General features: G+C 33.8%; 6 protein-coding genes across 10 annotated transcripts; 4 read left to right on the top strand and 2 right to left on the bottom strand.

Annotated features, from left to right (window-relative positions):
* The first annotated feature begins 1085 nt into the window (after nucleotides 1–1085).
* On the top strand, nucleotides 1086–3507 carry LOC114916364 (uncharacterized). 3 transcript variants are annotated; one of them, XM_083063941.1, is made up of 5 exons: nucleotides 1090–1413; nucleotides 1519–1699; nucleotides 2423–2493; nucleotides 2580–2712; nucleotides 3043–3507. In XM_083063941.1, the coding sequence occupies exons 2-5, from the start codon at nucleotides 1595–1597 to the stop codon at nucleotides 3196–3198; spliced, it is 465 nt and encodes a 154-aa protein (XP_082920067.1). In that variant the 5' UTR covers nucleotides 1090–1413; nucleotides 1519–1594; the 3' UTR covers nucleotides 3199–3507. The 3 variants fall into 3 exon arrangements, with proteins under 3 accessions (XP_082920068.1, XP_082920067.1, XP_029128733.1); XM_083063942.1 differs by having other exon boundaries at nucleotides 1086–1699; nucleotides 2423–2473; XM_029272900.2 differs by having other exon boundaries at nucleotides 1090–1699.
* A 13226-nt stretch (nucleotides 3508–16733) lies between these two features.
* Nucleotides 16734–21873, top strand: LOC109789386 (aspartate--tRNA ligase 2, cytoplasmic). 2 transcript variants are annotated; one of them, XM_020348321.3, is made up of 10 exons: nucleotides 16747–17474; nucleotides 17847–17957; nucleotides 18087–18200; nucleotides 18405–18695; nucleotides 18787–18897; nucleotides 19061–19114; nucleotides 20209–20288; nucleotides 21026–21141; nucleotides 21317–21431; nucleotides 21552–21873. In XM_020348321.3, exons 1-10 carry the CDS (start codon nucleotides 16968–16970, stop codon nucleotides 21676–21678), a joined length of 1626 nt encoding a protein of 541 aa, XP_020203910.1. In that variant the 5' UTR covers nucleotides 16747–16967; the 3' UTR covers nucleotides 21679–21873. The 2 variants fall into 2 exon arrangements, with proteins under 2 accessions (XP_082919499.1, XP_020203910.1); XM_083063373.1 differs by lacking the exon at nucleotides 21026–21141 and having other exon boundaries at nucleotides 16734–17474.
* A 6119-nt stretch (nucleotides 21874–27992) lies between these two features.
* On the top strand, nucleotides 27993–33095 carry LOC109795550 (uncharacterized). 2 transcript variants are annotated; one of them, XR_014429528.1, is made up of 5 exons: nucleotides 27993–28245; nucleotides 28340–28395; nucleotides 28529–28583; nucleotides 29410–31111; nucleotides 32568–33095. XR_014429528.1 is itself a non-coding variant. In XM_020355089.3 (5 exons), exons 1-4 carry the CDS (start codon nucleotides 28035–28037, stop codon nucleotides 29646–29648), a joined length of 561 nt encoding a protein of 186 aa, XP_020210678.1. In that variant the 5' UTR covers nucleotides 27993–28034; the 3' UTR covers nucleotides 29649–29663; nucleotides 32568–33095. The 2 variants fall into 2 exon arrangements, 1 of the variants encoding a protein (XP_020210678.1); XM_020355089.3 differs by having other exon boundaries at nucleotides 29410–29663.
* A 799-nt stretch (nucleotides 33096–33894) lies between these two features.
* On the bottom strand, nucleotides 33895–35210 carry LOC109792999 (early nodulin-like protein 15). Its single transcript, XM_020352462.2, has 2 exons — nucleotides 34946–35210; nucleotides 33895–34408 (listed from the first exon to the last, which is right to left on the bottom strand). The coding sequence occupies exons 1-2, from the start codon at nucleotides 35118–35120 to the stop codon at nucleotides 34035–34037; spliced, it is 549 nt and encodes a 182-aa protein (XP_020208051.1). The 5' UTR covers nucleotides 35121–35210; the 3' UTR covers nucleotides 33895–34034.
* A 1504-nt stretch (nucleotides 35211–36714) lies between these two features.
* LOC109795463 (uncharacterized) lies at nucleotides 36715–37232 on the top strand. Its single transcript, XM_020354981.3, has one exon. It carries the CDS (start codon nucleotides 36775–36777, stop codon nucleotides 37051–37053), a length of 279 nt encoding a protein of 92 aa, XP_020210570.1. The 5' UTR covers nucleotides 36715–36774; the 3' UTR covers nucleotides 37054–37232.
* Nucleotides 37233–52731: 15499 nt separating this feature from the next.
* LOC109789022 (transmembrane 9 superfamily member 8) lies at nucleotides 52732–57715 on the bottom strand. Its single transcript, XM_020347888.3, has 7 exons — nucleotides 57448–57715; nucleotides 55370–55534; nucleotides 55170–55279; nucleotides 54977–55082; nucleotides 54782–54894; nucleotides 54531–54681; nucleotides 52732–54215 (listed from the first exon to the last, which is right to left on the bottom strand). Exons 1-7 carry the CDS (start codon nucleotides 57553–57555, stop codon nucleotides 53058–53060), a joined length of 1911 nt encoding a protein of 636 aa, XP_020203477.1. The 5' UTR covers nucleotides 57556–57715; the 3' UTR covers nucleotides 52732–53057.
* Between the last annotated feature and the right edge of the window lie 13795 nt (nucleotides 57716–71510).

The raw sequence follows: 71510 nt of genomic DNA, 5'->3' as shown, positions 1-71510 counted from the left end.
TTAGTGTAGAAACTCTAACGAGTCGTTATATAGATTATTGAACTAGTTTAATTTAAATTAATAATTACATGTTTCTGTTAACTATTTCAAACCACTCTATTCTTATCTATTCTTATTTCTTAAACTTAATTTTGTTAATTGTTTATATTTTTCAATTTATCATTTTTTATCTTTATTTTTAAAAATTATCACAATATAAATTATATTATAAAATATTTATTTACTACACGTTTTAATTATAAAATATTTTATATGTTTAAAATATATTTATATCTATAAAAGGGATATATTTGGGTAACCACTCTTTTGGGGATATATTTTGGTAATCACTCTTTTGGTTTCCACTTTTTAGTAGACCGTTATATTTTTTAGATGTAAAAAAAAATTATATCCTTTCTAAATAATATTCCGTAACTTCTAATATTTGTTTGTGTGTAACAATTAGAGGCACGAAGTGTCTCAACCCTTCTAATTTTATTATATATAAAAATATTTATCTTATATTTTACACAAACTAAAATATTAATATTATTTTCATTTAAAAAAAATATTTCGCTGAATTTGGATGAAAGGAAGTACCCAATGTTATTTAAGATATTTTCTTTGTATACTTAGAAAGTGTTTCCACATATAAACTACAAATAAATAGAAAGAAGTCTCATCCAACAATATGCAAAACAGTTTATCACCTTTATTTCCCGCACAATCATATTCAAATAATCAAATATTCCATATTCAAGCTACATACACAAAAGATATGACAAAACATGAAATCTTCTAAAAAAAATAAATAGAATTTAGGTATAATCATCTAGATATAGTGATGTTAATTTTCAATCAAAATTAAAATTTTATTTTGATAATATAATATAGATCTTATTATTATACTTTTTTTTTTCGTCCATGGAGTATCTACCGCCGATAGCAGTGACTAATCTCCTCGCTACGTTGGAGACACCTCAAAGAGTGAGATAGTTGGCCCCAAGATTTATTATTATTATACATTAATACATATTATCGATTGCAAAATTTTAATTCAATTAAAGAATACCACTAACTACACCTAAGAATTTGTACTTTAATTTTCTTTTGTACTTTCTAAAATTATAAAGTTTTTAAATTAATTATTATATTTATCGAGAAAAATACAAAATTCAAAACAAGAATTATAGCAAAAAAAAAATATGGTAGAAGATACGATTATAATATATTTTGTATTATCTTTAAGTCATATTTTTTTTCTCCAAAAAGATAATTCTTTTTTCTACTTCCTTTAATTATACATTTTTTGTTTCATTCTTTATCTCTTATCTCTTATTATATGAACGATTTCAAGGTCTATTTAAATTCTTCACTCTTTTGTTTTTGGTAGATTTCGAGTACACAAGAGGACCCTTTTCTTCTTCCACAAAGGTGACAATCATACTTCCATCCTTTTTCTATTTTTTTTCATCCTTTCTCTCAATTAAAACTCGACATCTTGAAATCCTCTTTTTACCAACACATACTTCTTTTAAGGTGCATTAGGATCATCGAGAGTTTTCATTGAAAGCTCATTCTCCTCCAATTGAAAATTCAGAATTGAGGTATAAATATGAAAAGAAGTTTTCATACTTGTGAATCTCATGGTTCTTTGGAGGATGCAAAACTTGCTCATAAATATTATTCGTCGTTGGATGATTATTCAAAGCTACAAAAGGTTAGTGTGATTTTCTTATTTTCATTGATGCTTGTAGGATGCACAAAATTGTGTCATTTTTTTCTTACTAAAAAATAAAATTTATATATGAATTTTTATTTTATTTTATTATATTTTTATTAATTATTATCATGCAATTTTTACGAAAGATTAAAATTCAAAATAAGAAATCGTCTTTTATATATATGTATATAGATAGATGATAATTGGTTTTCGTTTTAAATATTCGTTCTTCTTTTAACAAAAGAACTAAATATTCAAAAATATTTCTATTAGCGATAACTCTGATTGTTTTAAAACAGATATAATTCTATAATGGTTTCATAATAGAAAAGATATATTTATATAAGAAATAAACCTAATAAAGAGATATAATACAATATTTCTTCTCGTTATTAAGTTAATTATTTAATTTCATATATTTTCTATTTTCTATTTTTTCTTTTTTATTAGATAAGCATATATAAATTAATTACATAAAACGTATTTGTGTGTGATTTATTTTGGTTATTGAGAAAGAAATCATTAAAAAAAACATAAAAATAATTTGATTTGATTTATTTTAATTTAAATGTAATATCAAATCCTAAGTCCATCTTGGTCTAGTCGAGAAAATGTGAATTTTTTAAAAGCTTTATCTCCTTTGAATTTGAGTAAGTGTTAACTTTTTTTGGGGGTAGAGTTCATCAAGTGTTTACTAAAAATTATAACATTGCTACACAGGAAGTTACTTCTAAAAAAAGGAAATTGCAAGTGCGGAAGCGAAAGCGAAAGGTACTTCAAAACGATGTTGGGTATGAAACATTCGAAATTCGCATGTTCTTGTTATTATGTTCTCTTCTATTGAATATTTTAAATGACCAATACTTTTTTATTTCAGATTTTTGAGGCAACGACTTGCATATTTAAAAAAATTGCACATTGCTAAGGTTGAAACAAAACTTGGTCCAAGTCAAAATCAATATATTCATGAAGCATCCATCGAAAAAGAGCTGAATTGCATTGCGAATGTGGTATTGACTTTGCTTAAAATTTACTTTTGTTGTTTTCAATGTAATAAAAAAATATATAAGATGAGTATTAGTACCATATATTTTTTAATATGCTTGATTTAATACATATTTTTATTAATAGTTTAAAATTTTATTAAAAACTACAAAATTGTGAGTTGGTTTTGTTAAATATGGAGTAAAATTAAAAAAATTTATGATTTCTAGTTAATTTTAGTTAATAATAAAAGGTGTGATAAATTTTTCCATAAATTTGTTTTATCTTCAACCAAAAATAGAACTATGTTTGGTTTATTTAAATAAAAAAAATTGAAATCATATTCTTTGATGCAGACTAACACACATCAAGAAAACAATGGAGAGAAAGATCAGATGGGAAAGACACATAGTGTGGCTGATGATGAGTCTGTGAAGTTGTCAATCAAAGAAAAGAAAAGTGAAAAAAAGAAAGTTACATGGAAAGAGGAGGTTGTTGTGCATTGTATTTAATATTTAATATATTTTTTTTTATTTATCTTCGACAAGGAAGACACAACTCAAGTTGGCTTAGGAAAATTTTGATATTTGCTGCATCATCTTGTGCACCGATAGATAATAAATTTAATTATTTGTTTTAGATATTGAAAAAATGATTATGATGAGTATTATTATTATAAGTCAGTCCTATTAACTCCGCTAATCCATCGGATCAAATGATAGGTTAATCCGTCATAATCCGTCAACATGCATTTGAAGTTTCTATTAAGAAAATAGTAATTTATAAATTTGTAATTTGATTTTGATTTTATTGTATGTGGATTAATTTTTTATTTAATTTTATTATAAATTTGTAATTTTTTTTGGTTGAACATATATTATGCATAATACGTATGTATTTTCAATTTTATGTAGTTATATTTATTTATTTGTAGTATTTTTTTTATTTGAACATAAAATATATTTTTTTTGTAATTTTTTTAGTAGTATACGGGCGGGGCAGGCCAATATTCCTAGTCCCATTTTCAATGACGAGCTGGCCCAGCCCAGCCTATTTTTGGCGGGTCATTGACGGGCTGCGTCAAAATGGATCAAACTGACCCATTTTGTCACCTCTACTCAAAGCAATCGAAAATAACATTGACATGAATAAGTATGTAAACCAATTATGATGTGAAATGATCATTATTTAGAAATGTTTATCTTATGAGACTCGAAATTATTAAGGACCTTTGAATTATTTTGTTCATGAAAAGGCTAAAAAACAATAGATAATTTATGTGTAATTTTTGCGAACACTCATTTTCTCGACCTAGACAAAGGATTGTTATTTCTAAAACAAAACAAAAAAAAAACTATCTAATTTCTAGTTGAAAATTAATGAGTAATCTCAACTTAGACTTATAGATTAAATTTTCAATCAAGTATTTAAAAGAAAAAAAATTATTTATTAATCATGTTACAACTTATTAGCAAGAATTAAAAATTCTTGTTAGTCTCACCTTGGATTCAACTTATTTGATATATATATATATATATATATATATATATATATATATATATTATTTGACTTATTTATATTTTTCTAGATAATCATAGTATTAGTATGGAATATTTATTGTTAAAAATAATGATTAATATTTGTTGAAGACTATGAGTGTACATAAGATGAGTATTTCTTTCCTAACATAATTTATTTCATATCTAAATCTAAGATTTAAACTTTGAAATTAATTAATGAACACAAGCCGTTATCACTTATGTCAGTCAATATTGGTATTTGACTTATTTATATAATATATTATTATGATAACAAAAATAACTTATGTGCTAAAGTCATTGTTTAGAGAATAAATGTAAAAATATTTAGCAAAATAAAATATTTAAATGTTTATTTATAAAAAGTTAAAATATTTAAGAAAAAATATATTTTTTCCTTGTTTCTTGTCCTTTAAATAAGATGTAACGTGTTGCACAAGTTCATAAAAACATAACTTAAATATATACAAAATATATTAAAAAAAATTGTATTAGTTTGTAATTTATTACAAAACAGATTACTGTACATAATGTTTTTAACACATGTGAAACTTTTTTTTATAAAAATGATTATGCTACTTATAATTTTTTACATGAGGTTATCATTTAAAAAATATAACAAACATTATATTTTGTTGAAGAAATTTATTAAATACTTTTTCTATAACCTACATACCTCATAATTATTAATATTTTAAAGAGGAAAAATGAAAAATAATTAACTAGATCCATAATCAATGAAGGGCGAGTCTAGTTTTATACCGTAACATTTAATTATAAAAATATTGCGAGTCATGTTAGTATGATCAAGATGAAGTTAAAAAATGTGTGAGCAAACAATTTTTTGAATTTTATTGTCATAAAAAAATTAGATCGGTAGTTAAATTGATTTAAAATTAATTCAAAGTTTTTAATAATTAAATTTAAAATTTATATTAATAAATAATAATTATAACGACTAGTCTGCCCATCACACAGTCACAACACCACAGCACCACGCAGAAAAAGACAAGTATATATATAAGCAACTAAAATATATGCACTAGGTCAAATCTGGGGTTAAGAATTAGAATATACAAAATATCAGCCCAAATGCTACACTAAGTAGCTAAAAACAACAAAAGAATAAAATTTTATCTGTCAGCTGCAGACCCGCCTCAAGACCAGCCTATCCCTATTCTGCTCCCATACATAGTATGATCATCGCAGTCTAAACCACATGGAAACAATAAAGGGTAAGCTAGTGAAAAGAATCAACACATACACATATAATTACAAGAATTATAATTAGCTACAACTATCAGCATATCATCAGCATACAACTCATCACATATATAGTTCACATCATACATCATAAACAGCGGTAAACACACAATGCGTCGTCACGCATATCAACTCGGAGATCTCCTACAATAGCTCAGTCTTACGACCTACAACAGCTCAGCCTTACAGCCTACAATAGCTCAGCCTTACGCCCTACATCAACTCAACCTTACGGCCTACAACAGTTTATATCAGCATGCAGCACAACACAACAATTCAGCATATATCAGCATACAACACAACTCAATAATATTCAGCCCAGCTTAAACAACTTACAGAACAACAATATTATAAATCAGCTCAACATTCAACAATAACAGCTCACAACACAACAATATTATCATTCAGCTTGACACCATACATCAAAAGTATCTCAGCTCAGCATATATCAACATTAATCAGCATTTCTCAACATATATCAGCATATAAATGAACATCACATTCGTGCCTGGCGCACTCCTGGTCGCGCTCGGCGTGGCCCAACCAGAGAGTACTAGGGCTAAAACGTGCCCAGCGCAATTCCAATTGTGCCCCGCGTGCTAGGAGGCAGAGACTCCAAAGAGCCTCACACGCCCGGTGTGCCAATCCCGCACTCGGCGCAAGGAAGGCAGAGACCTCCCCAAGGTCTCACGCCCGATGCAATACCAATTGCGCCCGGCGCCACCTCTGGCAGAGACTCCCTAGGAGTCTCCACGCCCGGCGAGACGTGGTCACGCTCAGCGCAGCACCATAATCCAAAAATGCCAAGTTACTTCCTGATATCGCGCCCAGCGTGGTCCAACCACGCCCGGTGTGAGCCATCCAGGGGCATCCATCCTCCAGCTCGCCCGGCGCATACCACTTGCGCCCAGCGGACTCGACCAATGGAGCCCTCTGATGGTCACGCGCCCGGTGCCAAGGATTGCGCCTGGCGTGATACCAAACAACAACTTCCCAAGTTCAGAATTTTCCTTCAAAACCTGCAAAAATCAGCACCCCAAGCACATGCAATCGGCCCAAAACATCACATTTTCATCAAACAACCCAAAAATCTCAGCTTTTTCAACATGCAACATCAAACAAAGAAAATCTCCAATTTTCATCAAAACCCCGAGCAACCCCAAAAATGAGTTTTCATCAAACCAGCTCAAAATCTTTGAAATCTCAGCAATCTGTGAGTTCTAGCTCACTAAAAATAAAACAACTGGTAAGAAATCCTAGCTTCCCTTACCTCGGTGAAGAATCCGAGCTCCGGGAAGAAGACAATCTTAAACGGAGAAGAAATGGAGAAGAAGGAGAAGTTTGAGAAAGCTCCGCACGGCTCAACAAGAATCAAACACCTACTCAGCACCTATACCCCCAAAGAGTCCAGAAAAAAATTTGGGACCAAGGCAAGCAAAGGGAAGAAGAAAGTGAGTAGGGAATGAGAGAGTGAAGAGAAAAAGTGAAAGTGAAGGAAGAAGAGAGAGGGAAGGGGTTTCACAATAATAATTATTATCAATAAAAAAATAATATTAAATAAATATCATAATTTTATAATACTGAAAGTTAAAATAAAATTTTATTTTTAGATTCTTAACATTTAATGTATACATAAAATTCTAAAATAAATATAATATAATATTTAGATTTAAAATTTAATAAAATATAATAATATTCATTAATAATAATAAGTTTACACTAGAATAAAAAGTATCAAACTAATATAATATAAATTATAAAAAATAAAGATATTAAAAATTACAAACTAACATAAATGATTAAATTATATTTATAAGATAAGTATTAAATATAAGTTATTTTGATTTATATTTTTTTCATTAAATATATATTTTATTACAAATATTTTAAATTAAAATTTTAAAAAATAATTGGACTGACTCTTGGTTGAACCAATTTAACCAACCGGTTCAGTTTTCAAAATCATGATTGTCATTATAATTTTTATTGATAAAAAAATATAGTTAGTAGACAACATTTTTAAAAATTGTATATAAATACAATTATTTGCTTATATGATGAGATTTATGATAAAGTGAGGGTTACTCATAATGTAAGACTCGTGAACCCCCTTCACTCTCATTTTCTCTCAAACCTCTAAACCTTCATTGTTGTTTTCTTTTCCCAAGGCTGAGGTGGTGAGAATTAGGGTTGTGAAACAAGGTTCATTATCCATTCTTCTTCTTCAACCTCGGAGTCATGCAGACACTTCTTCTTCTCCATTCTCTTTAGCCCGGAGTTGGATTGCCATTCAATTTTCTTCTTCTTCTTCAACCTCAGAGAAGCTCGGAATTCGTCGTTCGCCCTGTTTCAAGGTAAGGGAAGTTGGGATTTGGGGTTTTGGTTGAAAACGTGGGGCTATTTAACGGATTGAAGGTTTAATGTTGATAAATTGATGAAACTTGTAGCTAAGGGTTTGATTTAAGGGATTTTATGTTGAAATTGAGGTTTTTGGTTGTTTTTGATGTAAGATTGAAATGTGATGATGTCCTTGAGTTGTTGTGAATGCATGTTGCTTTTCTTCTGAATTATGAGTTGTATGTTGTTGAGGTTGAAGGATTTTGGGGTTGCATGTGTTTGACCATGGCATGGATTGAGAGGAATTGGAGATGTAGTTGTTCATCCGCTGGTATGAATTTTTGGGTTTGGGACGCTAAGCATGGGTTTTCATGCTTAGCATGACAATTTTGAAATGCTACTGGAACCCTGAGGCAAAGTGTGGGATTCTACGATTAGCATGAGAGTGAGATGTGCCTCTGGAAGGCTAATGCTAAGCGTGGAATTCTAGGCTTAGTGTGAGAGCTGAGTTGTGCCTCTAGAAGGCTAAGGCTGAGCGTCAATTTCTATGCTGAGCGTGTGGACTTAGTTAAATAAATTTCTTTTATGAATGAGTTGGTTGTTTGCTTGATGAATAACTTATATGTCTAAAACTTGTTTGAGTTGTATTATTGTTAAATGATGATGAATAAGTTGTAAAGATGTTATATGCTAAGGAACCTTAGGTGTTGAATGTTGATGGGTTACATGTTGATATTTCATTGAGTTGTGAGATGTTGAGATGCATGTTGAGCATAGTTTTGTAAACTAATTGTGAAGTTAAGTAGTTGAGTAGAGATGATATGAGTTGAAAAGTTGTGTGTTGACTGGGTTGTGGTGTTGAAAATATAATGAGATGTTGTGTTGTTATTTTGAGTTGTTGAGTTGAACTGTGTTGTTGAGTTGAACTGTGTTGTTGAGTTGTGTGTTGATTGAGCTATGCTAATGAGTTGTTGATCACTAGGACTAGGGGATATGTTTTCGAAGTTGTTCATCCCATTATACGGATTGAGATGGTTGTGGTGCTCTAAGAGCCCAATTTGTTGAAAAACCCTCTTTAGAAAGTTGTCCTTTGGAGTGGATGTTGTGTTGGTATCCTCTAGGACTTAGTTGATCCTATGTGTGGGCAAGGTCGAGGCACACATGTACAGAGCGACCACGGTATAGGGGCCAAGTTGAGTTCTACCAATTACAAGCGACCAATTCGAGTAAAGTATGAAGTTGCAAACTTAGTTGCAAACTTAGTTCCTAACCGAGTATCGAAGGGTTGTAGTATTTGGAGGATAGTCAGTAGGCTAATCTCATAGGTGGCTTAGTTGAACTAGTTAATGCTGTGGTAGGCCTAAACCCAGCTGTCCTATCTTGACATAGTACTATACTTCCTTGTTTAAGTGACAAAGTCTAAGAAACCGTTATCGTGTTGTGGATTGTTATCCAAATTTGTTGTTTACCTAGCAAACCCAAAAAGGTTCTGTGTTGTCAGTTCGGTAGGACCTAGCCACTTAGATTGCTCACCCTGTGTTGTAGGAGATCTCTGAGTTGAAATGTGTGACGACGCATATGTGTTGATGTGTTGATACAATGTTGATAAGTGTTGTATTGTTGAAGTGATGTTAAGATGTGTAGTATGTGTTGTTTGTTGCTTGTGTTGGATGTGAAAATGAATTTATGTATTGATGTGTTGCATACTTAATTATATGAGTTGTTTATTTTACCTAGCTTACCCTTGCATATTTCCATATGGTTTGGACTGTGATGATCATACCTTATATGAGAGCAGGGCAGGGATAGGCTGGAGAGTAGCAGTGGAGCCCACAGGTGGTGCCTGGAGTTGGATTTTTTTTGTAGACTATCAGTTGTTGGTAGATAATTTTTTATATATATTTGTATATAGTTGTTGGACAAATAACATAGTTGTACATATTCATGAGATGTAGATGTGCTTATATTATATTACTGTTTCAGTATATGTATATACGTATTTAGTTGTGTGTTAAGTGATGTGACGGTCATGACGGGTCGTTACACATATGTTTGAGAATTTTTGGATGTTAAAATTTTGACATGAAATTTAAATAGGGATTAAATTGATTTTGATTTGATTTCATTAAGTTTTTCACTTAATGAAATCAAATCAAAGAGATAATTGAAAATAGATAAAATATACTTAATAAGAGATTTTAAGAGATAAAGAGTGAAACAGAAGAAAAAAAATTAGAAAGTCTGTGAGTAAAAAATATACAATAAATTATATTTATAAAAATACTGATATATAAAATTAAATTAAAAAAATGTTTTATAACGTTATAATAAATATATGTTATGTTAGTAGCATTATTTTTTTCTTTCAACAAATTTACCGTATAATATTAATAAAAATTATTCTAAAATTTATAATATTTTATTATATAAATTTAATTTTTAATTTAAAAAATTGAAACATTCCCATTCTTCCATACACTTTCACCACTTAAATAAATTTATCCACAATAGAACATCTTATACAATTAGGTCTTCTGAAGAAACAATGGCACATGTTCCTGTGTTAGGATACACACTTCAATTATCCTTGTTGTAGCGGGTCTGATCCTGGGTCTCGGTCTTCTCGTTCCTCTCCGAGCAGTCCGAAGTGAGGGGGGTGCCTGCAAAGACACTTCAATGCTCAAGTAAGTGCTCGACGTAATAAATGCGGTAGTTGAAAGTTAGTAACGTACCTCGCTGGGGTCCTATTTATAGTGATTCTTATTGGGCCGCGATTAAGGACTGGGCCCCGGGAAATTAGGGGGCTAATCCGGTGCATTACATAAATTATCCTCTCCATAATTATCCTAGCGTAAATCCGTGACTTGGCCGACCACACCGACACGTTCCGTTCAGATTGTGAGTGGTCGGTGGGCTCGAGTATTCGACCTGGTCGTCCACGGACTCGGGTATTCGGCCTAGTCGGCCACGAACTCGAGTATTCGGCCTAGTCGACCACGAACTCGGGTATTCGGCCTAGTCAGCCACCATACGGTATACAACCCCCGCAGTGTTGAGGATGGGAAAGACGAGGACGTTTTAATTGTATAGGGTTGTGGTTCTCGGTGTGGAATGGCAGATGTTGCTTCTGACCGCTAGTAGTAGTGTGCATGTTCCTAGTGTAGTCAGTTTTGCTAACATCGGTGGTCGTGGCCGGTTCAAATTTCCTTGTGCCAAACGTCCTCCCTAATTGCTAAGCATGTTATGATGAGGTCGGCTATCTCCGAGGAGAGGTTGCAGGGGCGACTTAAGGAGGCTGAGGCGACGTTGGACGCATTGACCGCCAATGCAAAGGTCACCGATTCGGCCAAAGAACTGAAGAGGGCAGCCGATGCCCATAGGAGAGAGGCCGACGACTTGAAGTTGACGGTCCAGAAAATGAAAGCCGAGGCCACTGCTGCAACTGCCAAGATTGCTCGGCTAAATGAGGCCGCTACCAAGTTCGAAGCCGAGGCCACTGAGAAAATTCTCGACTAGCACGATGCCGGCTTCCAACATGCTATGCGACAGGCCTTCTACTTTTGTGAGGTCCCGGCTGACTTCAATTTTGATGTTAGTCGGGATTTCTATGGTGGAAAGTTCATAAGTTACGCCGAGTTCCCAGCCGGACGAAGAGGACCCACCGGCAAGGGAGGAGGAGCCGATCATTGATGTGGTCGACGATGGGAATCCGGAGGACTCGGCCGCGGTGTAAGAGGTTGACTCTGGTGGTAGTAGGTTAGGGTTAGGATTTTTTGCTTGCTTGTAATCAGGCCATTAGTGCCTTTTGTGATCGGTCATTGGCGTCGTGGACAAAGATGATTTTTTGTGTAAGTAGCCGTACTGATCGGCCATACTTTAATGAAATATTTTACTTTCCAATTTTTGCCATATTCATTAATGCCTAGTAATATAAACACAATCGAATGGTATGCTCGGCCAAAGGGGGGTTAAATTCATGTTTGTCGCGAATTAATGCTTGGTGTGAGTTCGACTCAGGAGTGCTTCGCCTAGGTGTGCTCGGCCTCGGAGTCGGATCATGCGATTTGATACGCGATGTATTTGATCCGCGAGAGTGCTCGGCTTGAGCGTGGTTGGCCCCAGAATGTTGGGTCACGCGATTTGATGCGCGAAGTGTGTTGGAGCACGCGAGAGTGCTCGGCTTAAGAGTGTTCGGCCGAAGCGTGCTCGGCCTTGGAGTCGGATCATGCGATTTGATACGCGAAGTGTATTTGATCTGCGAGAGTGCTCGTCTTGAGAGTGTCCGGCCGAAGCGTGCTCGGCCTTGGAGTCGGATCATGCGATTTGATACGCGAAGTGTATTTGATCTGCGAGAGTGCTTGTCTTGAGAGTGTTCGGCCGAAGCGTGCTCGGCCTCGGAGTCGGATCATGCGATTTGATACGCGATGTATTTGATCTGCGAGAGTGCTCGGCTTGAGAGTGTTCGGCCGAAGCGTGCTCAGCCTCGAAGTCGGATCATGCGATTTGATACGCGAAGTGTGTTTGATCCGCGAGAGTGCTCGTCTTGAGAGTGTTCGGCCGAAGCGTGCTCAGCCTCGGAGTCGGATCATGCGATTTGATACGCGATGTATTTGATCCGCGAGAGTGTTCGGCTGAAGCATGCTCGGCCTCGGAGTCAGATCGTGCGATTTGATACCCGAAGTGTATTTGATCCGCGAGAGTGCTCCGCTTGAGAGTGTTCGACCGAAGCGTGCTCGGCCTCGGAGTCAGATCACGTGATTTGATACGCAGTGTATTTGATTCGCGAGAGTGCTCGGCTTGAGCGTGTTTGGCTGAAGCGTGCTCAGCCTCGGAGTCGAATCACGCGATTTGATACGCGATGTATTTAATTTGCGAGAGTGCTCGGCCGAAGCGTGCTCGGCCCTCGAAGTCGGATTATGCGATTTGATACGCGATGTATTTGATCCGCGAGAGTGCTCGGCTTGAGCGTGTTCGGCCTAAGCGTGGTCGGCCCCGGAATGTTGGGTCACGCGATTTGATGCGCGAAGTGTGTTGGAGCATGCGAGAGTGCTCGGCTTGAGAGTGTTCGGCCGAAGCGTGCTCGGCCTCGGAGTCGGATCATGCGATTTGATACGCGAAGTGTATTTGATCTGCGAGACCGAGGATTGCTTGGCGTCGGCGTATGTGTGTAATGCTCGGCCTAGGTACATCCTTAGCCGAGGAGGATACTCGGGAGGGAAACCTGTCAGGCTCGAGCGCACTTTTTGAGTGATCAGCCGAGTATTGCTAGGCATCGACATATGTGCGTAATGCTCGGCCTAGGTACATCCTTAGCCGAGGAGGTACTCGGGAGGGAAACCTGTCGGGCTCGAGCGCACTTTTTGAGTGATCGATCGAGGATTGCTTGACGTTAGCGTATGTGCGTAATGCTCGGCCTAGGTACATCCTTAACCGAGGAGGTTACTCGGGAGGGAAACTTGTCGGGCTCAAGTGCACTTTTTGAGTGATCAGCCGAGGATTGCTCGGCGTCGGCGTGTGCGTTATTCGAGATTGGACCTGCATGAGCGCGACCTAAACGTATATATATATATTAAAATAAGGAACGACATGACAAATATTTAAAAATGTCTTGTATACATTGTGTAACGTGGTCCTCTCGGGGGACGAGCATTTGAGGGCTCGGCATTCGCCTTTCTCGTTGGGTCTCGACCTAGTTCTTTTCGTCCATATCCCTCCTCGGCACTGGCCTGATTTCTAGTCTCCGCCAATTCTTCCATTTGCATGTACTTCTCGGCTCGGCGTTGGAGATTGTTCATATCACCGGGCGGTTTCTTACACAAGCTATTCACAAATGGCCCCAGCCTGAGGGCAGTGCTCGGCCGATCCATTGCCACGGCTGGGTTAAGGTCGCCGATCTCCATGGCGATCTTGTTGAATCGGTCCATGAAGTTTCTCAAAATTTCCTTCTTCTCCTGACAAACCCCCGCCAATGCTAGTGAGGTCGTCCTGTACGGTTTGCTCGTCGCGAACTGAAGAGCGAATTGGGACGACAGCTCGCTAAACGAGACAGTGGAAGCGCTCGGCAATCACGTTAACTAGCTTAGAGCCCTCCCTTTCAACGATGTGGGGAATATCCGGCACAAGGCCGAGTCATCTTGAGTAGAGAGGGTCGCTTGTGTCAGCAAAACGTTCAAGTGCTCCTCGGGGTCGGTGGACCCGTCATAGTTCTTGATCGGCATGCTCTTCCAATAGTCTAACAGGGTTGCCTCCATTATCCTTCGGGAGAAGGGGTGTCTCAACCAGTGGGTGGTGGTGTCGATCTTGCCACCAATCAAAGAAGTAACCGGTGTTCGGGTTACATGGTCGGTGGGGGCATGATAGGCCGACTCCTCTAGGAGTGTGGGAGTTGATGGCACGTAGGTTTGGTTCAGACTTCAGAGCTCGGCGTTTTGTCGGCGCAGTTCGGCCAACTCCCTAGCATCGGCTTCTCTCTGTCTTCGGAAGGCTGCCATTTCCTCGCGCAATGCGCGCAAGTCATCATGGATTGGGCTCCGTCGACATTCGGCCGGACCTCTTGTATCACAGGCTCCGGTTGTGTCTGAGGCATTCCATATGGGTATCGTTCTTGGCCGGTCATGACGAGATTGTTCTCGGGGTTGGGGATTGGTTGAGTCGATGTCGATGGTCCTTTGCGTGTTACTACCATATCTCGGTCTCAGTTGTAGAGTTAAAAGGGGCTGAAAACGTCTCTTCGGCCCCACGGTGGGCGCCAAATGTTCCTGTGTTAGGATACACACTTCAATTATCCTTGTTGTAGCGGGTCTGATCCTGGGTCTCGGTCTTCTTGTTCCTCTCCGAGCAGTCCGAAGTGAGGGGGGTGCCTGCAAAGACACTCCAACGCTCAAGTAAGTGCTCGACGTAATAAATGCGGTAGTTGAAAGTTAGTTACGTACCTCACTGGGGTCCTATTTATAGTGATTCTTATTGGGCCGCGATTAAGGACTGGGCCCCGGGAAATTAGGGGGCTAATCCGGTGCATTACATAAATTATCCTCTCCATAATTATCCTGGCGTAAATCCGTGACTTGGCCGAGCACACCGACACGTTCCGTTCAAATTGTGAGTGGTCGGTGAACTCGGGTATTCGACCTGGTCGTCCACGGACTCGGATATTCGGCCTAGTCGGCCACGAACTCGGGTATTCGACCTAGTCGACCACGAATTCGGATATTCGACCTAGTCAGCCACCATATGATATAACACATAAACTTCCACATTGTGAATGTCTTGAGTGTGTTAGGTTTGGTGTTGAAGCCACCAAACATACGACAAAAAGAAATGAAAATAATTGTCAAAATTACTATAAATCAATTTGTTATTTCATTATTAACGTAAATTTTGGAATTAATTTTGTTAAAATTAAACCAAACATACTATATATCATTAATTGATTTACGACATGGGTATGAAGAAAAAAACAGTCAAAATATTTTTTTTAATGTACATTTATAGATATTACTGAGATAAACTCTAATTCTTATTGGAGAGCAACTCTAACTACATATAATAAACTATAACTAAGTTTTGTACTCTCTTAAATTGTAAACTTTTTAAATTATTATATTTATTGAAAAAATACAAAATTCAAAATAATAATTATAACGAAAAAACATTGTAAAAGATGTAATACTGTATCTGAGTGAGTTAGGTAAATAGTGAAAATCTCTCGTCATTAAAATATGATAAAAGATGTAATAGTGTAATATTAATTTTAATTATTAGATATATCATTAAAATAAATGAATGAATATGATAAAAAAAGACTTAAATATTTTTAGTTTATGTAAATTAAGCATGTTTTAATTTTATTTTCTATAAAACCTTTTTATTTGTTTTTTATTCCTTTAAAATTTGAAACTTTTATTTTAATTCTACCACTATATGATTTTTTTAATTACTTATATGTTTATTAAAATGTTATGTGATCATCCTAGGTGATGTCAACAATTGTCTATGATATTTTATTTGTATGTGACACTTCTAAACTATTGTATAAATCCTTCAAATAATTGTTATATATATCTTAAAATGGTCATTAGAGATAAAAAATAATAATTTTGAATTTTAAAGAATAGAAATCAAAGGAAAATATTTCACAGGAATCTAAACTAAAATTTATTCATTTTACAAGAATCAAAAATAATATTTACAAATTTTAGAAAGATGTAAAATAAAGAAAAATTTTACAGAAACTAAAATCAAGATCCGTTCATTTTATAAAGACTAAAAATATATTTAATTTTATAAAAAATAATCCAATCTCAACCATTTGTTTATTTTAAGGCTTAAATATACATATTGATCTCTATAATTTTACAAATGTATTATTTTAGTCTCCCTTAAAAAATTTATTATAAATATGATCTCTAATTTTTAAAATTAAGTAATGTTGGACTATTGACATATAATCCGAAACAAAAAAAAACACCAATGTATACACCATCTGATAATTACTTAGCCACACAGTCAATAATATATATATATATATATATATATATATATATATTTATTTATCACAAATAAGATATAATTTTTTTATCTCAATTAAAATTTATAATGTATTAGTTCATCAATATTTTTAATTTTAAAAATATATTAATGATGCACAATGCTTAATTTTTAAAATTAATAAATCAAATTTATAATAAAAACTTATGAGAAACTACATTACACGTTTACGAAATTATGGAGAAAAAAATATTTGAGTATTATTTTAGTAACATATCTAAACGCTAAAATTAATTTTGCATTAGTAATTGATTTTTAGGTCTTTGACCTTATAATTCACTAAGAAATCTTTTTAAAAAAAGAATGAAGGGCTACAGTTCCCACTTGTGTTCCAAGTTGCAAGAACCCTAGTGCCAATACCATGGGATGTGCTTTACCATTTTCAAATGTCAACTAATTGCCCCAAGTCTAGTATAGTATCCAATTTGGATTAGAATTCAGAACCCTTCCATTTCGTACTATATATACATTTTCACCATTCCCTTTCATCGCACAAAATCAACCCTACGATATTGTTCTCGTTCTTCATTTCCTCAACTTTATAATCACTCAACTCTACCAAAGCAAGACAACCCAAAACCCACACTCCCAAAACGATGTCGTCTTCGGAGTCCCAAGACGCTGCCGCTTCGTCCGAGGCGCAGCTCAGCAAGAAGGCTGCCAAGAAGGAGGCCGCCAAGCAGGACAAGCTCCGCCGCCGCCAGGAGATTGCCTCCGCCGCCGCCGCCACCGCCGGTCTCTCCGTCGACGAGGCCGACCCCCTCGGCGGCAACTACGGCGACGTGCCGCTGGTGGAGCTGCAGTCGAAGGCGCCGGCGGACGTGGCCGAGTGGACGCGCGTGGAGGCGCTCGGCGGCGCGCTGGAGAACCGGACGGTGCTGATCCGAGGGAGGGCGCAGGCGATTCGGCCGGTGGGGAAGAAGATGGCGTTCTTGGTGATAAGAGAGAACGGCTTCACGGTGCAGTGCTTGGTGCAGGCGCAGCCTGATACGGTGAGCCCGCAGATGGTGAAGTTCGCCGCCGCGCTCAGCCGCGAGTCAATCGTCGACGTCGAAGGCGTCGTTTCGATCCCCGCCGCTCCTATCAAAGGCGCCACGCAGCAGGTTTGTTCAGTTTTTAGGGTTCGTGAAGTTTGTGATTAGGTTGTTGCATGGAATTGTGGACAAATGTGGCTGCAATTGTGGTCGCAATGCAGTCGTGGAGACCTCAAAACCTTGATGTTGCGGTCGAATTTGTGGTGGAGGATATGGTTCTTCTTTGATGCAATGCAGTCATGTAGATTTTGGTGATACGCATTTTGTTTCTATTTTAAATGAGTTGCCGATTGGAGATACTGTGAGAGTTGAAAATGGTGAATAGTGTTTTTTGAGTGAATGATATTGTATGGTTTGTTTTAAGGTTTGGTAGGTTAAAGATTAGGGGTTGAGTTTGAAGTTTGTGATTGTTTAATTGTGTGGTTTGGCTTGTTCTCGTAGGTGGAAATTCAAGTGAGGAAGTTGTACTGTATCAGTAGGGCTGTACCTACTCTGCCAATAAATCTTGAGGATGCTGCTCGGAGTGAGATTGAAATTGAGAAGGCTCTTCAGGTACTCTGATTAATGATGTTTGGGTGGTTATTTGATTTATGTATCCTGTTTGTTTGTCTCCGCTTTTGTTTGAGGAATTTGTTGTTATTATTTTGATTGCGCTTTATGTGCTTGTTAATGCGGGTGCAGGCTGGTGAGCAACTTGTTCGGGTTAATCAGGATACGCGTTTGAACTTTAGAGTGCTTGACGTTCGAACGCCAGCTAATCAAGGAATTTTCCGCATTCAGTCTCATGTTGCAAATGTAAAGCATGCCACTTCTGATGCTATTCTGTAGAATTATTTATTTGTTTTTAGAATCATGGTTGGCACCAGTTGCAGTTGGTTCAAATTTAAGTTTATTGAAATAAATGCATACTGATTACTGATACATTCTCATAAGAAATGCATTTGCAGTTTGATACTGAACCATTTGATTTGATTAACTTTTAATTGCACTGTTGGGCAGGCGTTCAGACAATTCTTATTATCTGAAAGTTTTGTTGAAATCCACACTCCTAAGTTGATTGCTGGATCGAGTGAGGGTGGAGCTGCTGTTTTTAGACTGGACTACAAAGGTCAACCTGCATGCCTGGCCCAGTCACCTCAGCTTCACAAGCAGATGTCAATATGTGGAGATTTTGGGCGTGTTTTTGAGATTGGTCCTGTGTTTAGAGCAGAAGATTCCTACACTCACAGGCATCTGTGTGAGTTTACAGGTCTTGATGTTGAAATGGAGATTAAGAAGCATTATTTTGAGGTATATTTGGCTTGTAAGCAAATGTTATATGTTTGCATTTGAAACTATTGAGGGACATTAGTGATTTACTGATGACTTGAGTTTTTGGCAGGTTATGGATATAGTTGATAGATTATTTGTCGCAATGTTTGACAGTTTGAACCAGCATTGTAAGAAGGATCTGGAAGCTGTGGGGTCTCAATACCCATTTGAACCTTTAAAGGTGGTTATTTTGTTTCTATGTAATTATCATATGTATAATTTGTTATGCTATCAGCTGCATAGCGTTTAGGTGATTTATTATGCAGTGTGTAATATGAGGTGCAAATGAATACATTTACATGTTCTTATTTCTGATCTGTGACAATAGCCCTGTGAATGTGCAGTATCTGAGGAATACATTGCGGCTTACATATGAAGAAGGGATTCAGATGCTCAAGGTATGTTAAAATTTCTTAACTAATTCACTTTAAAGTGGTGGATAAAAAAAGTGGAAGCTGAGGTATTAGGTTTTTTAACCTTAACTAATTAACTAATTACCTTTATAAGAAGTATGCTCAGAAATAAAATGTGGAAGTGATAACACAATTACATAAGAAAAACTGTTATCATTTGAGTTTTTTGTTTTTAACTAACATTGAAAAGCCACATGATATGCTTTGTCTCACGTATAATCTTATGTTTATCGCGTAAAATGTCATGGAGACAAATCCTAATAGTTAATCTGTAGAATTAGGCTAGAGAACACTGCAATTTGCGATTCAATAATAGAACTGGAAAGAATTTGTATGGTGGAGTGCCTCTCTATCATCTCTGATAGCTTGAGCTGCACTAGAAGTTGGCCCAAAAGAGTCTAACTTTACATATCACATGAAATACCTATATATTTTTCCATTAATAATCAATTTTCTTTCTTCATATTTGAACTGGTTTCACAGCAAATTCACTAAACAATAACATAGACATGAAACTGTTTATTAAGCTAATTAAGATATGAAATTTAATAATCTTTTGGACAAAGTGCACCATATTTTTTATAGCCACCACACCCATACTACAACACCAAAGTCAAACTCGCCCAATGCTTAGTCCCACAAAACCACTACCTTGTCTTTTTTTTTTTCCTGGACTTATACTGGCATATCTGGATCAATAGGTTAATAGTGTATTACGAGCCAACTGATACCCAATATGAAGAATCTGATTTCTTTTTGAGTCTCTGTCACAGTCTCCATGTTTGTCATAAAAAAATTATAAGCTTGTGGTCTAATAAAGGTGAGATTGGTGGTTTGCTTGTTCATTTTTGATTGATTGGTTTTATTAAAAGAGCTTTTTCAGACAATGATCTGGTTGGTGAGGTCTTCCTGTCTATTGTTGTTCCTGATACATGCTCCTGGGAGTTCATTGCCTTGTTGAATCATATTTGAATTTGACCAATATACTCAGAAAAGGACTTGACCTAACACTAAAACTATAGGATAGTAGGAATTTACAGTATGCATGTTTTGCATCTAGTAACGATTATGCTTTGCAGGATGTTGGAATTGAAATTGAACCTTTTGGTGACTTGAATACTGAAGCGGAAAGGAAATTGGGCCAGCTTGTTTTAGAGAAGTAATTCCTTTTCTCTGTTTTTTACCACCTGTCTTTTTGTTGTGATCTGTTATCTATGAAGCACGGATACTTCAATTTGCTTCACGTATCCGTATCTGATACGTATCCGATACGATACTCTTAGATACTTAACCGATACGTGTCAATGAAGTATCCTAACTTTTAAAAATATTATAGAAGTTTTATTCAATTTTGATACTTTCAGATACTTCACTGATACTTATTAGTGATACATATCAATAAAGTGTTCAAATTTTTAAAAAATTATGAAATATCCATTACAGCTAAATAAGATATATAAGCATGTTTAATATAGAAACATAGAACTATTGGTCCTTGATGAACTGTAAATGAAAATTGTCTTCTATATAGATAATTTCAAGAAAGGAATGATATTGGTAATATTATTTCTATTTGTAAATAATAAAAAGTAATTTATGATGAAATGATTTATAATTTATTTACTTTTAGTAGTGTACAATAAGTATGTTTTTAATTTGGATTTGCAAAATAGCAATTATATATTTAATATTTACGAATTTTGATCAAAATTACAAGTACACATTTATTATATTGTATGAACATTAATACATATAATGACACGTATCTTACAAGTATCGTATCTTATATATTTTTAAATAATCGTATCGCCGTATCGGATACGTGTCGTATCCGATACGCGTATCGTATGGGTGCATCATAGTCTGTTATTAAAGCTAGTTTGTTATTGTATTTAGGTATGGCACGGAGTTCTACATCCTTCATCGTTATCCTTTGGCTGTAAGGCCATTTTATACAATGCCTTGCTATGACAATCCAGCATACAGCAACTCGTTTGATGTCTTTATTAGAGGTAGACAATAAGTTATTCTGTCATACCAATCATTTGTATGACAGTCTAGTGTAATTGACTGAGAATGTCTGGTTTAACTGCATGCTTTCTTGAATTTATATCATATGTATTTATACAGAAGGTTGGGGGTTTCTGTTACTGTGATTTAAACTTCTGTTGGTTCCTTGTTCCTTAGGCGAGGAGATAATTTCAGGAGCTCAGCGTGTTCATGTGCCAGAATTTTTGGAACAACGTGCAGCAGCTTGCGGCATTGATGTCAAGACAATATCTACATACATTGATTCTTTCAGGTATTAGTTTTCTCCTCTTCCTCTTGCTTATGTTATGTGTTTGTGCCTCCTCCTACTTAGCTTTTTCAATGTAAAAAATTGTCTACGAAAAACTAATTGCTTGATTTTGACCATTTCCAGATATGGTGCACCGCCACATGGTGGCTTTGGAGTAGGCTTGGAGCGTGTTGTAATGCTCTTCTGCGGTCTGAATAACATTCGCAAGACATCACTTTTTCCTCGTGACCCACTTAGGATTGCTCCTTGATAAAAGAATATCCCAGCAGTTAGTTGCTCAAATATCGAGTCTTTTCAACTTTAATACATGGCAAAAGATGTTTTTCTGTTCAATCCAGAAAACGTTATTTAATTTCGCCTTGGAGCTGATATTTAAATTCACCATTATAAAATGTTTTGACTTGATGTAATTGCCATTTGGTATTGAATTGACCCACTTTTAGAAGGTCCGTCTTTCTCTTCTAATCAGAATCCAGGTGAATGCAATAATGCTAAAAATTAGACAAGGTATTGAAATGTTAGGAATGAGTCTTTCTCTTCTAATCAGAATCCAGGTGAATGCAATAATGCTAAAAATTAGACAAGGTATTGAAATGTTGGGAATGAGACGAGAAAAAGTGTCAGTGAGTTTTTTTAATGATGGATTACGATTGACTTGTAATATGAAAGGATTAGAAGTCCAAGAAGATGAACAGAATTTGAATTACCAGAATAAAATTCAGATGGGAGAGGAAAATGACTAACGGTGTGCTTGGAAGTTCATTTGGAACCTTTAAAACGTAAAATCTCACATTTTAAAGCAGCAAATGTAGAAAGGGAGGTGAATTGACGCTTCTCACATTTTAAAGCAGCAAATGTAGAAAGGGAGGTGAATTGACGCTTCGTTTCACTGGATGAAATTTTAAACATGCCATATTTCAATTGAAGTTAAGTATATAAAAAAAACAAGGTAGTTTTTTTTCTCTCTTTATTATAAAATATTTTTAATTAAATTACTTATATTAATATAAGTAGTTATATTAGTTAATTATATTAAATTTATAAAATAAAATAAATAATGTACCAATACTCATCGTCAAACAAAAAATGGGAGATATTATTCAATATTAAAACTGAAACACTAATATGAATAAAATCGATAAATAATAATTAGAGAATATAAAAGTTGGAAAGCATATTTATTTTTTAAATTCTTTTTTAATTATCCAATAATAAGAAACACATTCTTACAATCTTTTAACGAGAAAAAAAGATGAAAAATAAAATTAATATTTTATAAAAAGCATAAAACATATAAAAATGAATATTTTTGTCTAAATTATACTTTATAATAAAGATTGGAAAAAAATTAGAGAGAATATCATTTAAGTCACTAAATTATTTAATGAGATTATGAGATATAATAAAATTTCAAATGAATGAAAGATGAAAAAATACTTTTGTTCTTTTATTTAAGAACAAATGAGATATCTAGAATTGTGCTAACTACACATTATAGGAAAAATAGATTGAATATAAGTTAAAAGAAGTTATGAGAATTGCAAAGAATATATTTAGCTGAATGTGAGTAAGGTCTACATCAAAATATTTTTCCCTTCTACACTTTTAATCCAAATTTAAATCTTGATAACCTTCCTTCTCTTTCATTACCAACAAATAATGGAGAAACTGATTTTTCTATTGATCACCATTTACCGCCAACTTCCCTTTCTCTCTTACCTTCTACTGTGGCCACATCTTCCTCCCAAAGAATTAGAAATCCACTTAAGCGAGATTAACATTGTTACCTTCCTTCTCAACAAAATGTCATATCATTTTCAGGTTATCCCATTTCAAAATTTGTTTCATATGATCATTTATCTAATAATTATAAGTATTTTATGTAGTCACTTTTTGTTATACCTTAAAGGAAGTCATATGGTCAAATAGTTAAAGATGAATGATGGAGAACTGTTATGGACTAGGAAATTGCTGCTTTGGAACAAAACCAATCATGGGTTATCACTGATCTTCCTCCTAGAAAACGGCTGATAGGTTGCAAATGTGTATACACACTTAATAGAAAATCTGATGGCAACATTCAACGTTTTAAGGCTCATTTCAACAAGAAAGTGTTGCTTACTTTGAAACCTTCTGTCCTGTTGTCAAGTTAATCACTGTGCGCCTTGTTATTGCTTTAACTGCTGCCCATATTGTTTTTGCATCAATTAGACGTCATAACGGATTTCTTTATGTTCATCTTATTGAGGAGGTGTACATGGGTATTCTTCAATGATTTGGTCTTCAAGATCCTAATAAACTTTGTAGGTTAACTAAATTATTATCGCAAGTAAGTAGAAAGTGAAGTTTCAAACTTACTTCTTGTCGAGTTATCAACTATCAAAATCAGATTATTCACATTCATACTACATTCTCTATTCTCACAATGTCTTTATTTCTTATGTAGATAAATTAAGCCTATAAATTATTAAAAATTATACAATATTTCTTTATATAAATTTAAATCAATGTATAAAATGTTTTTATGATTATTTAAATTATTTTTTTTAACTTTTCTTATATATGATTAGATTTTTTGACAGCATATACTATCAGATTTTCAAACTTAGTCTTTTTTCTTCCTTTCCAAATTATCAATTCTTAAAATATTAGTTATTTTACCAAAATAAAAATTAGTGAAGTTTATATTTTTTACTTTTGATTTGTAATCATATACAATCATCTCATGTAACAGTCTCGACACATCAGAATGAGATAGATCTAAAAATTGTATGGTAATGATTTAAAAGAATTAATTTGTATTATCTATATTAACAAGATGCATTTACTTTTCACTAACTCATCACAAAAGAACTTCACAGTTAAGTGAGCTTGACTTAGAGCAATTTATAGGAATTAGTGATCTTTTAGAAAGTTTCCTAGAAAGTTTGTTGTATTGGTTTAAACCCTAAACCCTAAACCTTAGTCTTAGAGGTGGATGGACATACGAGAAAGGGTTGTCATGAGAGTTTTGACTGACGAAAGATTCTGACCAATAAAGAGTTATGTGAAGTTTTACAAGTTTCTTAAAAGATGTGCGAGTAAGGACAAAATATATTAAAAAGTCTTGTGTTGGTTTGTAAGATTACTTTATTATTATTATTATTATTATTATTAAAATTTAAAACTTAAAATAAAAATAAAAATCTAACATAAAAGAGACAACTCATGCATATTAACATACTTAAGAGTGGAAGTAGGTTGGATTTGGATCAATTTATTAGCCGACTCAATCAAAATTCAACTGGTTAAGTTAGGTCAGATTAGTGTATTTTTTTAAAATCCAATCTAACTCAACCCGATCACAAACGAGTTGGATTAGATTGGATCAATTGAGTTAACATAATTAAATTTATTTATTTATTTTATAAAAATTTATTTTATAAGAGATGTAAAACATTTAATATTTTTTTTACAAATGCAATGTTATTAACCGATAAAGTAAATAGTTATACAAACTAAATTTTAAAATAAATTTATTGATTTGCTATATTATTATTGGTTCAAACAACCAACATTAATATACAATAAAATTTAAAATAAATATGTTGTATTGTTACAATACTATCAACCCAAAAACATAATACTCGTTATTGAACAAGAGTAACAAAGAGTATTGTTTTGAAAAAATGATTACACTAACTTATAATAGTATATGATTGGATCATAAAAAATACAATACCTGTTATTTGATAGTTTAAACTTGTAGATTACTTGTATTCACTTATATTCTTACGTACACTCATGTACAATTGTGATGAAATGAAAGAAAACAATCTCATATTAAAAAAAGGATTTTTAAATATTTCATATATCTCATTTGAAGTATTTTAAATAATTAATCATAAAAATGAGAGAAAATAGCAAATAAAGATGTAACTATTAAAATTTTACTTTTTATTTCATATGAACAAAGAATATAAAACTTTAAAGTGTATTTAAAATATAAAAGATATTTCAAATTTGATATTTTATTATAGATTTATTTATTTAATTATATCATTAATAAAGTTATATATATATATATATATATATATATATATATATATAAATAAGTTGATTTATCGTTTCTAACAAATTTTTTTATAAACATAAGTTTAAATTTTTTTAAATAAATGCATTTTTTTAAATTTAAATTCAACATTTATATTAAATAGATTAGACTAATTAGGTCATTGATCTTTTGTTTAAGGTTTGATTTATTTTTATCTTTAACCAACAATATTTATAGTATTACATTTAAATTTTACTGTCATTTTATTATTAATTATTATTTATTAAAAATTATAAAAATTTCAAATTTTTTTTTCATTTAATAAATTTGTCTCTTTAAAATATATTAATTTTTATCTTTAATAAATGTTTATGAATAATAAAGAAAATTTTATAGTGAATTTTATTAACAATTTTTTTTTTCCAGATCCTCCAGCAATATCAGCATCTAATAAGAAATGAGGATTCTAAGGTTACTTTAGAAATACTTTTATAAAATTTTTAATGGTGTGTTTGGATGAGGAATTTATATAGGATAATTCATTTATTTAAAAAATTTCAAATTTCTTGAGGTGAAATGCTTTGTTTGGACGAGGAATTTACAAAGAATTTGAAATCCAAGCATTTGTAAAATTTCTTAAAATAGTAAAATTTCAAATTCTCCTAAAAATGAGAGAATTTGAAATTTCTCATATTTGTTTTTCTTATTTCACCTATATATTTTATCTTACCTCTTCATTCTTTTAATTATTGGATATTCAAAAATATTTTTAAAATTATTAAATATTATCTTATATTAATTTTTAAAATTATTAAATATTAATTTTTAAAATTATTAAATATTTAAAAATTGATTAATATTTATTTTTATAAAATTTAATTTAAAAATTTCAATATATAAATATATTTTTAAAATCAATTTTACTATGATGGAATCAAATTATTATATTCAACCTAACAATTTAAAATTTAAGAAATTTGAATTGATTCATCCAAACAAAATATTTTAAGAATGATAGAAATTAAAATCAAAGTAATTCAAATACCAAAAATTTAAAATTTCTTAAATTTGTAAAATTTCTCATCCAAACACACTATAAGAAAAATAGAAAAGAAAATAATACTTCTACATTTATGAATGAGAATGTAGGATCAGCGTGTTTAGAGCCTTCTCACTTGTATTGTACTCTATCACTTATGAGATAAGACACATAACATAATACAATGATATTGTTTATATGTGGAATTGTTGTACAACTTCAAAGCAAAAATTCGTAAATTAAAATCTATAATAATTTCAAGAATATACAATATAATATCTTTATAAGAGAGTTTTTATATTTTATTTTATGGTAAAAAACTTAACATATATTTAAAAATATGTTAATATAATTAATTTAGAATCGGCGTGAATTTATATAATTGATTTTAAATAAATATAAATTCAAAATAAAGTGATTTTCATTTAGACAATAAAGAAAATAAACTTGATTTTATATTAAATATTGTTTAAAAATTTATTATTAAAATTAATTTTGAATGTATAATTATAAATTTAAATAAATAAAATTTTATAATTAATTTTATTTGATAAAGAAACTAATACTAATTGTTTCAAAATAAATGTGAATTTTTATTTATTAAATCAATTTTACTAATAATTAACATATAATTATATATAAACATGATTTTAAATACAATGAAATTAATTCTCTAACATATTTAATGTGAAACTAAATATATTCTTATACTATAGTTATAAACGAACTTCATTATAATTCAAAGCCTAAACTCGGTGTTTGGCCAAACCTGTATTAATGTCACAAATCTAACCTGCACCTTTCAGGACCAGTCTAGAAACCCGGAATTTAATCACATTTACATTATAGAGATATTTATAGTTCAATTTGGTTAATTTTTAGTTGTTGTGCAATGGTGAGATTAATGATAATGTTAGAATTTATAACTTTACATATATTATCTAAAATTAGTCTGGATGATTTATTTTATATTTTAATATTTTATATATTTTCAGAAAAAAAAAACTAATATTTTATATAATTAATCATGACGAACCAGAAGGTTTAAATTTTAAATATAAGTTAAATGTAAACATTTTTAATTTGACTTAATTATAATTTAATTTTTGTTAAATAACAATATTATTGATAAAATATAGTTAATTATTTTTTTATGAACTTTTAATTATATATACATATCTTTTTTATGTAACACTTAACGTTTGAGTTCAGTTTTACTCTTCACAACTTTATAATTTAATGCGTGTTTAAATTCTCATTTACAAACTTTAAACGTGGATTAGTGAAATAATTATTTATTATTTTTGATGTGTTTTGACCTAAAAAATTGTTAATATGTGAATTATCAACAAAAATTCAAACACGTACTTAATTTAAACGTAATTCACAAAAGAAAAATATCAATTTTAATTTTAAAATTAATATTTTAATTTAAAGAGTGAAATTGAATCCGAAAATTTTAATTTGAGTCCTATAAATAAAAATTGGCATGATGAATTGTATTTGTGATCGGTGACGTTGTTAGAGAGAGAAAATGGGGAAAGGAAGCGAAATGGAAGGCATTGAAGTACCTGAAGCCGTCACAGATACTCTCAGGAGTACTTTGGAGAGCCTTCAACAACTTGAAACTCAGTTACCCCAATTTCTCTCTCTCTCTGACCCTGAACTCCTCGCTGAGTTGCCACTCGTTCAACGCGCTCACTCACTCTTCTACCTCGCCAAACTCACTTCAACCCTCTTCTCATGTCTGCACCTTTCTTCCCTCAAAAAAAGTCGCACCTTTTTTAATAATACAGTTCTTCCGCTTCAATTCAGTTTTTTCTTTTCTCTTGTGTTCAGTGAAGTTGAGGTGCAGAGGGGTCAACCCAAATGGCCATCCCGTCAAATCAGAGCTTGTAAGTCCTTAATGGGTCTTCTGGGCGTGCTTTAGATTGTGTTGCATTGGGCTTTTCTTTTTCAAGTTTTCATCTTTGGTGATGGGTGTTGTGTAGCTTGGTTGAACTTGTTGCTTGTGTGTTGTTCCCCCAGGACAAGATAAACGTGTTACAGAAGAAACTGGAACGATTTCCCCGATTGAGTGAAGGTAATTCACGTGGTTCTAGCCATTTTGTTGAGTTGTATAGTTGAGAATGCGTGGTCCATGCTGCATTGTTGTGAGGACATGTCTTTCTTTTGGGTATTTTAAGGTTTTGTTTGCAAGGTTATTTTCTTTGTTCTACTTTTCTGATTTTGGAAATCGATTGGATGACTTAGATTTTGAATTCCCTAATTGTTGAACACTCTATAGAATTGTGTGTGTGTGTGTTTTTTTTTTTGTATTTTTTTTTAATTTTACAAAACTCAGGTTCATTATTTTTATAGCAAAGGTATTTTTGGTGTTGTTTTTCAATCAAAGTTGGAGATTCACCTTGGTAATATGCATAAGTATTATATATTATTGAGGTTTGTATTAAATGAAAGTGCATATTATCAAGAAGAAACTCTAACTTTGATTGAAGAAAGTTTTGTCCTTTTTTTTTTATTTGTGGGAATCGGTAACAACAGAGTTTATAACAACTCATGCACCTTACTCAACCAACTGAGCTAGATCCCTGATAGAATTGCTAATAACTTACATTTTAACACACTCTACATTCTTTAATATTGGCTGGAATTTATTTTGTGTTGTAAAATCATGTAGGTCTCACTGTGGCCAACAGGTATTGCGGTCTGCAATTTAAAACACTGTCTCACTCCTTGTTTAATGAGTTTCACTTGTGATTTTGTAGTTTTAAATGAATTTTAACCAATGGTAATGAGTTTCACTTACAAGGGGTATGCTGTTAGCACTCCTCCACTTTATCTTGCCTTATGTGTGTCTTTATTTTGAATCTCGTGTGTGTCTGTGAAGAACTGGTTGTTTCTTGCAGCACAGAAGCAAGACGACTTGGGCAACATAAGTGGAGGGGAGGGACCAGATATGAACTATCAGGAACGGGCTGGTCAAAAGAGGAAGTATTCATCTTCTGAAGAACAGTTTGTTCAAATTGATGCCATGGAGTCTCTCAACAAAGAAAAGGAGGAACTTGGTGATAATAATGGAAATGTTAAGAGAGCAATAGTGATTGACATTTCAGATGATGATGAAGACGAGCTACTTGCCCCTTAGTTTTCCCGAATTCTGGTAGAGTTTTCTGTGATGTCCTTGTTTACTTTATGAAATTGTTGTCTCCCAAATTTTGTGTATTCTTAGTCAAGTTACTGTATTGTGATTTATAATTTAGGGTGTTAAGAATTACTTTCTGTCGGTAGAACGATGAATTTTGATCCAACACATGTTAGGGGATCTTTGCTAGTTCAAATATGCATCACTGAATCCACTATATTTGAACAAAAGCTGGAAATATTTATTTATTGCAGTTAATTATTGGAGTGACCGAATGGAAACATTTTACTATTTTCATTGCTATTTAATAGTTGTAGTTGTAGGTTTATCTTTCAAAATTCAAATGTCTTTATGTGGATCAAATCGTGGACTTAAACCTGTAAATGAATGAAATATCTAAGCTATTAACCACTCATCTCATGGACAAAGGATTTTTAATGAAGTCTGAAAAGAACAAAACAAAGACGGCTACATAGAACTTATGGATTTTTTATTTTATTTTTACTATCTTCCTTATTATTGAAGGCAGTACAATTGTTACTTGTTTTGTATTGGTAAAATTTAATAATTTAGTTTGATTTTACAAAAGTAATTCCTCTCCGATAAAGTCATGGTTTGTTGGCCTTCCAATATCACATGCCCTTTACTGTAGTCACTTAACATAGAATCTGTCATGAGCTAAATGTTTTATTGATATTGTCAATAATGCATTAGTAGTAAAATTTAAGGACCTGCCTCAGGCAGACATAAGTCCCAAATTAGGGAGTGAGCCATTTTAACCAAATATAATCTTATGAGCAATTACTAATTGTACATAAACAACCTCTGTCCTGTAAAACTGCTAACAACCTCCGTGGTGGATTCATTGGCACAATTCAAAACTGTTAACCAAGGTGTTATCTTGAGGCTGATAAAGGAGTCTATGAGGGTTTTATGGCATCATTTTGATAATCTTTTACTTGTAAAGTAGAGCAATGGAGTCAAAACCATAGATTGTGTGAAATTTGAATGTGAAGCTGAAAAAATGTTCAGTATTTGATTTGTAACTACAACCAGTCATTAAGTTCTAGCTAAATTTGATAAAATAGTTTCCTCAGTGCTTGCAACTAGGGTTTCTATCTCTATATATTTGGAGATGAGTAATGCTAGTAACATACTCTCTGCCACATTTTTAAACATACTCTTTTTGATTGGTTAAATTTTATTGCAAAACACAAAATCTGATGGGTCTCACACCTTATTTAATGACTCTCTCGCCCTCTCTCCCTCTCTCCTGATTTTGTAGTTTTTAATAAATTCTAACCAATGAAAATGTGTGTCAAGAAGACTGTGTTAGAGAATATGTTAATTTGGAGATTCTTCTATGATCCACAACTAAGCACAATTCATGTGACTGAAGGGAAGATGGTTCCTGGTATTTATACATGAAGAGCCCCCATTTCTTAGCTGGTTTTGAAGCAAATTGGGTATATTTTTCATATTCAAGTATAGTTATTTGTCTATGCTTCTGAAGAAAAGCAAAATATGAATAGAATTTATTCATTCAATTAATATTTTGGTTTTTTTATTCATGAGTAATCCAAGCCTTTATTTGATCTTGTATTGATGTACCATTAAACTGCAATAAACAAAATATTTTGAGTTTATTACTGAAAAAAAAGACAATTTTAGGAATTCATCATGCTTCTTTCTCTGATGATAAATTGCAGTTCATTAGTGGGGGAAATTTGACTAATTCACATTCTACGTTATTTTATTTGATGCTTATTGGAGATATAGCTAAGTTTCATTTCAATGTAATTAGCATTTCATATGTTCTGTTAGGAGTTGGTTGTTCTGATTAGAAGTTAGCTGCTTTTGTAATAATTAGTGTAAGAATTAGTTTGTTACAAATCTCTTTTATGATGTATCTTCACTGAGTCATCCAGTCAGCTACATATAGCTGTCTCTCTTTGTATCCAGATTATTGTTGAATGAATATTTTTCATTAGAGAATGCTCTTTCCAGAAATCTCTCTCATTTATTTCACCTTTTCTAATAATGTTAATTTGTTTTTCTTGTGTTCTTGTGATTCTGCACAATTTGAAGAATCTGAGTTAAAACTCAAAAGTGTGTGATTCTGGGATGTGAAATGACAGTTTGTGGTTTTATGCAATTAAAAATCAGTCTGGTACTATCACCATGATTTTTTTAACCAGAGGAAACTAAAATTCTTCTTGCCTTTCATTCATTGCTTTTAAACCAAACGAGAATTTCATTAAAATTTCTCTCCCTCCCTCCATTTCCCACTAACAAAACATACAGCAGGAGTTGCTGACTGGATACACAGGATTAGGCTAGATTTTGAATTTGAAACAGAATGAAAAGCTGAAGAGCTTTCAGTCTTTGTCTGATCCTAATAGAATACTGAATCCTTGGTCTGGCATGAAGCCTACTCCAAAGGTTGTTTTAGTTCTCAAGGGGGGAAATATGTCAATTTGTAATGAAGAGAACGATCCAACCACCACAATAGTAAATTTCTTCCAATTTTATATTGAAACTTTGGATTGAGGATCACTCTTCGAAAGTGTAGTTATTCTGGTCGTATAACTCAAATACTATTAGTAATCCAATACATATAGGGCCTTTTAGGGTCTTATTGAATAAATACTTGATACATGAGCACTTATGTGTAAGTTGTTTTTATAATTAAAGGGAGAATAGGGTTATATTGTTTTTATACAAGTTGTAAGCTGTTGTCACAAACTATCTTGGAGAGCTTATTGTTATTACAGCCCTAGCGTGCAACAGATTAAATTGTTTTTATGTAAATGTTTGGTTTACCAGAATTTGCAGAATTCAAGAAAATTAAGGTCTTGTTTTATTATGGTTTAATCTTTTTATTCTGCCTGTGATTTTTGCTTTGGAATTTTATTTTTGCAGTATATGTGACTAACATGGAGCTGTGTTCATGGGAGGGTTACATTGCTTAGTCCTTGCTGCTGCTATTCAATGTTTTTGGATAAGTTTCTCATCAATTCTTGGTGACTTGCACTCCCAATACTGTTCTCCTATTTCCAATGGCAAGTGGGTTGCATACCAACATGTTTTTACCTGTCAACTATCCGAGGTGCACTGCATGTGTGCATGTATAGTTGCAATCTCTATTTTAATTCTCTACTTGACTTATCATCCCATTTGTGCTTAACAGTTAACTAGTTAACATTGTTTGCGGCAGCGAAATTTTTTTGGCTTGGGCAACTATGCTAAGTAATGTTTTGAAGTTAGATTTATGCTTTCAATTATGTACATGGCTTCATATCCATTCACCAGCTTGTTGCTCAAGTCGATCACATTTTGTAATTTTAACTAGAATGCTGGCAACTGATCTGGTGCTTAGGTTGGTCAAATATGCATAAGACTCTCAAAACTTTGATTTGGTTATAAAAGCACAAGTCCAAGTTCATATTATGTTTGTTTAGTAGTTTGCTATGTCATTTTAGCATATATTCTGCAACAAGTGATTGTGTTTTTTTTTTTAATTATATTTTTTTATGAGGTTTGTCATTTGCTTATTGACATCATTAGCACAAATTTTTAAATTGTCCTAAATAATTGACAAAGTTTTGCTATCTTCAAGTCGCCGGTATCTTGTCACAATAATTGACAAAGTTTTGTTATCTTCAAGTCGCCGGTATCTTGTCACAATAACCTCGACAAAAGTGACTTTATTGCATTATTTTCTGGCAACTTTTTCATTTTTATTTTTATTTTAATTTTTTTTTGTAATCAGAAGTTTCAAATGTTGGTTAAAAATCTCATGGCTTTTAGAAGTTTCAAAATGAAGTGTTCTAAATCTTGAAATGCCCCCTCATTAATATTTTTACGCTATTTAAAACAAGCTTTAGTTTTTTAAAGCTACTAAAGTGTTCTAAATTTTACAAGGACCATAAAAATGAAACCAAGCTTTAGTTTTGGAACTTTTCTACACAGGTCTCCCTTCATCGCTTGAAAAATACATTTCCCACAAAATTAGATAGCAATCATCTTAATAATCTGCCAATTTTTTAATATAATGTATACTCCACTTTTTGCTTTGGTTATCAATGTGTATATGTCGAGTATATATGTTTAGACATCAATTTTCATCGACTCTAATTTTAATTGAAGAATACCATTAACTATTAAATGTACTCCAGCTAGACAAGTGGAGTATATTTTCACAATTTGTGTTGGCACAATACTGTATAATTCAAGAAGACACTGGAAATTGGAAACGGGCAGCCATAACATAAAATCTATATTTAAAAAATGAATCATATTCCCTACAAAAAATAACACCGACAATCACCTCACTGTGACAGTCTCATACACCATGCTAAACAACAACATCCAACAAAATCAACCAATTCACATTGAAAACCCCCACACAGCTACTACTCCCAGAGCCATCACAATGCCTCCGTGCAAAGCAGTGGCACTGCTAGTAGGAGCAATAGCAGGACCTTCAAACTCAGCAGCAGAAGGTGCAGGTGCAGGTGCTGGTGAAGTAACACCAGTGTACCTTCCTCCCCCCCTTGGACTCAAAACCACCACAACTAGCTTCTGACCCTTCTCACAGTGACCCTTTGCCCCACTTATGAAGTAGAATGCCCCAGGACGGTCAAGCTCCACCTTAGTGGTTCCATCACTGTACTCTTTTATTGGCTTAGAGACGCTGCAGTTGACATAATCCTCTCTGCTCACTTCCAAAACTGAATCTTTCCCACCATCATATTTCCAAACTGGGCACAAAAATTCATGAACATGTCAAGTTATAGTCATTAAGAATTTCTCATAGAAAAAATACCGGCAACACTCTTTTTCTAACACTCTTTTACACTAATAAATTACAAATTTTGTGAACCTCACAATTCATTGAAGCACTCTTTCATGATTTAGTGAGCAGGACTCAAAAAAACTTGTGATATTTCTATCAATAATAAAAAAACAGAAATGCAAACTAGTGATTAATGAAGCAAAAGTACTAAAGTTACTTAAAAAATATATTTACACATTCTTATAATTGTATTATAGTTTTCAATTAAAACCTTCTGAGCTGTATAATTTTGTTGTAGTTTTAGATAAAAACTTTCTGAGCAGGAGAGTGTGTGACCATCATTTCTCATTCCTCACTTTATATAAAACACATTTTATGCAAATATTAATTTTAATTGAGAATATACACTAGCAATATTTACAATATATGTTGCATCAATCGAGGTAAAAAGTTGCATATAAACTTTTTTTTTTAAAAAAAAGAATTTGGGAAATGAAGTTACCAAGATAATCGCCAACTTGGAAACGAGATCTTTCTGCCCATTGGTTTAGTGAGTCTGATTGAGAGGATGGAATCTTCCATGCATCTGTCTTGCCTCCAACCAATATTTCCTTAGCTACTGAGAACCCAAAGAGGAGGAAGACAACCAAAATAGAAACTTTTGATGAGGCACCCATTATTTCCTTTGAATCTCAACGTTATAGAGAGAGAAAAGGGAAGAGAATAAGAAAGGTGAGAGTGAAGTAAGTCTGTTGGAGTTGAAGTGTTAGAGTGCTGTATTTAAGGTTGTGTTGAGGAGAAACTAGCCGTTTGGTGTCATTGGGAACAGCAACATCATGTATGGACCACTCATTTTTGTTTTGTTGTGTGAATAGTAACGGTCAAAAACCATGTCAGAGGAATAGTATACGGTATTTGAGTGCAAAAATTGTAGAAAGAAAAGGAATACGAATTGGTTTTATACGTATGTATCACTCTTTGTACGAAGCATGATGATGCATTCTGCTTCGATGTTTCTAGAAACTCTTTGATTTGGTCGAATCCTATGACTTTACTTACATTACGAGAGACTTGCAATAAATTTAATAACTTACGGTCGTTTTTTTAAAAATAAGTTTTTTAATAAAATAAACAATTTTATTATTTTTAATGCACTCATTTAAATTGTTTTTTTAAGTACTTATAGTTTTGGCTTTTTAAAAGTAATTCAAAGTTTTTTTTTAAAAAAAATTAGTTTTTAACAATATTCTTTTTAAATTCAAACAAATCGATCCTATAATATGTGTTCTAATTAAAAATATTTATTTTCTATTTTTAATTTTTTTTATATATTTATTTTGTTAAGACAACTCAATTAACTCTCACCTATTTATGATTGACTTAGGTTTTTTTTTTTTTTTTTCTCACCAAAAGTGGATTGTATTAATTCACTTTGATACTCCAAACAGATTCTTGATTGCTTTGTCGTCCAATAATGACGACAAAATTATTTAAATTTAAACGAGATTTCTTTATCTAAAATCAAAGCGACATCGGATCTAATAGAATTTTTTTTCAACAATAATAGCATGAAAATTTTAATTCACTATACAATTTTTATTTATTTATAATTTCTTTGAATTAACGGATCGAAATTGCATAAAATAAAGATTTGACTTTCTTTAAATAGTCTTAAATATTTCAGTACTATGAATGAAAAAACAATCACGTACTAATAATTTTCTTCCTAAGAATGCTGATTATTCTTACATTTACATAAATTTTGATTGTAACTTTTCCTACATCTAAACAAAACATCTATTTTTTTTTCTTTTTAAAGGCAAAACAAATTTTATAACCACAAAACTTGATAATTAAGACCACGAGATGTGATCAGAACAAGTCGAAGACTTGCAAAAATGATTTGCTGCCATATAATAAACAGCACTCAAAACCATCTCGAAATACAAGAAAATTAAGTACATGTGTTACCTCTACAAAAACCTACTTTTGGCTAGAATTTTTTTTTTAAAAAATACTTATAAAGTATATACAAACAACCTCTTATATACAACAGTATATATATAATAAACAATTTCCCAATTGAAAAGTGCATGGTAACATGCATGCATGCATGAGGTGTGCACCAACTAGGTATAGCTTGCGTTTTCAATTCGTGGAAGCACACGTGGCCCCTTCAATGACGCGTAGGCATACGTGTTGAGAAGATAGCCATGTTGGGGTGATACGTGGCCAACAACATCTTCATGGTTTATTCGATGCATGCAGGAGTAATCGTTTATGTGATAATAATAGTAATATTTCACATATAGAGAAAGAAAAGAGAAAGTCATGGGTGAAGGAAAAGAAGAGTGGAAGAAAATGGATCCAGAAAAAGCACAAGCCGAAGCCTCAAAGAGACCCCCAGGCCATGGAGCCACCGAAGTACTTCATCAGAGAAAATCACTTCCTTACAACTTCACTACCATGACCATAGCAGGTTTGCTTATTACTGCTGCAGTGGGATACACAGTCTTATACTCCAAGAAGAAGCCTGAGGCTAGTGCTAAGGATGTTGCCAAGGTTTCTGTTGGAGTTGCAAACCCTGAAGACACTCACCCTAAGAAATAGTGACATTATTATATAATATACTATATATATACCACTTTTCTTTAACTTTCAATTTTAGTTCAAAGGTGTCAATGACTACTCTTTGTTGTTTCTTCATTTCATGTCGTTGTGTGTGTGTCTGTGTTTAACTGGTCATGCAATTTCGTGATGCAATATGAATAATGCATTGTTCTTCTTCATGCCCTTTTTTTTAATATATTTTTAACCGAACTCTTAATCTCTAATCACTGAAATTTGCCTAATCTTCCTGTTCCGAAATCATTTTCAAACTGTCAAAATTGGTCCTCCAAATATGAGGATATAAATAGTATTTCGTCAATAAATGTAGGGGTGAGTAAGTATACGGAGTAATCTTAAAGGTTGGCTTGTTTAAGGTCCTGTCTGTGGCCTTTGAAGTCACATTTTTATTAATTTAAAAAAGCTGACCGTTGATTGGTTCTTATATAATTCAACTGGTTCCATCTCAGTGTAGCTGAACTGAATATAATAAATGTGATGTTCTTATAAAGAAAAATAAATAGAGAGAGCAAAGAAGATAATATGAGATAGAGATAGAGAAAATAATCTGATTAGTGTATAATCTTTGGGAAAGTAGGAAAGTATATTGTCTTCTTACTCTCTTTAATTATCTTTTTTATAACACGTTATCAACATGATAGTCTTTTATTTATTGGTCTTGCAATTACAAGAGAAAATTGTGAAGATTTTTTTTTTCTTTTTTAAGAAGGTCATATTTTTCAAGACAAATATTTTTTATAATAAAATTTTTATCAAATATTTATATTATTTATATTATTATAAATCAAAGTAATCCTGAAGACATTATAGTAATTTTGAAGATAGAATGAAATAGAAATTTTTCGTACATTTTTAAAATGTATAGAAGACATTATCAAAGAAGAATGTTCAACTTTTATTATTTTATTAATTTTTTATCAAAAGTGAAAAATATTTATGTTTTATTGACATGATATATTTTATATATTATATACATTTACTCTGTCTAATAATAATAATATTATGACATGTATTTTCTATTCATGTTATTAATTTAAATATTTTATAATAATTTTTTTATGTCATATCAATATATATATATATATATTTATCATATATTTTATTTATTTTGTATGTGATAATATATATTAAATTAGAGATAATTTGATTCTATTATTAAAGTACTATTAATAACTAATAATTATGGTTATTTATGATTTTTTTTCTTTCCTAATTTTGTCTCTTTTTTATGATAGTACTGAACATGTTAAATATTGCGAAACTTGAATTTGTTGTTCTTAACATTATAGGAAAGAATTATTTATCTTGAATATTAGATACTGAAATACATTTAGATGTAATGAGTCTTGGAGACTCTATTATGTCGTAACTCGAAAATTTCTGATCTTGCGGTTAATGGTTTAGATATCCTTTTAAAAGTCTCATTAATTAAGGAATGCTCGGATACCAGACTAATCCTTAATTAATGGTTTTGAAAATAGGTTCATGGAGTCGCCACAAATATTTTACTCAAAACATTGGAAAAAGAAAAGGTTTCTAAAAGTCCAATAATGACCTTGATAGCCAGAATTGGGTTCGGGGGTCGGTTACGTGTAGGGAAGGTATTAAGTACCCTTACAACGCCCTTAATCGGTACCCTATGACGAAATTAACATTATAAATAATAATAATATAAATATTAAATCCCATTTTATTGATGACTATTTACATGCTTGAAATTTAAATTAAACAATTGACTCTAAAATATCTACATGATTATTTATATTATAACAATGTAAAATAAAAGAAGAGAAAGATAAAACAAGAGATTGATGAGTAATACCTCGTAACAAGCTTTATTGGATCTTCAACTATGAAGGTTTTAGGTGCTTTGTGGCAATCTTTCACACTACAATATGCCTCACAAAACTCAAGAAGTACAATAGGAGAGAGAGAGAAAAAAGGGAGAAATTTCGAGCTCTATGGAGCTTTGGACGAAATTTTTGGAGGTACTCAGAAATGTGGCCGAGATTCCTATTTATAGGCTTCAGACAGGGTCCAGAATGGCCCGTTCCAAAATCAGAACGGCCCGTTCCGGAGGCGCGTTTAACACATAAAGGTCATTCTGGAACGGCCCGTTTCAAATGAAAAATTCAAGCCTTTTTTTGTTATTTGGAACGGCCCGTTCCAATCTGGGAATGGCCCGTTCCAAACGTGTGTTTTAGCCTTCTTTAAAGAGCTTGGAATGGCCCGTTCCAATTTTGGAACGGCCGTTCCGATTTTGGAACGGCCCGTTCCAGTTTAGGGATTTAGGCACTTTTTGTAAATTGGAACGGCCTGTTTCAGTTTTGGAACAGCCCGTTCCGGGCTACTAAAACTAGCGTTTTTTTTGGGTTTTTAGCCTCCTGATGTCATGTCTTGATATTTCCATGATTGGGAGCTCCTTTCCTTGATAATAGACGTCCATTTCTTCGTTTGTATGCTCCCCGGACGAAATTGGGTGTCTACAGCTGCCCCTCTTTACTTGTCCTTTGGAATAACTATGTGTTGCTTTTCCAAAGGCAAGTAAAGACGTAGACATTTCGTCTGGGTCTTCTCTTTGTCTCTTTGTGTGATGCTTCTACGTTGCTTTCCTTGGATAGGTGTATTTGCTCGTATCGTTGCCCTTCAGAGCAGTTGAGTGTTGGTTGCATACTCTATTGGGTAACAAGGCTAACGAACTGTACACCTGATCTTCAGTCTTCGAGTAGATGTTCCATTGTTCTTCTTGTGATGGTGTGTCCCTTTATTTGTAACTTGTTTAAGAGGGAGTATTTCCATAGCCTCTCCAGACCATAGTATTTTCATAGCCTCTTCAGGCCGTAGTATTTTCGTAGCCTCTGTCGGCTGTAGTATTTTCGTAGCCTCTGCAGGCTGTAATATTTTCGTAGCCTCTGCAGGCCGTAGTATTTTCGTAGCCTCTACAGGCCGTAGTATTTTTGTAGCCTCTACAGGCCGTAGTATTTTCTTAGCCTCTTCAGGCCGTAGTATTTTCGTAGCCTCTTCAGGCCGTAGTATTTTCGAAACCTCTCCAGGCTGTAGTATTTTCATAGCCTCTCCAGGCCGTAGTATTTTCATAGCCTCTCCAGGCCGTAGTATTTTTATAGCCTCTCCAGGCCGTAGTATTTTCATAGCCTCTCCAGGCCGTCTGCTGGTGTTGATGATGTGGTTGCCCCTTGACGAGGATTGTTGATAAGTGGTGCCCTTGTGTTGGGGCAAAGGAGTAGATGGTTGACAGAGATTCTGGTGTTGTCCCTGCTTGTAATAGGTTTTTTTTTTTTTTCTCTAAATTTTGTTTTCTTAGCTTCGGCTTTTTCATATTTGAAGCTTGCCTTTTTCTACTATTTTTATAAATGCTTCGGCTTTTTCATCATGTATGAAGCTTGCCTTTTTCTGTTTTATCTTTTGTTATCATCATTGGTGGAGGGATCCCATCCCATGATGATGTTATTTGCTTAATATTTATTGACAAGTATTATTTTGGAAGTCACTCCTGGCTTTGGTAAGGAGACCATTCCTAGTCTTGGCATTCTCTTGAATCATCCTTCTTTCAATTGAGGAGTAGGGCGTGATAGCCTTTTCATGCTTGTGGACTTGATTATTCTTCCTCGTCCGGTTCTATCCCGTCTTTCTGTTGACATGTGTTTTATTTCTTGGTGGCTATATGAAACCACTTGTATGGAATGCCTTGTTGGGGCTATGCTTTTTGACATGACCTTGGCTTTAAGGCACTGTCTAGTTGTTGATCTTTTTTATGAGTGCTTCGGCCTCTTGATTCCTCCGACAGGGGATAGATAGACACACACAAAGAATGCAAGAATGCAAAAGAAAATGCGAAGCAGGAATGAATTGGATTTTTATTTTTATTTTTTATTTTTATAAAACTTATACCCTTTTGTGCACGCTTGTGCCATATGCATGTTATGCAATGATGCTTCTATGCTAATGCTCAAAATGCAAATTTATTTTTACTTTCAAGAAATTAATCTATGCGCATTGATCAATGACATGGATTGTTATCCTTTAGCCTTGTCGAATTCAGTGTTGCTTCTTTAACCTAAGGTTTGCGTAGTTCAGCCCTCTCGCTTGTACCGGATATGATATGTTAGCCCTTAGATTAGGTGTACCTAGACTCTGTTCTAGGACACCTCCATCTTTTCCTTGTGAGTGTTCATTGTGCATACTCCGTGTATCTCTCAAATTTATCTTAATGCCATATAGGTCAAAAGAAAAGAAAGGAAGAGGATATATATATATATTTTTTGTAAAAGTTTTGGTAGAAAGGATTTTTTTCAAAAATGGTTTATAGAAGAATGGCTGGTCAAAGTAGGCTAGTGGTTTAGGCTGATGCACAAGTACATTCAAAGTGAGGAAATCATTTTCCGCGTTAGCTTATTATTTCCTTTAGAGTTAAGCCATGACTTGGGATTTCATATTGATTAAATGATCTTCTCGAGTCGCCTTTTAGTTTTCAGGTCGGGATGCTGCTTTGTCCTAACTTTTGCCTAGGTTACTTGAGATGTGTTCCCTAGCGGACATTTTCTTTTGATCCTTACTTTTGCCTAGGCTACCCTTGTTAATTGTGGGTTGCCTAGCAGATCTTGCCCTAACTTTTGCGCAGCCCCCTTAGTGGGTTTCCTGTCGGGCCTTTGTCTTTGCAGCATTTGTGATCATCTTTCATTACTCCATTAGAGGGGGATGCCCCTTGCACTGATTTCATTTGGGCTTTTATCCACAAGTTATGCCAAGTTTGATTGATCTTTATATTTTTTTTGTATAAAGCCATTGTTTCTAATGACGTCCTTATTTTAAATGTACTTGTTCATTTAGGATTTGTTGACGAGGCTTAGAGTAGAGAAAAGGGAGAAGAGAAATGAAGTAGAAAAGTGTATGGCATTAAAATAGAATTGTCAATTTACACGTGCCCATTTAATGTAGCTTGAGGGCCCGGGCATGCCCCAAGTTCGTGATTCGTACACAAAGAAAAAGAAGAAGGTTGCCCCTTAGAGAGGCTTAGGTCATCTAACTGTAGAGCTAGTCCTCCACTTGCTTGGATGTGGCGCTTCAGAAGATTTCGTGTAGAGGGAGGGCCTTTGGCTTCTTCTCTCATGAAGGTTTTCTCAACCCGTATCTTTCCTGAGATGTAGGAATGGGGAGAAGCGATGATAGAGCTTTCTATGAAATCTGAAGAGGAACATTCAAGCTGTCTCTCGATTTTCAGCTCGAACAGACATTTTTTTTTCCTAGAACGCCCTTTGCGGGTTTTCATTCTAGCAGCTTCTTGACAAGCAATGCTTCTCTCTTGTTGAAATCACCTTTTGAGAAAGCTCTAATCGTTTTGCCTTAGTGTTTGAGAGATTCGTCATCCTTAGGTTCTCTTTATTAGCTTGCAACTCGTTAAGAGTGTGGATCCATCCATTCCCTTTGGATTTCACGGTTGCGCGACACGGCTTTATCCTCTTAGGGTAAGAGTTGGCGTCTTAATGATTGTGGAGTTCTTTACCCTTAACTCTTTATGCATGGCTTGTTTTCATTACTTCCGATTTACGCACATAGGTTAATTTCCCCTTTTATTCTTATTTATTCTTTTACAAGGAGGGATATGTTCTAAATGAATGTAATGCAGAATGTAGAGAAAGTTGAGAATAATAAATATCAGTCTCATTGATTTGTTTATTTGTGAATGCTCGAATAGATTTCAACAGTATTAAGTGAGAATCTATATTAGATTCTAAGAAGACTTACTTCAACAAACATACTGAAGCAAGGGCCCAACCATAGTATATTTTTAAAAAATTGATTTGGGCTTTTTCTTTATAACGCAGATACTGTCGTATATTAGAGCATTCACTTTTCTTTTCTTAACTTTCTACCCATACGGTAACCTAATCCTCCTTAGCTAATAAAATAAAATGAATGAAATTAATGAGCTAATCTAGAATGCATGTCATTTTTTTTTCCTAATCTTTATCATGTTTCTATTATCTAAAGGGAATGATGCATGGTAAAGACGAGATTTCTTTTATTAATTTTTTTTTTTACAAAAAGGAAACTACCTATATGATGTTAATGGAATGCTCACCTAAGAATGTACAAAGGGGTATAAAATTTTATTATTATTATTTTTATTATTATTATCTTTATTGTTTGCTTATTATAAAATTCCAATCCACCTTATTAGAATAAAATAATACAAACAAATGCACACACATATGCTCAATCCACGTACACCCACGAACGATCATGATCAAATCCTTGGTCTGTGGTCCTTGTCAAGAAAAGTGTGTTGTATGGGACGGTTCTAATCTCACTGGTGTTTAAGGCTCCCAAGGTGCCCCCATTATAGAGACCCAGTATTTCTGTCGTCGTTACTGGCAAACTCTAAGGTCTGTCGCAGTATTTCGGGCTAGAGTAACTGGTTATCACCTTGAGTGTGATTTCCGACAAGGCTCGCAGGCTCTAAGGCCAAACTTGGGCCGATCGTACGTCAACCACTCCCTATGTTTAATACCCTCATGCCCCCGGGTGTAGGGGAAACTATTGTGTGCAAAGGTTTGTGTACAATTTTATTTCAAACAAGTGCGCAATTTAAATAAGCAAACAAACAGATATTAAAGCCAAACAAATAAATAAAATAAAGGAGAAAAATATTTAAATTATTATTTTTATTTTATTAACTTCGTCAATTAAATGGGCCTGACCCTCTTTAAACATCCCAGTGGAGTCGCCATCTGTCGCAACCCGAAAATTTATGATCTTTCAGCTAATGGTTTAGACATCCTTTTAAAAGTCTCATCAATTAAGGAATGCTCGGACACCAGACTAATCCTTAATTAATGGTTTTGAAAATAGGTTCATGGAGTCGCCACCAATATTTTACTCAAAACATTGGAAAAAGAAAAGGTTTTTAAAAGTCCAATAATGGCCTTGATAGCCAGAATTGGGTTCGGGGGTCGGTTACGTGTAGGGAAGGTATTAAGCACCCCTACAACGCCCTTAATCGGTACCCTATGACGAAATTAACATTATAAATAATAATAATATAAATATTAAATCCCCTTTTATTGATGACTATTTACATGTTTGAAATTTAAATTAAACAATTGACTCTAAAATATCTACATGATTATTTTTATTATAACAATGTAAAATAAAAGAAGAGAAAGATAAAACAAGAGATTGATGAGTAATACCTCGTAACAAGCTTTATTTGATCTTCAACTATGGAGGTTTTAGGTGCTTTGTGGCAACCTTTCACACTACAATATGCCTCACAAAACTCAAGAAGTACAATAGGAGAGAGAGAGAGAAAAAAAGGGAGAAATTTCGAGCTCTATGGAGCTTTGGACGAAATTTTTGGAGGTCCTCAGAAATGTGGTCGAGATTCCTATTTATAGGCTTCAGACAGGGTCCAGAACGGCCCGTTCCGAAATTGGAACGGCCCGTTCTGGATCTGGCCGTTATGTGTTAATTTAGTGTATTGGAACGTGCCGTTCTGAAATCGGAACGGCCCGTTCCGGAGGCTCGTTTAACACATAAAGGTCATTCTGGAACGGCCCGTTTCAAATGAAAAATTCAAGCCTTTTTTTGTTATTTGGAACGGCCCGTTCCAATCTGGGAATGGCTCGTTCCAAACGTGTGTTTTAGCCTTCTTTAAAGAGCCTAGAACGGCCCGTTCCAAATTTGGAACGGCCGTTCCGATTTTGGAACGGCCCGTTCCAGTTTAGGGATTTAGGCACTTTTTTGTAAATTGGAACGACCCGTTCCAGTTTTGGAACAGCCCGTTCCGGGCTACTAAAACTAGCTTTTTTTTGGGCTTTTAGCCTCCTGATGTCATGTCTTGATATTTCCATGATTGGGAGCTCATTTCCTTGATAATAGACGTCCATTTCTTCGTTTGTATGCCCCCCGAACGAAATTGGGTGTCTACATATTAAAGAAGAAAACAAAGCATTTAACCAAGATAAGGCTAAAGTTATGATTTTTCTTTTTCATCACTTTCATAAAGGGTTAAAAATTGAATATTTTACCATAAAAGACTCACTTCTTCTTTGGAATAATTAATGACCACCAAAAGACTGTGATTCTCCCAAATTGGATGCATTTACGGTTACAAGATTTTAAATCTGTAAGTGAATATAATTCTGTAATATTTAGCATTACTTCTAAATTGAAATTGTGTGGAGAAAAAATTACTGATGAAGATATGTTAGAAAAAACATTCTCCACTTTTCATGCATTTAATGTGCTTCTACAGTAGTAATATCAAGAAAAAGGGTGTAAGAAATATGTTGAATTAATTTCCTGCTTCCTTGTGGCTGAGTAAAATAATGAGCTTTTATTAAAAGATCATGAGGCTCGACCAACTGGTTCTGCTCCATTCCCAAAAGTGAATGTTGCAACACATGATAAAGAAACTAGTGGTCAAGGCTATGGTCATAGCCGTGAAAATAATCGTGGCCGTGGTCGTGGTCGTGGTAGTAAAGGCGGTCGTAGTCATGGTTATGAGGTAAAAAACAATTTTTCATACCAGAAGTGAAAAAATAATGGGAAAAATAAGAAGGAAATGGATGGACATGATAACAAACACGAGAAAAACAAATGTTATCGTTGTGGTGTCAAGGGTCACTGGTCACGTACTTGTTGTACACTAAAGCATTTTGTTGAACTTTACCAAGAATCAATTAATAAGAAAAAGAAGATAGAGACACATTATGCTCAAGAAGAAGGTGATTCAGATTATGGTCATATGGATGTTACTCACTTGGATGTTGCTAATTTCTTTGCTGATCTGAATGGAAAAATTGATCACCTTATTGGTGATGGGAGTGTTCAAAAATATTTTTTTTTCCATATTTTATTTATTGGATTTTGGGTATTTCTTATGTTTTGATGTTATTGAATTATAATTTTTTTTAACATATAAATTATCGTTAAATTTTTTTTTCCCAAAAATTATTGTCTTCTTGTCTTTTATCATATATATTGCTTATTTACAATTTTTTTTAATTTTATGAAGAATGGATATTGATCATAGCATCAATAATGAAGATATGTGTCTCGCTGATAGTGCAACGACTCACACGATTCTTAAGAATAATAAATTCTTTTCAAATTTAGTGATGCAAGAAATCAAAGTTAGTACCATATATGGTACTACAAATATAATTGAAGGCTCCAGAAGAGCTAATATATTGTTACCAAGAGGAACGAAGTTGCATACTAAAAATGCATTATATTCTTCTAAGTCTTATAGAAACTTATTAAGTTTCAAGGATATTCGTTTAAATGAGTTTCATATTGAAACAAACAATGAAGAGAATGTAGAATATCTTTGTATCACAAAAATCCACTTGAATAAAAAGGAAGTATTGGAAAAATTACCTGTTTTCTCTTATAGACTGTATTGCATGTATGTTAATACAGTTGAAACACATACTATTGTAAACCAGAAGTTTACAAATTAAAATAAATTTGAGGTTTGGCATGATCGATTAGGTCACCCTGAGATTATCATGATGTGAAAAATAATTGAAAATTCATGCAGACATTTATTGAATAGTCGGGAGATTCTTCAATCAAATATTTTCTCATGTATTGCTTGTTCCCAAGGAAAGTTAATAACTAGACCATCACCAGCAAAAATTGGAAATGAATCTATCTTATTTTTAGAACGAATACAAGGTGATATTTGTGGACCAATACACCCCCCATGTGGACCATTTAGATATTTTATGGTTTTAATTGATGCATCAACAAGATGGTCACATGTTTGTCTATTATCAACTCGCAACCAGGTATTTGCGAGATTATTAGCTCAACTAATTAGATTAAGAGCTCATTTTCCTGATTATCCAATTAAGAAAATTCATTTGGATAATGCTGGTGAATTCACATCTCATGCTTTTAATGAGTATTGTATATCCATTAGAATTGATATTGAACATCCATTAGCACATGTTCATACACAAAATAGACTTGCAGAATCATTTATCAAACGTTTAAAACTAATTGCAAGACAATTAATCATGAGATCAAAACTTTCAATGTCAACTTGGGGGCATGCAATCTTACATGCCGCAATATTAATTCGCATCAGGCCAACAAATTATCACAAATTCTCTCCTTTACAGTTGTTTTTTGGTGAGCAACCTAATATTTCTCATTTGAGAATCTTTGGGTGTACTTTATATGTTCCAATTGCCCCCCCTCAAAGAACCAAAATGAGTCATCAAAGAAGGTTCGGAATATATGTTGGGTATGAATTTCCATCTATAATAAAATATCTTGAACCATTAACATGAGATTTATTTACGGCTAGGTTTGTCGATTGCCATTTTAATGAGTTGATCTTCCCAACATTAGGGGGAGAACAAAAACAGCTAGAAAAAGATATTACTTGGAATGAATTATCATTATCTCATCTTGATCCTCGTACAAAACAATGTGAACTAGAAGTTCAAAAGATAATTCATTTGCAAAATCTAGCCAACCAATTACCAAATGTATTCACAGATACAAAAAGGGTGACTAAGTCATATGTACCAGCGGCTAATGCTCCAATAAGAGTCGAAGTCCCTGTTGGACAATTTAATACTACAAACGAGTCACAAATACGCCTGAAGCGTGGTAGATCAATTGGTTCCAAGGATAAGAATCCTCGAATAAAAAAGGGAGTTAAAGAGCAAAATGACCAAATTGAGGATGTACAAACTCAAAAAGATTCCTCTGACATAACCAATATTTCAGTTCTAGAAGAAATTCAGGTACCTGAAATTATTGAAAATGAATAGATCTCAATAAATTATGTCATGAATGGAATACGATGGAATCGAAACAATGTCAATATTGATGATGTATTTGCATATAATATAGCGCTAAATGAAATAAATGATATTGAGGATCAAGAACCAAAGTCCATCAACGATTGTCGACAAAGAAATGATTGGCCAAAATGGAAAGATGCAATTGAGGCAGAATTAGACTCACTTGCTAAACGAAAAGTTTTTGGACCAGTACTATGTACACCAAAAGGTGTAAAACCAATTGGATACAAATGGGTTTTTGTGCAAAAACGAAATGAAAATGGTGAAATTGTGAGATACAAAGCAAGACTAGTTGCTCAAGGTTTTTCACAAAGACCCGATATTGATTTTGAAGAGACATATTCACCTGTAGTAGATGCAAACACTTTTCGATATTTAATTAGTTTGGTTGTACATGAAAAACTTAATTTACATCTAATGGATGTAGTTACAGCATATTTATATAACTCTCTTGATGCTGACATTTATATGAAACTCCTAGAATGATTTAATTTGTCTGACGATGCAATTTCTAGAGAAGATTATTCGATTAAATTAAATAAGTCCCTATATGGGCCAAAGCAATTAGGTCGTATGTGATATAATTGACTAAGTGAATACTTATTACAAGAAGGATACAAAAATGATCTAATTTGTCCGTGTATATTTATTAAAAGATCTCAAAATGGATTTGCCATAATTGTAGTTTATGTAGATGATATAAACATTATTGGAACTCCTGAAGAGCTTTCAAAAGCAATAGATTGCTTAAAGAAAGAATTTGAAATGAAGGATCTAGGAAGGACAAAGTTTTGTCTAGGACTGCAAGTTAAATACTTAGAAAATGGTTCTTGTGCATCAAGAAGCTTATATAACAAAGGTGCTTAAAAGGTTTTATATGGACAAATCACATCCATTGTGCACTCCCATGGTTGTAAGATCTTTAGATGTTAATAAAGATCCATTTAGACCCCAAGAAAAGGATGAAGAAATACTTGGTCCTGAAGTACCATATCTTAGTGCTATAGGAGCACTAATGTACCTTCCTAATTATACATGACCCGATATAGCATTTGTTGTTAATTTGTTAGCAAGATATAGTTCTTCACCTACATGAAGACATTGGAATGGAGTTAAACAAATCCTTCGCTATCTTAGAGGTACAATGGATATGGGGTTATTATATTCAAATATTTCCAAACCAGAACTAAATGGTTATGCAGACGTAGGTTATTTGTCGAATCCTCGTAATGGTAAATTACAAACAGGATATTTGTTCACAAGTGGTGGTATAGCCATTTCATGGCGATCCGTAAAACAAACATATCAGCCACTTCATCTAATCATGCTGAAATTTTAGCATTACATGAGGCAAATCGTGAATGTGTTTGGCTAAGATCTGTGATTCAACACATACGGGAAAATTGTGGTTTATCTTCTGGAAAAATGACATCGACAATTATATATGAAGATAATGCTGCATGTATTGCACAATTGAAAGATGGATACATAAAGGGAGATAGAACAAAGCATATTCTACCAAAAAATTTTTTTACTCATGATCTTCAAAGGAATGGTGATATAAATGTTCAACAAGTCCGCTCAAGTGACAACTTAGCAGATCTCTTTACAAAGTCACTTCCAAGAAAAGTTTTTGAACAATTGATACACAAGATTGGACTCCGTCGTCTTAAAGATTGTATGCATGAGAGGGAGAAATAAATATTTATGAATGATGTACTCTTTTTCCTTCACTAGGTTTTTATCCCAAAGGATTTTTCCTAGTAAGGTTTTAACAAGGCACATTCTAAATATTGGACATCTAAGGGTGAGTGTTATGAATAATAATTAGTGGCTTAATTAGTGGATGCCAATATTCATTATCAATCATTACCATTTATATTTCCGTTATGTATTATTCCCTTTATTGTGTAATTATTCAGTTACCACATGTACTTATAAATAGGTTAGTTTTCTGCCAAAGATTATACACTAGTCAGATTCTTTTCTCTATCTTATATTGTCTTCTTTGCTCTTTCTATTTATCTTTCTTTATAACAGATGTAAAATTTTATAGTTTTCGATTAATAATTTTTAACAAAATCAAAATGAGCGTTTTCAACAAGAGTATCAAAGAGTATTTTTTTTTATAACATTTTTCAAAATAAATTTACTAAAAATAAGTTAAGAATTGGTTAAAATTCTTTTTTTGTCATTATAATTTAACTTATTATTTTTTTAAAATTTTATAATTTAAAATACTTTTTTTAATTATTATATTTTTTTTTATAGTTTTTATAGTTTATAGATCTTTTTACTCTTGTAGTTTTTTTTAATTATTTTAATTTTTATTGTTAATTTTATTTTTTACGTTGTTTTTTTTGTTGAATTTGAAAGTAGTATTAATTCTATTTTGGGTCTCATTCATTTTGTTAAACTTATTTTTTTTAAAATTGTACTTCCACTTGTGAAATTTATTGTTGAGATGTTTTTTACAAATTGAAAATCTAAACTACATGAATATTAAATAGACAATTTAAAAAAAAATGACAATAAACACTAAAAATAATAAATAAAAAAAATCAGAAATCTTAGAGACGATGAAGAATTGAAAAGGATAAATTTAAAGATTAAAAAATTATTTTAATTAAAAAGATTAATTAGAAAGTAAAGTAAGTCAATTATTTAAAATTTTATCATTGAACTAGTCTATATTTTAACATTTCTCAAAACAAATTTACTAAAAATGAGTTAAGAATTTAAAATTTTATCATTAAAATGAAAATTAGCGAGTATTCTTAAATTTTAAGTAGCAACCAAGGAACTACAAAAAGAAAGTTAAGATCTCAAATTGATTTCTTAATTTGGATATGCTATTTGATGGCAAGTTCTTTGAATCTTCTTAAAGGTAATACTAAATTCAGGTTATTTGTTATAAAATCATCTGATACATACATATATATATATATATATATATACATATATATATATATATATACATATATATATATATATATATATATATAATAGAAGCTTAAAAGTGAAAAATTGGGGATATAGCATAAGGGAAATTTCAGTTTCTTTTTGTTCTTTCGAGAATTGATCAGTAGGATATGTATATTCAAAGCAAATGCATGTTGCTTTGTACTTTGTTCGCTGCCTAAGCTTTTTTGTTACATTATGTAACTTTATGGACACTCAGAAGAGTTGCTTATAAATTGATATTCCCTTACTTTTTCCTGATATTATGACCTTTGATACCTAGTTCGCAACCTAAGCAACTTCTGTGACACTCAGATGAGTTGCTTGGAAATTCATATTCTTTCACTTTCCTTAAGCGTTGCTTTAATAGCACCATGTTTGAATCCCTCCTGGATTATGACTCCTAAAATTATGGTTAAAAAATGAAACATTTATTTATTGTTTTAGTCTTCAACGTCATTTTGTAATTGTTTTTAGTAGAATTAAAAACTAATCCAAACACATCCCTAATTGTTATTGTCCGCGACGTTTATTTCGTGCAAAAAAAAAAACTTCTTAAATTTAATGAAATATAACTCTTTTATACCATATTAACTCCATAAAAATAAAACAGTACCTTGAAATAAAATAGTACCTCCTGTCAAAAGGCCTTAGAGCATAAAAGCTAGATCTCAAATAATAACTTCAGGTATCATCAATAACTTCGGGTATGCGTAGAGAGGCATGAGAAATGATCCTTTATGCCCAATTTGTCATGAAGAGCCTCAAACTTTAATGCATGCTATGCATAACTATACAGTGGCGAGAAGTGTGTGGAGTAAACATTTTAACGGTATGCTGAATGGTGAGTTCTTTACATTGGAGTGGATGCTTTGGCTAGAGTGGAATCTGCTTCAACAGGGAGAAACTATGTTTGTTGTTGCTCTGGATGATATCTGGATTATGCGAAACAATGTTGTTTTCAATAATACATATCCTAATATTTTTATTTTTAGTATTGTAGTTCATATACAGGCTAAGACTTCTAGTATTTTGTAGGCTTTCTCATCTCCACTTAAGCCAGGTCGTGGTACTGACTATCCTTTGCCTCAGAGTCATATACCTTGGACCTTGCCTCCTGAAGGTGCTCTTAAATTGAATTGCGACGCGGCAGTTGTGGCTGGTTCAGAGCTGTTTGTGGGGAATCATTCGTGAGTGGCTGGTTCAGAGCTGTTTGTGGGGAATCATTCGTGATCACCATGGAACTTTCATGGTAGTCTTTTCGTGCAAGATTGGATTGTGTTCGGTTGTCTAAACTGAGCTTTGAGCTGTTTACATGGCATGAAGCTTGCCAAGGATACAGGGCTATCTAAAGACTAATTTGTGGAAGAGTCAGATTCTGCTATTGCAGTTTCATTTCTTGAATGTCGAGTGTAACAGGCATCATCCTTATTACTCTATTTGTAATAAAGTTGTTAGAATGACTTATAATATTTCTCTTGTTAATCGTAGACATGAGAGAGGTCATTCAAGTGACGTTTTTAGTTTTAGTTTGGACGGTTAGTTACTGGCAACACCAAAAAATCAATGAGCTCGTACAAATACAGTACTAAAAATAGGATGGAAGTGGTGACCAAAACAGATATCCACCGCCTACTCTAGATACTTTGGGAATTTTCTATAGCACAAACAAATACTAAAACAGGCAGCACAATAAAGAATCCCCCATTATCAAACGTCACTGTTCTAACAATTCCATCAAATGTGAAAATACCAATTCATATATGCAACTGCAGAAAAATAACAAAAATATAAACAGTTCGGGTTGGCACAATAATGATAAGATAAAAGAGAGTTCAACAGGCACCGATGCTCATGAGTGCGCACTATCATTTTTATTACAACGCTAATAATAAAAAAATCATCTGACAAGGGGCCAACTTGTAATTCTCCCGAGTAGTAGTAACACAGAAAACAGCCAAGTTAGACTGCAGGGTACCTTAAAATCTATACTTCGATAACTCAGGCAAGTAAAAGATATTGAAACAAAAGAATAACAGTGTCGTCACAGTTCAAAATTGCATAGAATAAGGTTACATCTGATTCTGAACATGACAGTACCTGAATTTCAAAATCCTTACACAAACGGTCTTCATCCTTTAAGAAGTGTAGTAGATTAATCCAAACCACTGATTGCTATAACTAATCAATTTTGACTGAGGAGTAGATGAGCCTCGTGAACCAAAAGCACGCGTAAAATCCGATCGTTCCGGTTACTACAAAGAAGGCATAGGACGCTATAAGCATGTAACCAAAGTACAGAAGCCCAGATACTAACTTCGTGATTTCAAGCTTAGTGAAGAAGTAGAATGTCGCATAAAGAAAGAGGTACAGAGCAGAGGAGCCAGATGTGAGGTACGAACGCCACCACCACAAGTAATCCTCACTGCACAACTGGAAGTAGCAAAGCACAATGGTTATCTCAGCACAAGTGACAATGAGGATGGCGAAGACCAAAAAGAGGAAGCCGAAGATGTAGTAAAACTGATTCAACCAGATTGATGTGAGGATAAAGAAAAGCTCAATGAAAACAGCTCCAAATGGTAGTATTCCTCCAATCAGAATTGAGAAGATTGGATTCATGTACCATGCCTGCTCAGGGATCTGCCTTGGGATTTTGTTTGTCTTCACAGGACTCTCAATTGCGGGCTTCTTAAATCCAACATAAGCACCCACAAAAACAAGAGGAACCGAGATCCCAAACCATAAAAAGATCAGGGCAAACATTGTTCCAAATGGCACAGCTCCAGATGATTTTTGTCCCCATATGAGAGCATTCAATACAAAGAAAATGGCAGAAACAATTGCAGGGAACAAGATTGCAGTTTTGAGGGCAATTTTCTTCCACTCCCCACCTTTGAACATTTTATATAAGCGGGCTGAGGCATAACCAGCAAAAATCCCCATGAAAACCCAAAGCAAGAGCATGGCTGTCATTAGCCCACCTCGGTTTGAAGGAGAAAGGAACCCCAGGACAGCAAACATCATTGTTACTAGTATCATTCCAAAAAACTGAACACCAGTTCCTACATAGACACACAGCAAATCTGAGTTATTTGGTGGCCTAAAAACATCACCATGGACAAGCTTCCAACCAGTTTCTTCCTGTGCTTCTTCTTGGGTTTCTAACTCATTGTACTTTGAAATATCACGGTAAAGTGTACGCAGCATTATCATTGCTACCATGCCCGAGAGAAAGAGAACAATCATTAATGAGTTAACAATTGAGAACCAGTGAATTTGGTCATCACTCATCAGCAAATAGGCATCCCATCTTGAAGCCCACTTCACATCACTCTCCTGAATGTAGTCAAAGGTAGATGCAGGTCAAAGAAGATGACAAAGATGAAAATAGGACGAGGAAGAGGGGAATAGAACAAGGAAGACGACTCCCTTTGAACAGAAGGAACAATAAAGAAGTTACGGAAAAATAAAAATAAAAACATATTAAACTAGACAAACTGCCCATTAACAAGGAATTTTATTTACTTGGACATGATTCATAAATCAGACTCTTCTCAGACCATATTTTCTACTACTTGGCTTATGGCCCAATAGCTCATCCATATCTACCAAAGAAAGTACACATGTAATATTTAATCAAGATAACCTCACCTGGAATTCAACATCATATGTGAAGATAATTTCCTTGTTCTCTTCAACCTCTTGAGGACTGTTGGAATTGACAACTGTGTGTTTAGCATGAGGGTCACAGGTTGTTAAACGAGTCTTGTCATCCCAGTTCCCTTCATATTCATGTTTAACACTGCACAGAAACATTCATATTTGGAAAATCACTCTTGCTACAAACCACAACTTTTAAACAGAATAACTTAATAAAACAAAGCAAGCACAAAAATACTGACCTGAATGGCTTAACCTCAAAGCCCACAATTCTGGCAGATTCAGTTAGTGTATCTCTATGATACTTGACAGTAAAAGCCAAATGGTTGTGAATAAAATACTTCTCCTCCTTGCTCTGTGTATTTCAACAAAGTAAGCACAAGAAAACATGTGATGATCACAACAATAAACATTGTCCTATAAAATAATGAGCATACCCCACTGTACTGCCCTTTGAGTCCAACATGGAAACCAAGTTGATAAACAGTAGAGTCTGGATCCACCCGTTTTATGGGAACAACCAGAGGAAGGTTATCTAAGATCCTGCAAGAAAAGGAAGATCCGTTATAAGATACAAGATTGCAGCACAGAAGTGGCATGAAAATATACAACAAATACTGAATGCCATACATGTTTACTCGATACTCATCATCAATCTTCTCTTTGAACTCTTTTGCAGTTTTGGCATCAAGTTTAAGCTTACACACAATATTGCACATTTGCGGTTCACGCATTTTAAACTGCAAATATGTCACTGAGTAAATCACTTGATAACCATAACATAATTAATCAAGCAAGAATTAACATTTCACATTTCACGTGAAACTTACCACATAACGAGAATTTTCAATGCGATCGCCACGAAGAACTTCTCCAAGATTTTCAGCACTATCCACTATTTTCTCTGGGGGACAATAAGGAAGAGAATAGTAAGTGTACGGAAGCTGGGTCTTTGTTGAAGTTAATTTGTTTACTTTCACTTGCAATGGATCTCCCTGCACCATATAAAAATTAAAATAGTCAGTCAAGCAAATCTATGCATGTATTATGGATATTCATTATTATTAATTTAAAAGAGAAGACTGGACATACAGGAATATAAGGGCAGAAAACAATACTGATAAGACAGATGAAGAAGGCCCAAAGCTTAACTACATACACCCAATGCATCATGCATCTGATTGGTAGTTAACATGTTCAGAGAAAATATGGGGGATAAAAATCATGCAAAGAAGCTTAATGATTAAGTGTAGAACTGTAGATGTCCTACTGTCCTATCGGTCTTTGACAGGATGCAGAAGCAATAAACTGGCTAAAAGTGACATGATTCTTAATGAATTTGTGAGACAATATTTAGAACAGACAAAATTTAATACCACTCACCTCATTCAAAGAACACAAAACAATTAACACAAAGTGTAAGTATGTGTGTGTATATGGTGAGAGTGTGAGCTAATCTTAACATTTGAATCTTACATAAATGGTCAACATTAGTTTCTTGTATAACAATGTTAACTATCCATATATAATTGGACATTCAATATTAGCTCTTCTCAGCTCTCATAGTCTCACTCTACACTTTTCCTGGCAAATACAAATACAAATTTTAAGCTTCTAATTATTTCTCTAATTGGAACAGGACAAAGTACATGAAAATAGAAAATAATACAATTCATCTCTGCGACAACATAACATTTTCTACACCACTAAGTTCCCAGTCCTAGTATCCAAAATCTTCTAAGAATAAATCTCCAAAACCTTAAAAATTTTAAATCACATGAAAGAACTCGTGATTTTAAAAATGAGCAAAATTCATTACAGAATACAGACAAAACAATTTGTTTTCTAAAATTTACCTAATCAACCCTTATAAATTAAACACAAATCTCTATCTTGCACAAAAACATTTTTGGAGGTTTTCTCCGACGAGAGGGAATTTAGAAATTTTTTAATTACTTATCAAATTTGAATTTTACTTATCATAATTATTTATGAATTAAATTTTAATACTTCTAAAATAAATTATCAATAAATAAAAATAATATCGCGCTATAATTAAATTAATTATCATAAATCTAAAATATAATATATATGTTTAAAAATATCTATTTATACAAAGTTTAAATATGATTTATATATTCAAATATAATATTTATTTATATATTTATATATATAATTTATAAAATTTAATGATATATAATAAATATTTTACCTGTGCATTCCACATGCAAAAATACTAGTTATTGAGATATTCCAATCAGCATTAACATAAAAATTTAATTAACAAAAATTATTAAAAAAAAAAATGCAACTAAGTAATTGAAATTTGAAGTCTCCATCGAGTGTCTAACATGAATTTGCATTCAACACAACTACCATTTAGAAGTCTCCATGCTTCTAAAATTACAAATTGAGCTTAAATTCAACCAACCGCCAGCGTTAAAAAACTATTTACACAAGAAACTTTAACATTATCACAGTAACTAAAGCGGATCAAACCATCAAAATGCGTCACACTAGCATCACCAAAGTAACTAAGCTTTCCACCGACACCAGATCGAAGTCAAATTAACACAAACAATAACAACAACAACAACACTTCCACACACAATACACACTAATAATCTCCCGACAGCAGCACCGCAATGTTCGCCTCATTATCACTCAAGAAACGCAAACAACAACCGGAAAATGGAAATCACAACTTCAACCACCAAACTAAACAAAAACAATGCAACAATTCAAAAACGAATATAGCATCGATCATGTCCATCTCAGATCTCAGATTGGAACACACAGATCGAGCGGTTACGTAGCGAATAGGCGATAAATTTGAAGGAACGGAAAACCTAAGAAAACAAATGCGCGCGAAATGGAAAATGAAAATGGAAATGGAAATGGAGCGAACCTTCTGGAAATCCTGCGGAGCGACGCCGGGGAGGTAGAAGCAGAGAGCGCCGTGGATGAAGAGCGAGAGAATGATCGCGGAGAACGCGAGGGATCTCCAAAACGCCATGGCGTTTGAGATGGAAACGACGAAGAGAGAGAAACAGATAGATAGATAGATCTGTGACTTTGAGGTGTTTCGAATTGTTATGTTCGTTGAGACTTGAGGCCGAGAGTGTGATATAATAAGGGGGTGAGGTGAAGATTGAAGAACGAGGTGAAACCTTCTCTCCGGTTACCAATAGCTACGGTTATTACTTTAATCTCCTCTGCCTCACTGATTTTCCTTCAAGTGAGGGTAGGATCGGAAATTTCTTCTTTCATCTGATTGGAGGGGGAATTAGGAACTAAATTGTCAATGCTTTTCTTCAAAATTCAAATCAGATCTGCTACCAATGCTAAAAATAAATACTTTTATTAAAGTTAGTATTTTTTAAGGGGAAAATAGAAAATAGTATATATACCAATAAAATATAAGGCTTAATTGCATTTTTATCACTCAAGTATTGCAATTGTGCAATTTTAATCTTCAAGATTTTATTCGGGTAATTTTAGTCCTTAAAAAATTTCAATTGTGTAATTTTGGTCCTTTAATTTTTAATTGAATAATTTTAGTCTCAAATATCATAATTGTGCAATTTTAGTCCCTCAAATATCATAATTGTGCAATTTTAGTCCCTCAAATATCATAATTGTGCAATTTTAGTCTCTCTCATTACAAATTTAATAATTTTAATATATATAATTATATATATATATATACAATATTTAAAAAAAATACAATTATTTATCTATTCAAGTTAACGTATATTATAATTTTTGTTAATATATCAAATAATATATATTTATTATTATTACTAAATAAATAAAATTTATATATTATTATTTTAATAATATTATTGATAAATTAATATTAATAATATTATTAGTATATTTATAGATAAATTAATAATTTGATAAATATAACTTAGTATATATTAATATTCTTTTATAAAAATATAAATATATATCAAACCAATATAAAAGTTACTGTTAGTAACTTTTAATTTATATATTAAATTATTAAATTTGTAATGAGAGAGACTAAAACTTCATAATTATGATATTTGAGGGACTAAAATTGAATTAAAAATTAAAGGACCAAAATTGCACAATTGTAATTCTTTAAGGACTAAAATTACCCAATTAAAATCTTGAGGATCAAAATTATACAATTGCAATACTTGAAGGATAAAAATGCAATTAAGCCAAAATATAATTGAAAAATTATTTACTTTTATAATAATTATAATTAATAGGTTTTGACATGACTATGATTATAAAATACTTAGGAGGAGATGGCTTAGAAATATGCGTAGAAATACATTTAAATAATTTTATTACCATGAATAATTCTCTAATCAATTGAATTAGAGATTATATTGTTTTTTCTTTATACAATTGTAACTATTACTTGCATATTATACATTAATTTTTTTATAATAATTACTTTAAGAACATCTATGTTAACAAAAAAAAGTTTACATATTTTCTCGACAAATTTATTACTATAACTCCTTTTTATATCATTTTTCACTTTTTAAAATCGTTCAAAAACTATTTTTACAATTATAATTACTCAACAATTGCCCTTTGCTTTTATTTTATTTTTAAAAAAATTATAAATAGGAAGGTAATGGTTTTTTACGTTAGTTTTGATAATGTTTTCTGATTGATTTATGAGCATAAATTCTTTTTTATGCATTCATAGAAAAACGAACTCTTGGAATAATAAATAATTTATGAACCAGATCTGAAGTCTGTTTTCAGATAAAAACAAATGTTGAAGATGGTGATGATTTTATTAGAATACAACCTGAAGACCATGTTTGGTAGTGATTTTAATCTGGCTTTATTAAAACTAAAATCTTAAAGTTAAAAAGGAATGTTGTCGGCTCTCGAGCACAAAAACGAAAAATAGGAATGTGTTCATTTCATTCACTCCCTTAACAAAAACACAACGTCATATAATTAATATAAACATTATAATATATGACATTATATTTAGGTGAGATTTTGAAATCTCTCGGGATGTTAGGTTGGATTGTCACTTCTTAATGAAAACGAAATTTTATATGGAAAAATGTATAAATTACCTATTTTGGTTAACGCAAGCCAAAACGTTTAAATAGTAATGCGCAAATGAGGAAAGAAACAGAAAATTATCCAAACTACAACTTAGATTCAATCTCTTTTAAGGAAAGTTTAGATTCAAATAGTGTGAATAAAAAAATGTAATTAGTAAAAGTGGATACTTTTTTTTAATTTTTGAATTGTTTTTTTACCAATAACACGATTAAAAAATAATATTTATTATTGAGCTTAATTTTTTGTTTTTTCAAGTTTTTGTTAAACTACAAAAAGAAAATGGTGTTTATATTTTACCATTACAATAGATTTCCGTTTATTGAAAAAAAAAAAAAACGGTGTTCTCTTGCAACTCATGTGTCGAAATTGTTATTGAGTACATAAAAAATGACCCGCAAAAGAATAAAGTACTAAACAACTAATGAATAAAAAAAAATGAATCCAAAAAAGCACTTAGCTTGCCACCGACAAAGTTCCAGCTCAGTTACCGAGTTGCAACTTGCTACGATGTACTGGCTACGGTTTGTCTCTAATTTTTTTTTAATTTAATTTCTGTGCCTCGTAATATATTTTGTCTTTAATAAAAAAAATATACTACTAATATATTGTTTATTCAAATATAAATGTGTAACATTGCAACTTTGTTAATTATTGTGTTTTAGCAATAATTATGTATATGATGATTAAGGTGTGTTGTAATATTTTAAAAGTTGAGAAACTCTCAAGAATTTAGTTAATTTTAAAAGTTTATGATCAGAAGTCTAGTTGATCTTGAGGGAAGGAAGTATATAAAACTTTAGTTAAAAATTGAACTTCATAAGTTAATGTTCTACAAAACATATAAAGATAAACGAGACAGAAGTTAGGACAAATTAATGTTGGTTTTGTGGTGTTGTTCAAGCTTAATGTCATCCGATTGGAATTAAAATGCATATGGTTTGATTTATTTTAGATAGTATGGGGGGAAGTTTGAGTTTCAAGGTTTTTGGTTCATTGCTATGAATTTTGGATGATTTGGTCTCTTTTGTAGTTCTATGTTGTTATTTTGGTGCAAAGTGAGTTGTTAAGAATGTGTATATATGGACGAATACAATACATGTTGGATTTTCTAAATTTAAGGTAAGTTTGAGGCAATTTTCAAAGTCTACATTTGCAAATTTCTAATGTGGCATCAAGTATAATCCCAACTAGAGGTCTCTATCTCATTCATGTCGAATACAAGATTGGTGACCTCGAGCGTGGGGAGATAGATTCATCTTAGGTTGAGATGGAAACGGGCGTGGTTTGAATGACATCAAATGTGATAGCATTGGAAAGTCTATGACTTCGTAACGTTGGACTCCCATTTGGGTGGCGTCAAGTGTGATCAAAGCAAAAGGTCTCTACCTAGACGAAGTTAGGAGGTAATGAGATTACGCCCGACATGAGTCTAGTAGAGGCTGGCTAGCTGATAGGATGAATTTCATTACGCCAAGCATGAGATCTAAGGGAGTTCCCTACCTTAGTCACGTTGAGCATGAGATCTAATTTCTTTCTCAAAATTTCCAAATCAATGAATCAAGAACAAGTAATTTACAAACTAGATTTTAACTTAAATAAAAATATAAACAATAATAATAATAATAATAAAAAAGCATCAGAAAAAAGACAGGGAAAGAAGGAAACAATATCTTCCTCTGTATCAAAAATTTTTGTCATCCTACACTTTTCTGTTGCTCTTGAATCTCCTCCAACAAACTTGCTAAGCTTCTGCCATAGCCACCAACATATCCCTAAGATCACTCTTTTGCCATATATGCTTCCAAAAGCATAACTTGACACTAGCTGCCAAAGCAAGATTAAAACGGTGGCGAGTCTATAAATATTGTAATATAACGAACAAAAGAAACTTTTTGGAAAATAGAGAAAACCAAGGATATTAACCAATTTTCAAACAGAGAGAACTCAAGTAGAAGGCAGAAGAAGAGGCTAAAGTAGTGCGGGTATCAATTACTCTCTCCGATTTTATTTGGTATGATGTTGTTGCTATGATATAGTATGCAAATTGTCGCAACCTGAAAATTCCCGATCTCGCGACCTATGGTTTAGGCATCCTTTTAAAGATCTCATCAATTAAGGAATGCCCGGACGCCAGACTAATCCTTAATCAATGATTTTGAAAATAGGTTCTTAGGATTCGCCACCAATGTTTTACTCAAAACATTGGAAAAAGAAAAGGTTTTTTAAAGTCCAATAATGACCTTAATAACCAAAATTGGGTTCGGGGTCGGTTACGTGTAAGGAAGGTATTAAGAACCCCTACAACACCCTTAATCGGTACCCTATGACGAAGTTAACATTATAAACAACAATAATATAAATATTAAATCCCCTTCTATTGATAATTATTTACATGCTTGAAATTTAAATTAAACAATTGACTCTGAAATATCTACATGATTGCGTTTATTATAACAATATTTATAAAAAATAAGAGATAAAAGAGAGAGAAGAAGATTGATTAAAATACCTTGTATCAAGCTTTGTTAAATCTTTCGATATCGAGATTCTAGGTTCTTTGTGGCAACCTTTCACACTACAATGCCTCAGAAAATCTCAAGAAATACAAGAGAGAGAAAGATAGAGAAAAAGAGAGAAATTTCGAGCTCTAAGGAGTCTGGACGAAATTTTGGAGTCTGGAGAACTGTGCCCAAGCTGTCTATTTATAGACTTCAGAAAGGATCCAGAACGACCCGTTCCAAAATTGGAACGGCCCGTTCTGGATCTGGTCGTTACGTATAAATTTTGTATACTGGAACGACCCGTTCTGAAATCGGAACGACCCGTTCCAGAAGTGAGATTAACATGTAATTTGGTAGACTGAAATGGTCGTTCCAAAGATGAGATTTTAGGCCATTTTATTAACTCGGAACGGCCCGTTCCAGTTTAGGAATGGCCCGTTCCGGTTATGGTTTTTAACCCTTTTTTAGGAGATTGGAACGGCCCGTTCCAATTTTGGAATGGCCCGTTCCAGCCTATTATTTTTAGGCCTTTTGCCTGGTTTGGAAGGGCCCGTTCCATACTAGGTTTTTAGGCCTTTTTTTGTGGCTTGGAACGGCCCATTCCAATTTTGGAACAGCCCATTCCGATTTTGGAATAGCCCGTTCCGGGCCACTAAAACCAATGTATTTGGGCTTTAGGCCTTCTGATGTCTTGTCCTATTGTTTGCATGCTTGGGAGCTCCAATTCTTTGATGATAGACGTCCATTTCTTTGTTTGTATGCCCCTCGGACGAAATTGGGTGTCTACAACTGCCCCTCTTTACTTGTCCTTTGGAATAGCTATGTGTTGCTTTTCCAAAGTCAAGTAAAGCCGTAAACATTTCGTCCAGGTCTTCTCCTTGTCTCTTTGGTGTTAGCGCTTCTACATTGTTTCCCTTGGATAAGTGTATTTGCTCATATCCTCACCCTTTAGAGCAGCTGAGTGTTGGGTTGCGTACTCTATTGGGTAACAAGACTGACAAACTGTACACCTAATCTTCAATCTTCGAGTAGAAGCTCCATTGTTTCTCTTGTGATAGTGAGGTGAAAATTCGGATCTTCACTCTTGTTTTGACAATAGATACCTTCACGTTGTTTCCTTCGGGTAGACGGTGTTCCCTATATCCTTGCCCCTTGGAGCAACTGAGTGTTGGATTGTATGCTCTATTGGGTGTCAAGGATGGTGAATCGAAACATCTAGGCTTGAAGATCCATGTGAATGCCCTATGTCGCTTGCTATGTCCGAATCTTCTCCTTTACTTCAGCAGTGTAGATGCCCCCACACCATTTCATTCGGGTAGATGGTGTTTACCTGTATCCTTGTCCCTAAGAGCAACTGAGTGTTGGTTTATATGCTCTGTCGGGTGATAAGGATGGTAAACTTGTACCATCTAGGCTTTTGGCTTTGATGTTAATGCATCCTACTGCTTCTGCTTGCTTCATGGTAGTGTGTTCCTTTATTCGTAACTTGTTGAAGAGAGAGTATATTTTGAGCTCAGCCTCTCCAGGCTGATATTTAGGGCTTCAGCCGGCCCATGATGGGAGCTCGACGGTGATCCCGGTTGTGACTTCGAGGAACTCGACGGTGCCATTGCTGTAATTCTTGACCTGAGAGGCTCGACGATGACTCTTCAATCAAGATGGACTGATTTTAAGGCTTCAGCCAGCCTATGGTGGGAGCTCGACGGTGGTCCCAATTTTGACTTTAAGGAACTCGGCGGTACCCTCACTGTCGTTGTTGATCCGAGAGGCTCGACGGCAACTCTCGACTTGGATGATTGTTGATGTCCTTTGAAGGTTGGATGATTGTTGATGTCTTTTGAAGGAGGACCTTTGAAATCTTGGGTGGATACTCGACGGTGATCCTTCTTCGATTTGAGGTACTCGACGGTACTCTCATGGTTGACTTGTGATGAAAACTGCCCTAAGGAGGATGGGCAAGATATACTTGATGTGCCCCTATGTTGGTGGGAAGAGAAAATAGATGGATGACAGGGATTCTAGTGTTGCCCCTGCCCTGTGAGTATTGTGATGCCTTTCTAGGCGTTTGCTTGTGGTAGGTTTTTTCTGAATTTTATATTTGTTTAACTTCGGCTTTTTCATGTTTGAAACTTGCCTTTTTTTTTCTATTTTTCTAAATGCTTCGGCTTTTTCAACATGTATGAAGCTTGCCTTTTGCTGTTTTATCTTTTGTTATCATGATGATGTTATTTGCTTAATATTTATTGATAAGTATTATTTTGGAAGCCACTCCTGGCTTTGGTAAGGAAACCATTCCTAGTCTTGGCATTCTCTTGAATCATCCTTCATTCAATTGAGGAGTAAGGCGTAATGGCCTCTTCATGCTTGTGGACTTAATTATTCTTCCTCGTCCGGTTTTATCCTGTTTTGCTGTTGACATGTCTTTTGTTTCTTGGTGGCTATATGAAACCACTTGTATGGAATGCCCTTGTTGGGGCTATGCTTTTTGACATGATCTTGGCTTTAAGGCACTGTCTAGTTGTTGATCATTTTTACGAGTGCTTCGGCCTCTTGATTCCTTCGACAAGGGATGGGTAGACACACACAAAGAATGCAAGAATGCAAAAGAAAATGCAAAGCAGGAATTGATTGGATTTTTTCAAAAAATTCTTTTGAGCTTATACCCTTTTGTGCACACTTGTGCCCTATGCATGCTATGCAATGATGCCTCTATGCTAATGCTTAAATGTAGATTGATTTTACTTTCAAGAAATTAATCTATGCGCATTAATCAATGACATAGATTGTTAGCCTTTAGCCGTGTCGAATTCATTTCAAGTGTTACTTCCTGAACCTGAGGTTCAGTGCTGCTTCTTGAACCTGAGCTTTGTGTAGTTCAGCCCTCTCGCTTGTACCGAATATGATATGTTAGCCTTTAGATCAGGTGTACCTAGACTCTGTTCTAGGACACCTCCATCTTCTCCTTGTGAGTGTTCACTGTGCATACTCCGTGTATCTCTCAAATTTATCTTAATTCCATATAGGTCAAGAGGAAAGAGAGGAAGAGGATATATACATATATATTTTTTGTAAAAGTTTTGGTAGAAAGGATTTTTTTTCAAAAATGGTTTATAGAAGAATGGCTGGCCGAGGTAGGCTAGTGATTTAGGCTGATGAACAAGCACATTCAAAGTGAGGAAATCATTTTCTGTGTTAGCTTATTATTTCCTTCAAAGTTAAGCGATGACTTGGGATTGCATATTGATTAAATGATCTTCTCGAGCAGCCTTTTGGTTTTCAACTCGGGATGCTACTTTGTCTTAACTTTTGCCTAGGTTGCTTGAGGTGTGTTCCCTAGCGCACATTTTCTTTTCGATCCTCACTTTTTGCCTAGGCTACCCTTTTTGTTTATGGGTCTCTTAGCGGACCTTGCCCTAATCTTTGTGTTGCCCTCTCAATGAGTTTCTTGCGGGGCTTCTTTTGTCTTTGCAACATTTGTGATCATCTTTTATTCCTTCAATAAAGGGGGTGCCCCTTGCACTGATTTCATTTGGACTTTTATCCACAAGTCATGCCCGATTTGATTGATCTTTATGTGTTCTTTATTGCGTATTAAGCCATTGTTTCTGATGACGTCCTTATTTCAAATGTACTTGTTCATTTAAGGTTTGTTGACGAGGCTTAGAGTAGATAAAAGGGAGAAGAGAAATGAAGTAGAAAAGTGTATGGCATTAAAAATAGAATTTTTAATTTACACTTGCCCATTTAATGTAGCTTGAGGGCCCGGGCATGCCCCAAGTTCGTGATTCGTACACAAAGAAAAAGAAGGAGGTTTCCCCTTAGAGAGGCTTAGGTCATCTAACTGTAGAGCTAGTCCTCCACTTGCTTGGATGTGGCGCTTTAGAAGATTTCGTGTACAGGGAAGGCCTTTGGCTTCTTCTCTCATGAAGGTGTTCTCAACCCGTATCTTTCCTGAGATGTAGGAATGGGTAGAAGTGATGATAGAGCTTTCTATGAAATCTCAAGAGGAACATTCAATCTGTCTCTCAATTTTCAGCTCGAACAAACATTGTTTATTTATTTATTTATTTATTTATTTTTGCCTAGAACGCCCTTTGCGGGTTTTCATTCTTGCAGCTTCTTAACAAGCGATGCTTCTCTTTTGTTGAAATCACCTTTCGAGAAAGCTCTAATCGCTTTGCCTTAGTGTTTGAGAGATTCAGGTTCTCTTTATTAGCTTACAACTCATTAAGAGTGTGGATTCGTCCATTCCTATTCCGCTTGGATCTCACGGTTGCACGACACGGCTTTGTCCTCTTAAGGTAAAAGTTGGCATCTTGATGATTTACCCTAAACTCTTTATGCATGGTTTGTTTCCATTACTTCCGACTAACGCATATAGGTTAATTTCCCTTTTTATTCTCATTTATTCTTTTACAAGGAGGGATATGCTCTAAATGAATGTAATGTAGAATGTAGAGAAAGTTGAGAATAATAAATATCAATCTCATTGATTTGTTTATCTGTGAATGCTCAAATAGATTTTGACAGTATTAAGCAAGAACCTATATTAGATTCTAAGAAGACTTACTTCAACAAACATATCAAAGCAAGGGTCAAACCATAGTATTTTGAAGATGATTTGGGTTTTTTCTTTAGAGCGCAGATACTGTTGTATATTAGAGCATTCACTTTTCTTAACTTTCTATACATACAACAACCTAATCCTCCTTAGCTAATAAAATAAAATGAATGAAATTAATGAGCTAATCTAGGATGCATGTCATTTTTTTTTGCTTAATCTTTATCATGTTTCTATTATCCAAAGGGGAATGATGCATGGTAAAGATGATATTTCTTTTATTGATTTTTTTTTACAAAAAGGAAACTGCCTATATGATGTTAATGGAATGCTAACCTAAGAATGTACAAAAGGGTATAAAATCTTTATTATTATTATTTTATTATTATTATCTTTATTGTTTGCTTATTATAAAATTCCAATCCATCTTATTAGAACAAAATAATACAAACAAATGCACACACATATGCTCAATAAACGTACACCCACAAACGATCATGATCAAATCCTTGGTCTGTGGTCCCTGTCAAGAAAAGTGCGTTGTATAGGACGGTTCTAATCTCACTGGTCTTTAAGGCCCCCAAGGTGCCTCCATTATAGGGACCCAGTATCTCTGTCGCCATCACCTGACAAACTCTAAGGTCTGTCGTAGTATTTCGGGCTAGAGTAACCGGTTATCACCTTGAGTGTGATTTTCGACAAGGCTCGCAGGCTCCAAGGCCAAACTTGGGCCGGTCGTACGTCAACCACTCTCTATGTTTTAATACTTTCATGCCCCCGGGTGTAGGGAGAACTATTGTGTGCAAAAGTTTGTGTGCAATTTATTTCATAACATATGCGGAATTTAAACAGGCAAACAGATATTAAAGCCAAACAAATAAAGTAAACAAAGTAAAGGGGAAAATATTTAAATTAATATTTTTATTTTATTAACTTCATCAATTAAATGGGCCTGACCCTCTTTAAACGTCCCCAGTGGAGTCGCCATCTGTCGCAACCCAAAAATTTTCGATTTTGCGACCTATGGTTTAAACATCCTTTTAAAGATCTCATCAATTAAGGAATGCCCGGACGCCAGACTAATCGTTAATCAATGGTTTTGAAAATAGGTTCTTAGGAGTCGCCACCAATGTTTTACTCAAAACATTGGAAAAAGAAAAGGTTTTTTAAAGTCCAATAATGGCCTTAATAACCAAAATTGGGTTCGGGGGTCGGTTACGTGTAGGGAAGGTATTAAGCACCCCTACAACACCCTTAATCGGTACCCTATGACGAAGTTAACATTATAAATAATAATAATATAAATATAAATCCCCTTTTATTGATAATTATTTACATGCTTAAAATTTAAATTAAACAATTGACTCTGAAATATCTACATGATTGCGTTTATTATAACAATATTTATAAAAAATAAGAGATAAAAGAGAGAAGAAGATTGACTAAAATACCTCGTATCAAGCTTTGTTAAATCTTTCGATATGGAGATTCTAGGTGCTTTGTGGCAACCTTTCACACTACAATGCCTCACAAAATCTCAAGAAATACAAGATATAGAAAGAGAGAGAAAAAGAGAGAAATTTTGAGCTCTAAGGAGTCTGGATGAAATTTTGGAGTCTGGAGAATTGTGCCCAAGCTGTCTATTTATAGACTTCAAAAAGGGTCCAGAACGACCCATTCCAAAATCAGAACAGCCCGTTCTGGATCTGGCCATTACATATAAATTTCGTATACTGGAACGGCCCATTCTGAAATTGAAACGACCCGTTCCAGAAGTGGATTAACATGTAATTTGGTAGACAGGAACAGCCCGTTCTGGTTAAGGTTTTTAACCCTTTTTTAGGAGATTGGAACGTCCCGTTCCAATTTTGGAACGACCCGTTCTGGCTTAGGAACGGCCCGTTCCAACCTATTTTTTTTAGGCCTTTTTCCTGGTTTGGAACGGTCCGTTCTGGTTTTGGAATGGCCGGTTCCAGACTAGGTTTTTAGGCCCTTTTTTGTGGCTTGGAACGACCCGTTCCGATTTTGGAACAGCCCGTTCTGGGCCACTAAAACCAATGTATTTGGGTTTTAGGCCTTCTGATGTCTTGTCCTGTTGTTTGCATGCTTGGAAGCTCCAATTCTTTGATGGTAGACGCCCATTTCTTTGTTTGTATGCCCCCCGGACGAAATTAGGTGTCTAAACAAATCAATTTTTGATCATTGAAACAATTTTTTTTTGTGAATCTTTTACCATGAAATTGAAACCCTCATTCTCAAACCTCAGCAAAGTATTTAGCAAATAAAATTCAATTCTAGTAGGAAAAAATAGTAATAAAGAATAAAAGAGAAGAGTAATTCGTACCAATGCAACAACAGAGTTAGTTCCTATGAACGTCGATATGCGCTACTGTTAGAAACAATTTCTGGTGGTGATGACGCTCACTTTCATCTTCTCCCTCGCTTCCTTATTACATCAATGAGGCATTACACTAACCAAGACACCGTAAACACCGTCGTGCGCCACTATCAGAGGCAATTTCTTGCAACGGTGAAACCCTCTTTCATCTTCTTCCTTGCATTATGGTCGTCATCATCGTTTGTGGAACGAAGTCGCATGCGGCAACCCCCTTTCCCTTTCTCTCTCTCTTTCTCTCCTCACCTTCGCCACCTTCCCTGTCCCCTTCTCATGGGCATCAACCTCAGCCGCGACGGTGCGATGATGTGGGTCTTGTGACACCCTCTACCCCAACATACATATAGGAAAATTATAAAACATATTCTTGGGTTAAATAAAATATTTAGAATTAAAACAATAGTTCTATTAACATAAGAGTAGAGAATTCACAATCGTAAACTTAGATCATGGTCAAATGTGAAATTTATAACAAAAATAAACATGAGTCTTTCTAAAACAAATACAATAATGAAATCCTAAACTAAGCCTAGCTATGCCCCGATGTCACATATCCTATCAGAGCATGCCCAACTGAATCCTAAGCCTCATCACCAACATCTTCATGCTGATGATCACCTGCAATACAATTTTAACACATACAAAGAATAACAAGGGAGTGAGAAACATCTCACTCGGTTCCAGATGTAGAAATAACAGTTAGGTAATGTAGACACCCAATTTTGTCCGGGGGCATACAATCAACAAGATAGGACATTAGAGGGCCCAAAAGCCCAAATCAACTGTTTTTAATGGCCCGGAACAGGCTGTTCCAAAATCAGAACGGGCCGTTCCCAAGTCTGGAACGGGCCGTTCTTGAATTGGAAAGGGTCTTTTCGAGACTCCTAAAAAGGCCTAAAATTGTAGGTTGGAACGGGCCATTCTAGACCAGAACGGGCCGTTCCAAACCAATCAAAGGGCCTAAAATTTGTACCCCGGAACGGGTCGTTCTAGGGTGCAAAAATACTACTTAACGTTCGGATCCGGAACGGGCTGTTGCGAATCCAGAACGGGCCGTTTCGGCCCATGTTTAATGCCTATAAATATAAATCTTGGCCACAGTTCTGAGGGACCCCTAAAATTTCGTCCAGGACTCCTTAGAGCTTGAAATTTCTCTCTCTCTTTCCTATTGTATTTCTTGAGTATTGTGAGGTAATTGTAGTGTGAAAGGTTGCCACAAAACACCTATATTTTCCATATTTGAAGATCTAACAAAGCTTGCCACGAGGTATTTCATTTAATCTTCTTCTCTTTCTTTTACTTCTTATTTTTTTTGTTATAACAAAAGCAATCATGTAAATATTTTAGGGTCAACGATGTAATTTAAATTTCAAGCATGTAAATAGTAATTCATAAAGGGGATCTAATATTTAATTTATTATTTCTTATCACATTAACTTCATCATAGGGTACAGATTGAGGGTGTTGTAGGGGAGCTTAATACCTTCCCTACACGTAACCGACCCCCGAACCCAATTCTGGTTATCAAGGCCATTATTGGACTTTAAAAAACCTTTTCTTTTTCCAATGTTTTGAGTAAAACATTGGTGGCGAATCCATAGAACCTATTTTCAAAACCATTAATTAAGGATTAGTCTGGTGTCCGGGAATTCCTTAATTGATGAGATCTTTAAAAGGATGTCTAAACCATAGGTCGCGAGATCGAAAATTTTCGGGTTGCGACAGGTAACACACACACAAATCATACAAGCACAGTCATAGCTACTCATTAATCAGATGCAAATTCAATTTTTACATATAATACATACACAATCATTCATCATGCAAGGATGTCATGGACTCGACTCATAGATGCATGCATGTGGTGCCAGTCACGTGTCTCATAATCATACATCATAGCTTGTTACATCATTGGTGACCCTAAGGTACACCTTATTAGCTTGTTACATCATGAGTGACCCTAAGGTACACCTTGTTAGCTTGTTACATTGTTGGTGAACCTAAGGTACACCTTGTTAGTTCATATATGCACATGATGCATGTCACAGGTTCACAAACTCATGGACTCATCACTTCACTTGTCATGAAATTTCATGTCTTATCACATTTTACATTCTCATAGTCATAGCTTATCTCATCTCATCACATTTCACATCCTCATAGTCATAGTGTTCACATTAACACATTCTTATTCACATCATGTCTCATGTCATTTGTTCATATTTCAAATAGTCATACTCATAATTGTTCCTCATAGGGTTTCGCACAGGAACCCACAGAGCACTCTAATTTATATCAAAACATATCTAATTTTGAAATCAAATACATATTTACACTCTACATCATACAAGGAATGCAACAAAGCATTCAGAAAGAAAAATAGAAAATATTCACATTTTGCCTGTTTCTCATAGGTTCTCTTAGGAACCCACAGAGCACTA

This window comes from Cajanus cajan, chromosome 9 (genome assembly GCF_000230855.2).
Source record: "Cajanus cajan strain Asha chromosome 9, NIPB_CcT2T_4, whole genome shotgun sequence".
NCBI classification, from domain to species: domain Eukaryota; kingdom Viridiplantae; phylum Streptophyta; class Magnoliopsida; order Fabales; family Fabaceae; genus Cajanus; species Cajanus cajan.
The sequence above is the reverse complement of the archived record's forward strand: the minus strand, read 5'-3'. Positions and strand labels throughout refer to the sequence as shown.

Bases quoted from the DNA above. Each gene is read 5' to 3' on its own strand.
- LOC114916364 (XM_083063941.1), top strand. From the start codon at position 1,595: ATGAAAAGAAGTTTTCATACTTGTGAATCTCATGGTTCTTTGGAGGAT. The intron at 2,494-2,579 runs GTATGAAACATT...TTTTTATTTCAG, and splicing joins GTACTTCAAAACGATGTTGG to ATTTTTGAGGCAACGACTTG. The intron at 2,713-3,042 runs GTATTGACTTTG...TCTTTGATGCAG, and splicing joins TGAATTGCATTGCGAATGTG to ACTAACACACATCAAGAAAA.
- LOC109789386 (XM_020348321.3), top strand. From the start codon at position 16,968: ATGTCGTCTTCGGAGTCCCAAGACGCTGCCGCTTCGTCCGAGGCGCAG. The intron at 17,475-17,846 runs GTTTGTTCAGTT...TTGTTCTCGTAG, and splicing joins TCAAAGGCGCCACGCAGCAG to GTGGAAATTCAAGTGAGGAA. The intron at 18,696-18,786 runs GTATATTTGGCT...AGTTTTTGGCAG, and splicing joins TTAAGAAGCATTATTTTGAG to GTTATGGATATAGTTGATAG.
- LOC109795550 (XM_020355089.3), top strand. From the start codon at position 28,035: ATGGGGAAAGGAAGCGAAATGGAAGGCATTGAAGTACCTGAAGCCGTC. The intron at 28,246-28,339 runs GTCTGCACCTTT...TCTTGTGTTCAG, and splicing joins CACTTCAACCCTCTTCTCAT to TGAAGTTGAGGTGCAGAGGG. The intron at 28,584-29,409 runs GTAATTCACGTG...TGTTTCTTGCAG, and splicing joins ATTTCCCCGATTGAGTGAAG to CACAGAAGCAAGACGACTTG.
- LOC109792999 (XM_020352462.2), bottom strand. From the start codon at position 35,120: ATGGGTGCCTCATCAAAAGTTTCTATTTTGGTTGTCTTCCTCCTCTTT. The intron at 34,409-34,945 runs GTAACTTCATTT...TTTTGTGCCCAG, and splicing joins CCAAGTTGGCGATTATCTTG to TTTGGAAATATGATGGTGGG.
- LOC109795463 (XM_020354981.3), top strand. From the start codon at position 36,775: ATGGGTGAAGGAAAAGAAGAGTGGAAGAAAATGGATCCAGAAAAAGCA.
- LOC109789022 (XM_020347888.3), bottom strand. From the start codon at position 57,555: ATGGCGTTTTGGAGATCCCTCGCGTTCTCCGCGATCATTCTCTCGCTC. The intron at 54,895-54,976 runs GTATGCTCATTA...TGAAATACACAG, and splicing joins TCAAAGGGCAGTACAGTGGG to AGCAAGGAGGAGAAGTATTT. The intron at 54,216-54,530 runs GTGAGGTTATCT...GACTACATTCAG, and splicing joins CATATGATGTTGAATTCCAG to GAGAGTGATGTGAAGTGGGC.